General features: G+C 42.8%; 3 protein-coding genes across 3 annotated transcripts; 2 read left to right on the top strand and 1 right to left on the bottom strand.

Moving 5' to 3' along the window:
• Nucleotides 1-28,184: 28,184 nt before the first annotated feature.
• ttc36 (tetratricopeptide repeat domain 36) lies at nt 28,185-29,997 on the top strand. Its single transcript, XM_034548816.1, has 3 exons — nt 28,185-28,385; nt 28,641-28,829; nt 29,659-29,997. The coding sequence occupies exons 1-3, from the start codon at nt 28,211-28,213 to the stop codon at nt 29,925-29,927; spliced, it is 633 nt and encodes a 210-aa protein (XP_034404707.1). The 5' UTR covers nt 28,185-28,210; the 3' UTR covers nt 29,928-29,997.
• A 750-nt stretch (nt 29,998-30,747) lies between these two features.
• LOC117741797 (F-box only protein 40) lies at nt 30,748-35,429 on the bottom strand. Its single transcript, XM_034549021.1, has 2 exons — nt 33,537-35,429; nt 30,748-30,930 (listed from the first exon to the last, which is right to left on the bottom strand). Exons 1-2 carry the CDS (start codon nt 35,427-35,429, stop codon nt 30,748-30,750), a joined length of 2,076 nt encoding a protein of 691 aa, XP_034404912.1.
• A 2,350-nt stretch (nt 35,430-37,779) lies between these two features.
• lrfn4b (leucine rich repeat and fibronectin type III domain containing 4b) lies at nt 37,780-40,890 on the top strand. The gene has a single exon (XM_034549020.1). It carries the CDS (start codon nt 37,780-37,782, stop codon nt 40,888-40,890), a length of 3,111 nt encoding a protein of 1,036 aa, XP_034404911.1.
• The last annotated feature ends 31,199 nt before the right edge of the window (nt 40,891-72,089 follow it).

Raw genomic sequence — 72,089 nt, 5'->3', positions numbered from 1 at the left:
AGCAGCGTTGTTTCCAATTAACAAGGCTCTCCATAGGCAAGGCTTTCTCTTCACCGCTGCATTGTAACGATTATATAAACCTGAAAGGTGCATTCAATACATGGAGTTTAAAAGTTCTGCACTGCTGTGATTGAAATTGTTCCCGCTGGCAACATAATGGTAATTACCTGTAATTGTATAACTCTTTTCTAGTCTATCCACCACTTAAAGCACTTTAACACTACATGACATCATTCACCCATTCAAAGCCATTCATACACTGATGGGAGCAGCCTATGTTAGTTTGAACTAACATTCAAACGCCGTAGGCACAGCTACTGGAGCTGGGGTTAAGTGGCTGGCCCAAGAACATGGTTCTCATTGTCTCTATACTTCTGAAATGCTCCCGGGTCAACTGCTGCTCAGCAAAGTACTGAACATGATGGAGGATTTCAGCATGTTTCGAGCTCTAGAAGCTACAGAGAGTGTGAGCAGCTCCTCTCCACATCCTCCTGGAAGCGTAATCTACTTTCAAAATGCTGATGAGCAGCTCTTGCTTTCATGGGGCCTGATATTAAGATGAACACCTCCGTCCTGAAAATCTATTTGCTCTGTTACTATCTATTTACTGTACGCTGATGGGAAAGAATCCCAAAAGTGAAACAAATGCATTTCCCGTCTCTCATAATAGCAGAACAGTTTGCCCCTTTTAGGTTAAATTTTAGTAGAGTTTTAGTTTTTTATGAAACACCTCCAAGGTTGTTATGTAGAAGGCTCCTACTAATACTACTACAGAATGGAGTCACACACAGTTGGCTGGATATGAACCTCTACCTCAAGTGGAACGGGTATCGGTCAAATGACGCAGATCCACATCAAATACTTTTCTTCTCCGCTCTGTTTTTTTATAGAGTACTCACAGTACCTTTTATGAAACTAAACCTTTAGCGACTAAAGCTGAAATCAATGCTAAATCTGTGCTGTATCAGGGGAATGAAAAACTCAGATTGTTGCATCCTCATTAGTAAAGCACTTTTTGTCTGAGATGTGTTATCACACATTCCTGCCTTAACAGATTGCTCTTATTTACAATTATTTCCCCTTTACTACTCTGTCCGATAGTAAATAGACAGTAAGTGAACAGATTCACTCAAACTACCATGAGTGTTACACACATCGTGACCAAATCGCGAATGTCATTTCACCTAAAGATGTTCCTACAGCAACATGATGCATTAAGGAGACCAGGTTCTGGTGATCCTGCATGACATCAACCCCGACAGGAGCATAAAGAATAACTATGTAGAAATAAATTCTCGCTGATGGTCCGGGTATCTGGGACAGAAAATATCTGATCAAGAAGTTTGAGTTCGCGGAGCTGCGCCCTCTCTGAGGCTTTCCACTTGTCCTCCCTTGCAGAGCTTTGGCTCTCGGACAAAAGCCTCCAGGCTGCTGCTACGGTCCTTTTAATGGTCACTCCAAGCTCGAGTCCCTTTGAAAGACACGCTTGTTTCTCGTTTTCCTCTTTCTTCCCCTTTTGGTTTGCTGAGCGTGGGCAGCTCCACTCCAGTACTTCCCGTGAGCGTACGGTACTGCACATAGTTGCCTGACTGCTAACGGTAAACTGATTTATTGGAATATTGTTTACTGTTAGATCATGTACGGTATCTGCAGGTGCAATGTACCAAATTTGTATGACAGGATTTACATTAATCTAAATGTGCTTCAGGAATGTTGGATGACTGACAGATGTAATTATTTACAGCTTAATTTTCTTGCGATGATATCACAAATCCTTGATGTCTGATTTAAGGGCTCTATATTGAAAGTCCTATAGTCCTATACGAAGCCACTTATGTCTACTGACATTTTTTTAACTACAGGAATGGAATATTAAAGTTATTGTGAGGAATTTTTAACTTGTTATAACACAGTAGCAATTCAATACTCACGCCTCTAAATGAACTGCATACTTGACCATCAGCTAAAATATTTGCAATGTATACATAGTTATTCTTAATGCTTGTCAACAGTGTCACCAGGTCAGATTCCGGTGGAGCTTCCCCTCGCTCTGCCGTTCCCTAAAAGGTAAAGTTTGTTTCAATACATCGATCAAGCGACCGAGATGATGGATTTGCGCACAGCAGAATGTTCGGGAAATATTCTATCAGAGCTCTTATATGTGCTATTTTTTGAGAGGATTGACCCCCAAAGACTACACATAGTGTACAAACTACACGTAGTACAAAGAGGCAGCAGCGATGAGCTTCTGTGTCTTCTCTGTGTATGACCCACCGAGCTCAAGGCAATTTATTTTCTTCTTTTTACTTCTCTCAGGTGTAAATAGGTGTTTTATTGCCTCGCACTAATATTGCTCAAGGACAAAATAAAAAGTGCCAGATAAAAAAAAGAGCTCTTGTAGACACTTGGGAAACACTGAACTGTGACATGCTCATTGCCCTCTTCCTCCATTTGCTTGTGTCAAACATACACCAGATGATTTAAGACAAAACTGAGGAAAAAATACAAATAAAAAAACACTGAGGGGGAAGAGATTAAGTGAGACATGCACATTATTAGCAGAACACAGTGTAAATCTGTGGGAGAGGTCAAACACACAAAGAGGTCAGAACTTGAAGGATTCCTGTGGGAAAGGAGAGTGCTTTTTGCAATTGCTTTCTGGCCCCACGATCGTGAACGCTACATGAGTATTATCTTTGCCATTAAATATTGTTAAACTTTAACTCATTGAATCCTGAATTTCCTGCGGCCACGGGACCCGGAGCTTTGAACACGAATCTTACAAGACCAAGAGTGGCTTCCTGTTGATAAGCAATGCACAGTGGATGTAATGGAAGCTGTGCTTCACATGGGACTAAAGTTGAGACTGAAAAACCACGTCCAAACTTTTCGATCCAGCAGCGTTGTTTCCAATTAACAAGGCTCTCCATAGGCAAGGCTTTCTCTTGACCGCTGCATTGTAACGATTATATAAACCTGAAAGGTGCATTCAATACATGGAGTTTAAAAGTTCTGCACTGCTGTGATTGAAATTGTTCCCGCTGGCAACATAATGGTAAGTACCTGTAATTGTATAACTCTTTTCTAGTCTATCCACCACTTAAAGCACTTTAACACTAGATGACATCATTCACCCATTCAAAGCCATTCATACACTGATGGGAGCAGCCTATGTTAGTTTGAACTAACATTCAAACGCCGTAGGCACAGCTACTGGAGCTGGGGTTAAGTGGCTGGCCCAAGAACATGGTTCTCCTTGTCTCTACTTCTGAAATGCTCCCGGGTCAACTGCTGCTCAGCAAAGTACTGAACATGATGGAGGATTTCAGCATGTTTCGAGCTCTAGAAGCTACAGAGAGTGTGAGCAGCTCCTCTCCACATCCTCCTGGAAGCGTAATCCACTTTCAAAATGCTGATGAGCAGCTCTTGCTTTCATGGGGCCTGATATTAAGATGAACACCTCCGTCCTGAAAATCTATTTGCTCTGTTACTATCTATTTACTGTACGCTGATGGGAAAGAATCCCAAAAGTGAAATGAATGCATTTCCCGTCTCTCATAATAGCAGAACAGTTTGCCCCTTTTAGGTTAAATTTTAGTAGCGTTTTATTTTTTTATGAAACACCTCCAAGGTTGTTATGTAGAAGGCTCCTACTAATACTACTACAGAATGGAGTCACACACAGTTGGCTGGATATGAACCTCTACCTCAAGTGGAACGGGTATCGGTCAAATGACGCAGATCCACATCAAATACTTTTCTTCTCCGCTCTGTTTTTTTATACATCGGGCAGATAAAACGGCTCAAAAATAGAGTACTCACAGTACCTTTTATGAAACTAAACCTTTAGCGACTAAAGCTGAAATCAATGCTAAATCCATGCTGTATCAGGGGAACGAAAAACTCAGATTGTTGCATCCTCATTAGTAAAGCACTTTTTGTCTGAGATGTGTTATCACACATTCCTGCCTTAACAGATTGCTCTTATTTACAATTATTTCCCCTTTACTACTCTGTCCGATAGTAAATAGACAGTAAGTGAACAGATTCACTCAAACTACCATGAGTGTTACACACATCGTGACCAAATCGCGAATGTCATTTCACCTAAAGATGTTCCTACAGCAACATGATGCATTAAGGAGACCAGGTTCTGGTGATCCTGCATGACATCAACCCCGACAGGAGCATAAAGAATAACTATGTAGAAATAAATTCTCGCTGATGGTCCGGGTATCTGGGACAGAAAATATCTGATCAAGAAGTTTGAGTTCGCGGAGCTGCGCCCTCTCTGAGGCTTTCCACTTGTCCTCCCTTGCAGAGCTTTGGCTCTCGGACAAAAGCCTCCAGGCTGCTGCTACGGTCCTTTTAATGGTCACTCCAAGCTCGAGTCCCTTTGAAAGACACGCTTGTTTCTCGTTTTCCTCTTTCTTCCCCTTTTGGTTTGCTGAGCGTGGGCAGCTCCACTCCAGTACTTCCCGTGAGCGTACGGTACTGCACATAGTTGCCTGACTGCTAACGGTAAACTGATTTATTGGAATATTGTTTACTGTTAGATCATGTACGGTATCTGCAGGTGCAATGTACCAAATTTGTATGACAGGATTTACATTAATCTAAATGTGCTTCAGGAATGTTGGATGACTGACAGATGTAATTATTTACAGCTTAATTTTCTTGCGATGATATCACAAATCCTTGATGTCTGATTTAAGGGCTCTATATTGAAAGTCCTATAGTCCTATACGAAGCCACTTATGTCTACTGACATTTTTTTAACTACAGGAATGGAATATTAAAGTTATTGTGAGGAATTTTTAACTTGTTATAACACAGTAGCAATTCAATACTCACGCCTCTAAATGAACTGCATACTTGACCATCAGCTAAAATATTTGCAATGTATACATAGTTATTCTTAATGCTTGTCAACAGTGTCACCAGGTCAGATTCCGGTGGAGCTTCCCCTCGCTCTGCCGTTCCCTAAAAGGTAAAGTTTGATTCAATACATCGATCAAGCGACCGAGATGATGGATTTGCGCACAGCAGAATGTTCGGGAAATATTCTATCAGAGCTCTTATATGTGCTATTTTTTGAGAGGATTGACCCCCAAAGACTACACATAGTGTACAAACTACACGTAGTACAAAGAGGCAGCAGCGATGAGCTTCTGTGTCTTCTCTGTGTATGACCCACCGAGCTCAAGGCAATTTATTTTCTTCTTTTTACTTCTCTCAGGTGTAAATAGGTGTTTTATTGCCTCGCACTAATATTGCTCAAGGACAAAATAAAAAGTGCCAGATAAAAAAAAGAGCTCTTGTAGACACTTGGGAAACACTGAACTGTGACATGCTCATTGCCCTCTTCCTCCATTTGCTTGTGTCAAACATACACCAGATGATTTAAGACAAAACTGAGGAAAAAATACAAATAAAAAAACACTGAGGGGGAAGAGATTAAGTGAGACATGCACATTATTAGCAGAACACAGTGTAAATCTGTGGGAGAGGTCAAACACACAAAGAGGTCAGAACTTGAAGGATTCCTGTGGGAAAGGAGAGTGCTTTTTGCAATTGCTTTCTGGTGAAGCTTTCTAATCAGAGAAAGGGGAAGCAACGCTAGATTAGCAGCACTGAAAGCACCAGCCAGCGACACACCTGAAGCACCCCATTCTAAAACTCAATTAGCACAACACGCAAAGACATGCGATGTTACCGTTATTTAACTTTCACCGTATTTGGTCCTGACAATCAAATTTGCCTCACCGACACAATCCCAATAATGCGAGCCGATAGTGCTGAGAGTGAAATGGATGAAAATTAGCAAAACATCTAAGTGTGCACTTTCATCATGAAAACAGTGCTTTAATCTCGGCAAAAGAGGATGTTTATGCCCCATATGCCTCCAACCACTTTTCATCTCATTAGCTCAGATGGAATTTTTTGAAAGCGAGATCTGAAACCGAGGCTCTCGAGAAAAGAAAAAAAAAGAGGACAAAACGGCCGCACATCACAAGAAGGGGAACGACTTATTTGATGAATCACGCAGGTAACAGCGTGCAACTGCAGCGGATTCCTGTGAGAGGAAAATTGTTTGACTACAAAACGTACACACTTTCAGACAGGAGTCATAATTATTTGAAGAGTGCATTTTGTCTGTGCGCTGCAGTGACTCCAGCGCTGTCGATGGTAGTCGCCGTCTGTTCAAGGCGGATTCATCTTTGTGGCAGATGACAGCATTTTGTGGAAATGTTTTTTCTTTTTTTCTAAATGTTGTCATATTTTGATGAATTTCCACTATTGCATTTAAAATGAATTGGCTGGGGGGAGACATTTACGGCCGAAGTTCCAGGTGACAGTCTCTTGCGTCAGAGGAAAATGCGCAGCAAGGGCTAATGTTTTTGTGTTTATTTAATTTATGAAACATATCTAGATTCTTTTCATTTGTATTTGTCAGCCACTGTACCATCTTCCATGCCAGTAACTGTATCCCAGGACTTGATCTCTCCTCCACCATTTGTCATTATTTTTTAATAAGAATCCCACACACCCTGTTCGTTTGATGTGCAGGGCTCGCAGGATGTGAGGACCGAAAGGGAAAGTTAACATCCACAGATGAGGACACACTATTGTTCACATTTGCAAATTCATCACAAGATAAGCTTTCAAGGGAAGAACATTTTATATATATATATATATATATATATATATATATATATATATATATATATATATATATATATATATAATGGCTTCTTGGATTGGAAACTATAAAGAGGGGAATTTAAAATGCATTTCAAATAACCTTAATCTTTCACTGTCAAAATTGAGACGCAGTTAACCCTTTGAAGTATAACATTTCCCTCGGAGTGTAAACAACTCTCTCCCATCCATGATGTTTACCTCTCCGTTTTGTGCTCGCAATTTTCTACATGAATAAAGAAGCCCCTCCTTTCTCCCACTGGCCATACCCTGACTGAAGTGCAATCTGTTATAATATCAACTCAAGCCCCCGTTGGCAAGCATCATTAGCCTCCGCTCTTTCTTGCATATTTAGTGCCGGCCCCATCCATGTGGCAAGAGACGGCATTACAACCGATTCTGCACAGCGAGATGATTACTGTTCAGTGTGATACTGCTCTGATACTGATTTTCACTACTTATCTGACCACTGATAATTGTTTTTTTAACGTTCAGCAAAAGGATCTTCTCTACTTATTAATGTAGACTGAATCAAATCCCCAAATCTTAAACGCCTCCTCCTCTGCCGTCGGCTTCCACCCCGATGCCGCCGCTTGCTGGTGCACCTCACACTGCTCTATAGGTAGGGAGGCACGGCTTAAGATTTCACACACACCGCTGTCATTAAAGATTGAGCATGTGGGAGTCATTGAAATGTATTCATGCTCACAATGTTAGAGGGAGCACGGGGCCACAGTAATGGTTGTCAGGGGCTGGTACGCCTCAGTGAACTGAAGACGACATTTTCTGTCTCACTGGCTTCAGGGATGTTTGAGTTATATAACCCTGCAGAAGGCCACAGATGAGAATGCCACGTGTGAGTGGAAAAAAAGGCTGCAGTTAGAGTGTGTGTGCAATGAAGGGCATCTCACACAGTCCAAGTGTTTAAATGAAAGCTTAGTTTTGAAGTGTCCTCTTAAAGAATAAGATGGAACATGTTCCCTCCACGTACTTCAGCTCTTCTCTGTTTGTGAAACCAAATTGATACGATGCTTGCCCATGGACACAAATATATATATAAAAGATCTCGGAACGTTTAGAGAATAGACTGTATTATTGTAAATGTCGCTGAGAGCTGAGTGTAGTTTGACCTCAAGTAGTATATTCATCTTCTGCACCCATTCTACAATATCGCCGGGTGTCCTTTTTTAGAGATGCAAATGTTGTGAAAATGAGACAAATGCATTTCTGTGCACTCCAATTACATTAATGAGGTAGAAAAAGGCAAACAGTGTCAACAGCAAGTTTGTTGTGGAGGGCTAGATAAAAGAAAGCGGTCCGCCATCTCACTGAGTGAGAGACGGGCGATAGGAAAGGAATGCAAAAGTTCCTTTTTTTTTTTGCCCGTTTCTTTTTCCCCATGAGAATAATTACCATAATTGTGCAATGTGCAGGGCAAGAATTCAGTGTGTCTGGTATTTGATGAGACAATGCCCAGAGATACACTTGATCCATCTAACATTAGATTCAAGGATAGTTTGCTTTGCACAATATAAAGACAATTGTATCAACTTTAAATAATCATTTTGTGAATTGATTAGTTGACTGACTGATTCATTGACGTTTCATTCATTTTAATAGTTCTTCCAGACTTATCAACTAACAGATGGCCATTTCCCAATATCCTATAAACTGAACTATTAATACATCAAACCAAATATTTCGCAATTGCAAAATTACAATGAGCATAAGCAGCCCAGACAGATTTTGAATGCTGCATTCAAGCAAGAACAGGAACAGCTCAAGTTATTATGACAGTTCACACATTTTCCTGAGATGGTCTCCTCCACTGCTCGCCTCGTAGAGACACTTAAAGGACATTTAAATAGCTGAGCTCCTTTCAGTGTTGACAAGCCATATATGAGCAAACAAAGAGCAGCTCCTTTTAAATGTGCTGACTTGATAGTATTAGCAGGGTAATTGACATTTCTATTGTTTGTACATCACTGGTTTCCCGACAACCCCCCTCCGACTCGGAAGGCTCACATGAGCTTGGCTGCTTGTAATTATGGTTTGAACAGTACATCGCTAAGGTGGCACACGGCTTTGACTGTCACTCATAACAGCAGGTGCTTTAAGTTTGTGCTTGAAACGAGGAAAAAGACCTTTGTCCTGGCCTTAGAACTATATAGGCAGTGGTCGTTGGAGTTGTAACAAGGAGGCCAATGTCACTGAAAAGGACATGGAGAAGTACGATTATGGATAGCAGCATGTTCAGTGTAACAGTGACATGTTATAGTTATTATCCATCCATCCATCCATTTTCAATACCGCTTATCCTCATTAGGGTCGCGGGGGCGCTGGAGCCTATCCCAGCTGACATAGGGCGAAGGCAGTGGACACCCTGGACAGGCCGCCAGATTGTTTGGAGTGACTGCGAGAATACTGAGCATGGGTTTCGGGGAATAAGGGAATATTTATTTGAGACAATGAAACCCTGAAACTAGCCGTTTCGTATTAGATCCTGCAAAATCACAGCATACAACAAAGCACCCCAAACTCTATTATGAGATCATGGGCATAATGATAAGAACAAGAAAATAATGGTATAACACAATGTGAAGATAAACTATTTCTTTGCTCCCACAGTAAGAATAATTTACTCTCAAGTCTCAGAAAAAAACATTTGTATGCAAGATGTCAAGCATCAATGAATGAATCAACATTGATTAGCCGTGTATTTAGACTTGAAATCCACTTTTTCCCCCTATCTTTCCTATTTCCAGTTGTATTCAGGCATTGCAGGCGACAGTTTTCTTCTATGGGTGTTGAAGTACCATTTTTATTACAGCACTCTATGATGCACAGACCCAATATTGTAAGAGGCACAACTACACCATGATCCAAATCAATGCGATACCCGGCGCTGTTCAGATCGCACTGATCCCACTCACAGTCATTTTTCACAATGCAGCGCAGAGTACAAATAAAAAAGGCCAGTGTGCTCTAAAAGGGCAAACCGCTGAAGTGAGACCATTCCCAGTCAAGAGGGCCACAGTATGAAGTCCATTAGCTGTAGTACATGATGGACACATACTTGACATGAAAGTACCATGGAACAATATTCCGAAAAGCAGCATGGAGGACATTGTGGCTTGGCAAACTAAAGTCAAGGTTATACTTCCTGTGTCCTCGAGTAGGCACGGGCCCGTGTGATTTCAGCATTAGAGGGTTTACGCATCGGCCCACAATGTGTTGTGATCGGATGGGATTTACTTTGAAAGGAGCCACATTTTATGGCTCAGTCCTTTTTTTCGAAAGCCGTTCTTGATGCAACTTAGTCTTCCGCCTCCTTTCTGAACAAAAAAAAAGAATGGCTCTCAAGTACAATGCTAACTAGCAGTCGCCTCTCTGTGCTGTCTTGCACTCACTTATGCCCCGCCCATTGCTGAACGCAGCTCTTCACAGGGCGCTGATTGGTCCGTGCACTGGCACATTAGACACATTAGTCCAATAAAATGTTTTTTTCGGGTGATATGTAATCCTGTTGATTTACCTGAATGTGCATAATTACAGAGATGTTGTCATTGCAGCACATTCAAAGACGAGTCTGTACTGTGGATTTCTGTTCTCTTGAACAATCTTGTGTGCTAAACTTTCCAACGGATGACTCCACTAAAGTGTCTAAAGAGGAGAACTATTGATTTGTGTTCACCACCCGAACAGATTTAAATCTTTAATTGGCCCTGTGGCATGTCGCCAAATGTCAATTAGACATCTGACTTGTGATCGTGTCAGGATGTTGATAAAAAAGGTCCCAGCATTGGCTTCTGGCGGAAACAGCATTGTCTATGGTGAAAATAAACGTGATTACTGAAATTTAATTGAGGGTATAGTGTGTGTAAGAGAGAGAGAGAGAGAAAGCAAATTCATTGCTTTTCTTGATTGTATTTCTTTTGTTAATCTGAGACCCCGTTTACACGATGGGAAAACGCATGAAAATATTCAATATTTATATTTATATATATATATAAAGATTTGGCCTTTCATTTACACAAAAAACTGAGATTTTATCACGGAAAACGATCATTTCTAAAAACTCTGGCCAAAGATGGAGATTTCTGAAAACTGTTTTTGTGTTTGCGTGTGAACTAGGTCAAACAGAGTTTTAGGTTGTCAAACGTCACAGTATGCGACTAAAAATGCTTCACGTCATGTGAGCGTCCTATGTTTACAGTTAGTTTACTTAGGCTACTGATCATGGATGGTGTCAAGGTAGTGCTCATTTGTGCGTTAATGCAAACCCTTTTGGCGTGTTTGTATTTTTACAAACACAACTGATTTTTTACATCGAGGAGCAGAGGCGAAGAACTGCACGGAGGTCAGCAGTCCTTCTTCAGCTTTCTATACTCCCAAGACGTAGGTACATTGCCTGCCAACGAAAAGGAAGTTGATCGTGTTTTTCGTAGTTGTTGTTGGTTTTGAGAATTCTGATTGGTTTGCATGTCTTTATCCTTCTCGTTACACTGCCGACTACAGGTTTGGCATAGTTATGATGGCGCTCGGGGGCGTATTTATGCGGGTTCATATAAACAGAAACTTTTTTGAAAACGACCTTGTGTGTACAACGTTATTTTTTAAAACGGAGGGGCAGAAATATTCGTTTCTGTAAATACCCGGCTATGTGTAAATGTGGCCTTAAATGAAGTTGATCCAGTCTGAGGTTTTACATCATCTCAGCTAAACAATGCTTCCACCGTAACAACCCACTCACCTGTGACTGGCTCACTAATACATTACTTCTCACTGGCTGAGCTGATTAAGGCTGTTGACTTGCATATCCAAAATGCCGCCCATGTGGCAGGAACAATCCACAGTGCGATGGCTGCAACGACACAGAAGCAGTGACAAAGAATAGCTTCAGGCTACGACGTCGGAACAAACACCTCTCTTTGTAATCCAAAATGTGCCCAATGTGCAAGCAATTTATGTGTTTGCTAGTTCGCCATAATTAACTGAAACAATGTTTTAATGCCAAATGAACACACATTGAAAGGTGAAGAGTTCCCACATTGCCTTACACCTTGCGAGGAAACCCTGCCTGACAGATGCAACTGGCAAATTGCATGTTACCGTGACACGCAATTAAAGGCCTTTACCGAACTAGGCGCTGTTGTGACATGAAAACAAGCAGACGCAGTCATTCAGCTCATTTAATCAAACACCAAACCCTCAGAAGCCTAATCAATGTCCCTGCCAACTTTCATAAATGGGGGATCAATTCTAATTGATTTCAGTCTGATACATTTATTAAAGTGACATCCATTTATTCACGTCCTTACCTGTTACCACAGGCCAATACTCGATCAGAGAGTGAGCTCACGAGCTCAGACGTTATTCAAAGTAACACTTTGAGAGGTTTTGTTACATTGGAATAATTGCTACGCCGCCAAGGCGGACTCAATGAACAGAGCCACACATGTCTGCAACATGCTGGAGACGAGCTGGTATTTGTTTGTTTTCATAGTCCGAAATCATCATGTCCATTGCAACAGGTCAACAAATGTGACGGTATGTGCATTTATTGTACGTGCATGGTTTCAAACATACGTAGGGTCAAATCTGAATGAATGAATAACACTTCTTTTTTAATGTTTGTCTCTAGATGCTAACTCAGACCAAAATCAACTTGTGGGCATCAAGTTCCCAACTGGATAAAATGATATAAAGTTAAGCCCTGGTGACATATGTCCTAAGATAAATGGTGTCCTACAGTCCCCGGTCAAGCTACATGACAAACTGTACAGTAATATCACTGCTCAGCTGCCAGTCGGATAAAACTTGACATCAGATCATCAGTGGCATCGCTCAAGCTTTCTCTAAAACAGAAATGACTTCAGTGGACAATATAGGGAAATAATTTTCTGCTGCCATTCTGCGAGCCTGTAAGAGTGGAAGTGCTTCCGCAGGTGTGTGACTTTATGGGATTATTTATTTCTGCCCGACCACAATATAATTCCTGGTGGTTCGATTCAAACTCCTTTCCCCAACCAGAGAAAACTGTGAGAGTTGGACAATGAATTTTCAATGTTGGAAATTGAGTTTGGATCAGGTCTGTTGCACAAGCATTGACTTCTATTATAGATTAAAACCAAAATGACGGGAAGTTAATGAAGAAAAAGCATCAGCTTGAAATTACAAAATATCAAGCTTGTCCCATTGTATCCATGTAACATCATCACATTTTGCATTTGTCGCCACATTTATTTCTGAGACTCTTCAGCAGAAATAACCATCTGCTCCCACATTTTCTCACCTTTTGATATACCACATATGACTTGCTTGATTCATAAACAGTGTTTCCATAAAGAAAATTCAAATCAGCATCGACTATCCTCCTACAGATAAGCACCCACTGCCAAAGATGGAAAACTGGGTTTTCTCATTATCAGACAAGCTGATGCTTCACTGATTTTCAGCTCAGTTCTTATTTCTCCATCTCGTCAGTGGTCCTTTCTCTGCTCTGCACATGGCAAGTCTTTTTCTTTCTTTCTCCACATCCCCAAACAGAGTACACAAGACAACGGAAAAACAGATGGTTATTTCTCCCAGAGCACCTCTGACCTTTGAATAGTCGTCTTGTGACTGGGAAGGGCTACGGTTTGAACCAGAAGCAGATTGCCAAGTGAAATTGTCTATCTACCATTTCTCCATAAGTGCTGCCAATATGCTGAAGAGGAAGACAATGGGCCTCGAACTCCACCGGTGGAGCTGTTAGGGCTGTCGGATTCTCACTACTCGATTACCTTTGCCCAAAGAATTCCAGATAACAATATCGCAATATCTAACGGAAATTTGAAAAAAATTATAATGCTATCACTCAAATTCATCTTCATCTTTATTCATTTGTCTTTTAAGCAAATTAATTACACACAAAACATGTGTGTAAAACATGTGTGTAAAAGTGTAGGGAGGGGGAGAGAGAGTCTCTAACCATAATATGATTCAAGAGGTACTGGATTAATTACAAGATATTTATATTTACAATATTTTGAATCTTTTAAATATGACTGTTATCATCAATACCAGTACCAACCATGGCTTCAACTAACGATTATTTATTAATGATTTATCAGCCAATCATTACTCGTTTAAGCCTATTTGTATAGTCTGTAAAATAAAGGTCATTTTGAAAAGGCCTTGTTTTCGGACCATAGGTCAAAAACCACAACATATTACATTTACAATTAGATTAAATGAAGCATGAGATCTTTATTTAAGAGAGGAAGAGCAATACTTTTGGCATTTCTACTTAAAAAAAGATCAGATAATCAACTAATCATTGCAGCTCTATGTGCATCTAATTAGAACGGAGTCAAAACATCCATGATAATGAATGTGATTCAATAAAATAATGAACGCCTCACACCTGTTCCAAAATGACTCTGTTAAACAATGATCCCACAAATTATTGGGCGGATGTTGGGAGGAAGATTGTGGTCATGGCCCAAAAATTAAATACTTTTCTCAAGATTAGGGAAAGATTGCCATGGAGAAGAAACCACCACTGAGTGCTGGTAGTAGACAGGACACCCAACCGCTCAACGCAACAATATCTCTTCATGGCAAAGCACAACACCTGCATTTTGTTAGGGATTCTGCAGCATTTTATATTTCAATTATGTGTCTGTTTCTCCCAACAGATACGCTGTCACATACAAATATATCAATATACATCGTCTCTGAGAGAAGAGCGTGTCACACATCGAGGAATCGAAAAGGACACAGGGGGTCGTATGCTGCAGGAGTTGAAGTTGATTGAAGAGACGGACGCTCCAATAGCGCTGACATGGCAATGATGTGGGAACTTTGCCGTAAGAACGCCACTTTACTTCCTGCCTTGTTACTGAGCTGACTTTATGCTGGTTCAACATGCCTAACAAAAAAAAAAAGCTGTCCCCTCTAAGCCCAGAATCTCAAGATATTAAGTTAATAGCCATGATGAAGTGCCAAAGCAGGGAGTAGTGGGGCCTTAATGTTACAAAGCGGAAAGGAAGGGTGTATATGTGTAGCTTGTCTGACTTTCTGTCTGAGTCGAATTCAATTAGGCAACTGATTGTATTTTTTATGAAACACAATCTTTGCCTAACTTTAATCGTATCGGAGTGGCTACCACTATTGTAAAAAATAAAAATAAAATGTTGTAACTTTGTGTAAAGAAACCCTAAAAAACAGGTTATTACATAATCCAAAATTCAGGAGAATTGTCCAATATCAACGTTTTTTAAAGTTGTGTTTTATGATCAGACAACCACCAAAATGTGAAGATGAGCCGTTAATGCCAGCATTCTTCTGGTGAATATAGTTTCAAATTGAAGGAACATTACCATTTAGGGAGATCTTTTTTTCATGTAGATTCACTTGAAAATAAGAATCGCTGTGTTACCCTTAGAATGAGCCATTTATATCTAGAGAGCCGGTCGCCATGTTTCTACAGTAGCCCAGAACGGACAAACCAAACGCTGGCTCTAAATAAGGCCAAATGCGCTTTCGAGTTTTCTTGTCGGCCACCATGGTTCTCCTACAAGATTAAAGAAGTTTCCTTTGGTTGCAATTCTGAAACCTCAAAGCTAGATGCCACCGAATCATAAGTCAGCTGAATACGGACTGCAGTGCTGTCTCTGTGTGTTGACATTGGTTCTAACGTAACGTTAAACGGAAAACTCCAGCAGAGACCTGGCTCAGAATAATCATTGGTCTTCCTCTCGCGGGTCTGGCCTGTGCCGTTTATGAACCTCTCACTCGTGTAAGGTTAATGGTGTGGGACGCTGCACCGCTCTGTTGATTAATTAGAGCCGGACCGAGGTCAGTTAACCTGAAGCTGGAATTAAAGCTCATCACAAACAACTGTATTTACATGGACGCTGCGAGTGGGCGGACAGCTCCAGAAACCCCTGAGCCACATGAAAAACACTGCTGCCTCCAGATATAAATGTGATGAGTTTCCAAAGAAAGAGACTTGTGGATTTCTTTGTTTTTCATCGTTGTTTCTATTAATACCTCATTGACCTATATTAATGGAAACACCCTTGGAGCTCTCCAATTTCCACAAAACAATCTAACACCTGGCTCTAAGTGATATTTGCCCCTCGAAGATATTTGAATGCTAAAAGAAAACAAGATAACAATCAAAAGCATCTTCGGCCAGACAGCGGTGAAATTAAGTCTTGGTGTTGTTATAGTGCTAGAAGCATCATGTTTTTCTCAGTCTCCATGCAGTAACCTCACACATTGAATCCCTTGAAGTGACCAGCGGGCCTGGAAAACTCTGTCGTTGGGCACCATCCTTTGGTCAATAGGCATAACTGCAACAACAAATATGCTTGTTGGGGTCTGATATGTTATGGATCAGCCTGGGTGGTGGACAGCAGCATCATCTGTGTATTTGGTCTATTTCTTATAAGCTTTTCTTTTACATTTGCATGGATAAGATGGAGTGAACAATATATCTTAGTAATGAAGAGTTTGTTCAAAACAAATTTCAGACCCTCTTACAGTCCATCAGACAATCCAGCCTGACACATTAACAACCACTTTTTCACCCTGTAAAGTTTCCAACAAGAAGTAATCTACAAACCACACAATATTGCGGCTGATTAGATCTTGAGCATCACTCCGAGGGACTTTTCATTTTCCAAATGAGTTATCCCGCCTGCACAAATAATGTAGCCGCATGACATGTGATAAATAAGCTTTGGACCGAGGCTATCCTTTCTACTTTGTGGTCCCACTGTAATGTTTACTCCAGCATAAAAATCGTGTTTTCTATCCAATGCAGGTAAACGATTGCCAGGGATATTCATGTGCACATTTACCTTTCTAATAGAGAACTTTAAAGACATGCAGATGGCTTTCACAAAGACCAGATAGGCTGTTTCAAGTGCATCCTGGCATGAGAACAGTTGACTCTAAAAAATGCATGAGAAATGTGCCGGTAGGTGGATGCGAGCTTTCCAGGAAAAAAGAAAAAGGCAAGTGGGGTAAGCATTTTGTGTTTCTTCTCTTGTGCTGCCACTGCAGGAACAATGCAACACATTGTGGATAATAATTGGTGTTAAGTTGTTGGCGTTTGCATATTAATCTGATAATTGGATGCCGATCTGTCGTGCAAAATAGACACAATTGTGAGCACCTGCGCCGTTACTGAGTCCATGCAAAAGCCGGTGCATGCGTAGACTGACAGAATACTCAATATGGCTGTTTGTACTGACACTGTTTATTTCAGCGTGCCTCGAGCAAGTGTCCTGTACCAGCAAGTGTTACTCTTTCCACCAAAGAACCTCTGAATGTTATCCGGAACGTCAGCAATTCCTTGGAGCACAGTGGGAGGCTTTTCCTCATGTTTATAAACCCAGACAGAGCTGTCAAATGAGCAGAGGGATAGCATTGATTGAATGGCTGTGTGAGTGTGCACTGTCAATATGTTGGGAAAAGGATGACACTGGCATTATACAGGCATTCTTAAATTCAAAACCAAAATAAATAGGTGCTCGCGTTTTAACTCCAGTGCTCAAAAACCACACAAATAAAACACAACAGATAATCCAATGAGAATAGTACAACAGAAAAATAAAGATAAAGCATCCTTGTTGCCAAATTTAGAGACTGAAAGTGAATTATTTGTTCTGTATCTATCTTTTTTCCTGTTTGTTTGTGGACAAATTGTAATGAGATTCCTCCTGGAGAAACTGCCTCTAACTATGATATATAATGTACTGTGCAATCCCCTGCAAGTCCCACATCTGGGATCGATGTTAACAACTTATAGGGTGTAAAGTGCAACTACTGAGCCCAACACACTGCTTTGGGTTGCTCTGTCGTGCCTCAGCAGTGCAGTCCCTCTTCATGCAGCAGCAGCAGACTGGAATGCAAACTGGTGCATTCAAGCTATTCCTCTACTGTAGGATTGTTCACTAAAGTGTTGGCAGCCATTTCTCCTAAGAAACAGAAGGTTTATGATCTGTGCACACTGTGTTTTTCTCTCAACCTAATACACTTCAAATGAATTGGAGACTTACAGTCTGTGATAACGAGAGTGGACATTTTGGATGTGTACCAAGCTGCTGATGCTGTATCCTCCCAGTGCATGATGGGATGGGATGGGGAGGCTCTTTTACATTCAGATTAAAGATTGCACCTTGGTCTTGTAACTGCTGTGTTACAAGACCCCCCTCCCCTGCAGATATACAAACGCTCAATCGCAAACACACAATCCCTCTGAACCCACCACAATCAACATCTGCAAAACATTCCCAGCAGGCCCGAGGCATACATTAGCCGGGGGAAATCTATAGATTGGCACAGCTCACTAGTTTCAGTTTTGTTCTCAACTTGTTTTCCATCAGCAGGTGAGAGTTGGCACAAACACCTCTGAGAGCAGCCCACTTTACTGAAATCCTCCTGTTTCTACCCAAGTAAACCATAAATCACCCATGATTCGTTATGACAGTTCCGGCTACGCTCCAGCACATTACATTGGGAAAACATTAAAGTCCAGATATCAAAAATCTTAAAATTGCTATTGGTTTTGATTTGTTTCTCCTCTGTGCCTCAGTTACATTACAGATACATTCTTTTAATCATGGCTGGTTGGTTGGAAGAGCCAGTGAGTGACGGAGTGTGTATAAGTGTGCATGCTGAGGACAATTCCATTTCTGTTGGTCAAATTCAGGGGGCAGAGCGGCACTTCAGAGACAAATTACTAAGGTTTGATGGTAGTTGTATATCTTATTCGAGACATTGTCATAACGTCATTCCATTTCAGTGTGTAGAACAAATGCCATTTGTTTTAGGCAAACACTGAATTGGTCTTGATTGTGTAACATTCGCTGGTACTCGTCGACCAAAAAACATGACAATGAGACACTCTGAGTTGTAAGGACGGAACAAGGTCGAGCAAGGTCAGAACTAGAAGGTCAGTCGCTCAGTCCAATAAATCCCCTAAGATTGTCAGGAGACGTTACAAGGTCGACTGTGGGTCAGTGGTTAGCAGGTCCGTCTTTCAATCAGGGGGTTGGTGGTTCAATCCGCCCTAGTCGATGTGTCCTTGAGCAAGACACTTAACCCTGAATTGTTCCCTGTAGCTGTTCTACAGTGAATGAATGTAACATGATTGTAAGTCGCTTTGGATAAAATCGTCAGCTAAATGACATGTAATGTAATGTAGCAAGTTAAAGTGAACATATAATAAATAGAATAAACAATATAATAATACCGTACAAAACATATTATGCTCCACTTCAAGCCACCTGACCCGAGTCAGAAAAGAGTACATTTCCCTCACTGATCGTCGAAACATACCAACAAACAATCTCCACAGAAACAGTTATTAAGTTAAGTTATTCTCATCAAAAACTTGTCTTTCCATTGTTCCAACAAGGAACACATCTTGTTTGAGAGTTTGAAAGAGAATCTGAATAAGGTAACAGCTATAAAAGAAAAAAAGAAATAACCACAGTAATGTTTTCACTGTTTACTAACCCCGTTTTCCTGCATATTTGTGATGCTGAACTTGACACACCAGAAAAAGAAATAACAAAGGCATACTCGTCTCCTTGCAATGGGAAAAGGAGTCTAACGCCTACTTTTTGCAGGTTTTCCAGTGCTTTGAAAAACCTGGTGGGAAACGCGGATAGTAAACACACTGACTGCTTGGAAGGGATACACAAGACAATCTAGCAGGTACCAAGAGCAAGTGGACTGGTATAAACGTGAGGAGACGGGCAGGGGAGGACCAGGTGAGGGGAGTGGGTTGATTCCACGGCCTGAGAAAGAGGCAGAACCCGATCAAAATGAACACGGAGGAAGAATTTGAGGGGAGGTAGAATTTGTGAGAGATTGTTTAAAAGGGAGCGTGACCTACATAACAACTCTCAGGCTGAACCTCTGCTGTTAAACTAGAATCAAACGCGTTCCTTATATAAGAAACATGTGCCACATTTCATGCATTTCAGCTTGAGGAGGATTATATCACATATTGTAATATCATGTTGGCACACTTACCAATGCAGGTGTCAAGCGCTGGAATCGACATTGAAACCCACTATTCTGATTTTTTTTGGACCAATTTGCAGCAAACATCTAATTCAATTCAATTCAGTTTATTTTGTATAGCCCAATATCACAAATTACAAATTTGCCTCAGAGGGCTTTACAATCTGTACACATACGACATCCCTGACCTTTGACCTCACATCGGATCATGAAAAACTCCCCAAAAATAACCTTTGACAGGGAAAAAAGGGAAGAAACCTTCAGGAGAGCAACAGAGGAGGATCCCTCTCCCCGGATGGACAGATGAATAGATGTCATGTGTACAGAATGAACAGCATTACAGAGTTACATAAACACATTACATGAATATGACAATGTATGAATGGAACTCCAATCCATGAAACAGAAGGAGGTAGAGAGGAGGCGCATCAGCAGGGCCAAGGCAGGAGGCCGGCTCACCAGGCATCAGACACCTCCAGGTCCAATGGACCCTATGAGACGTGAAGTCACAAAGACTCCGGGGAGGAAGCAGAGTTAATAAGGTGCAATGGTGAGATGTAAATTCATCCATAAGGAGAGAGAGAAGATGAGATAGGTGCTCAGTGTATCCTAAAACATCCCCCAGCAGCCTATAAGCCTATAGCAGCATATCAAGGGGCTCGACCAGGGCAAACCTGACAAAACAGTGAGCCAATGAATATGACTCTAGTCTATTAAATATTATGAAAACAACTTTTGACCATTTTATCCATTATTCACAAAATCAAATCTATATTTGTGAAGTTACTCTAATCTCAGTGTCACGCTGACCATTAAGCTGACCATTAAGCCATCCACTAACCGCCATTTATTATCATTTAGTTGTAAATGACTTAAAATACCATTCCATTATGTAACTTCTGAATTAAAACGTCATTCCCATGCAGAGCCTGGACCCAACAACAACACAAACTAGTAGCAAACTGCACTTTCTGAGATGTATGATGCCTCATCCCACCACATTTCCACATTCTTTCACCGGGGGTGCCATAAAACTTGACAAAATTATATAAAATGCCTAATACACAGTATTGTAGCCGAGGTTTTGGGGCAAAAAATGGAGGAAGTGGCCTGTTACAGCACACAATGAACCATTTCCCCTGGATAGCCATTGCTTTCATATTGCTACTCAGTGTTTTGTAAAGTCTGAATAAAAATACTATGGCCAACCATTATAAGCCATACATAAAGCCATCAGGATGAACGGCTAACATTGCCCCCGCATATCTACGGCAACGAGAGACAGGAAGAAGTATGTAGCTATTGTACCACAGCACAGAGGGTGTTGCTCAAGATTTCCCCATAAAAAACGGAGCACATTGTCTATTTTCTTAACCTCTGTGGTCATTCCCTGTCCCTCCGCAGAGCGGATTATTTTGTTTTAATCCAGCTCAGAGTGCCCCCGCACAGCACGATAGTCCTCCGTCATCATAACAGGCCAGGTACTGACGCACGGGGGGGGGGCTGTTTACCTCAATAGGGCAGAGGGATTAGGAGCACACGCTTTGATGTCAGATTCACAGACACAAGTGGAGCAGAGCCAAAGCCTCCCTGGGTTATTATGATACCCACGTCCATTTCTTTACCATGCGCCATGAGGCGGAGGGAGAGCCAGGAAAGAGGAGAAGAAAAGGAAAATATGGAGCGGCAACTGCCTAAGACTTTCTTTTATCTCGTCATTTTATTTATTTAGAGGCTGTTGCTCCTTCGTACTGTGGGGATAAGACATTCTCTTAGGTGAGTTTCTAAAAGTCCATCAGGAGAATTTAGCCCCTAAAGAAATGCCCATTGCGTCTGCTAGGCAGCTGATGAGTAATAATGTTGTCTCATTCACCATTAGCCCTTCAGTAAGCGTTGTTCCACTATTTATACTCTGCCATTGCAGTCAGATTTAATCTATCTATTTCCTTTGTAATTGCTCGGAGGAAAAACAAAGGCTGTGTTCATTGCTATATGTCGGTATTAGGTTTTACAGCAGTGCTCCCACTGGAGGTCAGTGTTTTTTGATTATCTGTTAATTTCCCTCTCGGCCCCCGCGGCAAAAACAACTCCATTCTCCCAGCTCTTTGTTTTTCTCGGAGTCTGTATACACCTCCAATGTGCTTCCCCGTTGACATAATTGCGTTGAGGGGTGCTGATGCAGTGAAATGTGCAATAATGGGAGACAGATAATCCTCACACAATTGCTTCTCCACCTTTGCACTATGACCGAGGCCGTAGGGGGACGCACTGTGCTCCTGCAGAAAATCCGCTGCTTACGGAGTGACTGAACAAGATAGCCTCGCCCTCGCCCTCACTCTTTAACTCTTACTATCCTGTGGAAAATGGAAGTCCTGCAGGATCAAACTGTCTGTGCTGACTGGATGGGGAGCCGGAGACCCAGCAGAAACAAAATCAGCGAGAACCTCTCTCTCTTTCTCTGCCCGGCAACCGAGAAGCTCTTTTATAATCCTCTTAGATTTTTAGCATCCAGGCACATAACTATATCGTCTCAGGTTTTGAATTGGCTCTTTAAAACTTTGCGAGAATTTTCCTCTCACTGCTAAATGAAGTATTGGTATTGCTGCCGAATGTAGAATTGCAGGAGTAGAAGTTTAAATGAGATTCTTGAAACCAGCAGCATTAGTCAAGCAGGTGTCATTAAGGCTTATCATATTCTTGCCTCGATGAGTCTCCAAATTGTCAAATTCACATTCCCTGTTGGACACGTACTAGCCTGGTCAGTGGGCCTCGGTGTCTGAAGGAGACGTTGACTTATTTTAACTGAAGTTTGTTAGGTCATTTTCATACTGACAAGGTGCTTCTGACTGTATATGATAATATTTCTGCTCAGGTAGACAGGTCCACACGCACATATATATATATATATATATATATATAAATATATATATATATATATATATATATATACAGTATATATATACATATATATGTATATGTATATATATATATATATATATATACATATATACACACATATATATATATATATATATATATATATATATATATATATTTTAGGTAAATTACGTAGCCAACATAGGCTTACTTATTTTCTTTTGAAGAGACACAATGCATCTAACCCGAGGACACTGATCCGCTGTCCCTTCTACAACCTAATCTGACGCTATTAGGTTATTAATAATGAAAAAAAGATATTTCCACTTGTATATCTGGAGAATTTGCCTGATATTTACACTGAATGGTCATTTCCTTAGTATGCCATTATTTCGTCATTAGCTGTCACATTCCATGTGATGAAGGTGCTGGAGAGGCTGGTCTTGGCTCACCTTCGACCGCAGGTGAAATCCTCACTGGACCCTCTGCAATGTGCTTACCAGCCTCATGTGGGAGTGGATGAGGCCATCATCTACATGCTGCAGCGACCTCAGTCCACCTGGATGGAACCGGTGGCTCTGTGAGAATCACTTTCTTTGACTTCTCCATTCAACACCATCCACTGCTGCTGAGTGAGAAGCTGTGGGGGGTCAACGCGTCCACCGTCTCCTGGATCACTGACTACCTCACAGGCGTCAGACTGGGCCGTGTGCTGTCTGGGACAGTGGTCAGTGGTTTTGTTCCCACTGGGAACTGTTCTGTCTCCCTTCCTGTTCACCTTGTACACCACTGACTTCAATTCAATTCAGTTTATTTTGTATAGCCCAATATCACAAATTACAAATTTGCCTCAGAGGGCTTTACAATCTGTACACATACGACATCCCTGTCCCAGGACCTCACATCGGATCAGGAAAAACTCCCAAGAAATAGAAAAAAACCTTTCACAGAGAAAAAAGGGAAGACACCTTCAGGAGAGCAACAGAGGAGGATCCCTCTCCCCGGATGGACAGAAGCTCAGTGTATCCTAAAACATCCCCCAGCAGCCTATAAGCCTATAGCAGCATATCAAGGGGCTGGACCAGGGCAAACCTGCTATAAAAGAGGAGCTTGATAACTGAAGGCTCTTCCAGGACAACTCGGGGTCATGCCATCTGCAGAGGTTCTCTGATGACTCTGCAGTGGTCGGGTGTATTAAGGACGGACAGGAGGAGGAGTACAGGGCAGTAGTGGATGACTTTGTGGAGTGGGCCAGAAGAAATCACCTGCTTCTGAACGTGGCCAAGACCAGAGCAATGGTGGTCGACTTCAAGAGGAAGACGACAGCTCCACAACCACTGAGAGTTCTGGGAGAGGATGTGGACATGGTGGAGGAGGATGTGGACATGGTGGAGGAGGATGTGGACATGGTGGAGGAGTACAGCTTCCTGGGTGTCTCCATCGACAGCAGGCTGAACTGGAAGGCCAACATCAATAAACCTTGCACCACTTTCACTGTACATACCTTATATACATTGTATACATCTTACACTTTGCATTTTTTCATTTTCTTTATTATTTCATTTTCTTAAATTTATTTGATTGTATTGTGTATATATATGCACTATATATATATATATATATATATATATATATATATATAGTGCATTTTTTTCATACTTAATATTTTATGTTTACTCTGTAACCTTGTTTGCTGCTGCTACAACCAAATTTGATGAATAAACTATATATTTATGTGGATTCCTTCATCAATGTACTCTGTCTGATACTGAAGCTGTATAAGACAGCATATAGTTAGCTTAAGCTATAGCACATCTGCAAGAGAGTGGTTAATAATGTGTATATATTATGACAATATATTGTAATTTATGCAATGTTGATTTGATGCATTGTGACATTTCCAGTGTTTGACAGCTTTTGAGAAGGAAAGATCTGTTACATCAGACCGATTGCTGTATGCCTCGGCTATAATTATCAAGGATAAACATTGCACTCCACATCAAAGGCATTTCCCTTATATTCAAGCCTTTTTGTGAGTAAATACTATTCAACTAGTCAACATATGCCATCACATCTATTTATTACTCACTCCATCACTTGGTAACCTATGCGTCGGGCCGCATAGAAAAGAGTGAGATTACAGTCATTATACAAAAAACACACCGACCTACATCCATGAGTCAGACCCATCTCTACTGAGGGCATTGCAAAGAGTGCATATGTATATATGCTAAATGAATAAAGCATTTTACCTGTTACTACTAACCCATACAGTACACGCCAGCAACTTTAAAAAATGTGTTTTCTGGATTTCTGCAGTTTTCATTATGCATTGTTTTGCAAAAATACAAACAAAAGCCTTTTACAGAAGTGCAAACTACCCATTTTTGACAGCTGAGGACCGTTTGTAGAGAAACATTTATGTGCACCAGCCACACTTCAGCATCAGATCTGCCTCGTCCTTTTAAAGGTCCCAAAAGCCCGTACCTCCATGAGCTCTCTCTGGTTCTGGATCACTGCTGACGGTAATTGGAAACAAATGCGAAAGGCTTTGAGCCGGAACCATTTTCATCTCTGCGACTCACTTGCGTTTGCTGGAGATACTTGCGGTTACTTTCTAAGCCAATGAGAACGATGACAAGCCGCAGTGTTTCCGGGTTCAGCCGTGCCGTTTTAATCAATCTCACCTGTCGTCATTCCACTTCCTTTGGTTTTCCCACCTTTGGGTGCTGTTATCTGCCTTTGTTACATGCAACATGTAAATACATAAATAACATGTCTCTTTTAGAAACAATTATTTTCTGCCTCCACACCTGTGTCTGTTACTGTGGGGATCCCTAAAGAGCCGATGTGTTATCCGATAACAGTAGATAACAAAAATACGTACACGTGTGGCACAGAATCACATCCTGTTTCTTTGTGAGTCCAGACGTGATTACCTGATTTTGCAAACCATACAAAGCCATAGATTAAGTGTGTGTACTGTCAAAATAGTCCTGCTCACACCAGAGATGTTGCCGTACAGTACAGTCAAAATATTACGACATCAGTATATGACATCAGTAGCGCCCAGCTGTTTTGGCTCGTGACTTGTTCAAATGCCTATTTGAGATCCCTCGTCACAGTGTGAGATGGGAGCAGTTCTAACCAATGATGGATTATTCCTGCTGAGACTGTCTCATTTTCATATTTGTTTTAACTAGAAGAGATAGAGCTATCTAGTATTTTACAAGGAGAAGAAAGATCTGAGGAAATCATTTTACATATCGTTTTCCAACTATGTCCTCTTTGCCCTATTCAATACATGTGTCTGATTTATTTACTGTGTACCATAAAGAATGCAATAATCTATCCCGAAGATGCACTGTTTTTAGTCATAAAGTATCCTGATTTGCACAAGGCCTATATAACTGCCTCATTATGATGCCACTGTACAATCAGGCACCAACTAAAGGTCATGATATGGTATATCTACTAAATGCAAAATGGCTGCATTTGAACCTAAAGTGACAATCTTATCCTATTCAGAAGAAGATAAGCAGCCCACCACTGCTTCTATCATGGTGGTGCGGGGCTGGAGCCAAAAGCAAGGACACGGAGCAGGAGTAATAGACAATTATATTTATTTCAAGGCCAGAGATGGAAGAGGTGTGGAATCCGTGAAGGTGTCCTCTGCGGACTGGTGGCCGGTTGGGTGGCTAGGTAGTTCTCCAGGAGAGTTCCGGGGAAGCAGAGAGGCTGTGGCTGGGAAAGCACAAGTTTACAGACAAGAATATACAGAAAATCCAAGAGTCTCGAGTAGTCGTTCCGGGATGTGAACTGACGATCTGCTGAGGAGTTGAGGGAGAACTGAGGTGTATATGCTGTGAGGCTTGATGAGGGAACGGGTTTCATGTCTGTGGGTTGATTGGCAGCAGGAGGGTGAAAGGAAGGCCACGCCCAGGCAGACACCCACATGACAAACAGGGGAGCATGACAGCTTCAGTGTCTTGAAAACAAGAAAACCTCTAACATCCAATCATAAACGTGTATCACATTGCAGTTCATGTAGTATACGTCTTACCTTTAGGAGCTTCTTGTGTATCAAGTTATCAAAGTGCATGAACCTCCAGGTCAGCAGTGACAGCAGAAGGCAGGATTTGAGCTGTGATATATTTGGTCTGGATGTCTCCTGCAACAGAATCCAGTTATGAAATGTATATTCTGATGCCAGCAATGTTTCAAACCTGGCGGTGGTGAATACATGAGCTATTCTCTTGGTACAGTTTGATTGTTCTGCAGCAGCTCAGTAGTAGGACAGCATAGTTTTCCTCCAAGACCGCTGTCCCACATATCTGTCAGCCTTACCCTGTGAAGGGCTGCGATGAACAGCTGCTTCCTGGACTTGCTTGTTAATGGTCCCATATTGTTTGGGGTGTGAAACAATGTTGGAATCCGGCTGCTGATCGTCAGGCTGAAACTGATGAATTTCTCCCCCATAATTCACCGTAGATTCCCTCCACACTGTCTGCTGCTAACTGCTGCCGGCCCTGTTCCTGTTGGCTGCTTGTCCTGGCCTGAAGACCTTTCTCTCATTTGTATCTGTCTGACACAGTGTTGGAGGACGTATTTAGATCTTTTACTTTGGTAAAAAAACACACTGTATAACACCCCGTTACAAGTTAAAGTCCTGCATTGAAGATGCTACCTAAGTGTGATAGTGTATCAGCAACGTATCAAAAGAAAGTACACAATGCAGAATAATGTTCCCCTTGAGTGTTTTAGTATTATATTATAAAGTACAAATATAGTGATGCATCAGTTTGTATCACTGGAGCATTTTACTGTTATTGTCGGTCAACATGGAGCAAATTATGAGGGAGCGCTGACTTCTGGGGTTGACCTACAAAAATGCATCATCCATGCAGCACTCTATTACGTCATGCCACTATAGTGTGACTGGATGAGCTAAGTCAGAGTCAAAATGAATACAAAGTGCCGTTGGTACCGTACCGCTGAAGGTGATGTTACTACTAAGGTTACCATCTTGGCAGCTGATGACGATGACTGCACAGACACAAACAAATACCAAATATCAGGCACATTTTGAATGCCACCGTATATTAGCTTTGATGCAGGACCAACGTACTGCTGGTAGAGTTTTATAAATGGCTGGAAACCAGTGGCATTATAGTGCTAATGGGTTGTTTACTAAAAAACATCCTGGTAGTCTGTGCTGATACCACTTGATCCCTTCATCCACTCAGTTTACTTCTGTCAGTTTATCTGACAAACTGAAACCGGTGCTTTAGACTTTTCTGTACATTTGGGTGGACGGGTAAGTAAACAGTTAAGAAATATCCGGGCATCTCTCTTTTTACCAAAGTATTCGATAACTACAAATCCCATGGAGTTTGGACAGCATCGCTTTCCACCGGGCAGTTATCATCAAATAGAATATATCTGACAACATGTTGCCGTCCGAACAGCAGCTCTGCAGCATGCAGCCCCGGTCTGCATTTTTGACCTAACCAAGTACAGATGGCAAATCTCAAAGTCCACCTCTGCTTCCGCCCCCTTCTCCGATTGGCTGGTGAAAATTGCTGAAGTTTGGGGAGGAATGATTTTCCAACCAGCTGCAGTTTTGGTGTCACCATTTGCTTCTTTGCTCTCTTTAAACGACAGCGAGATGGCCTCTGCACACGACAGAGCTGTACTCCAGGCTATATTCAACCCCACCACCCCCTTTGGAAACATCCCTGGCCTGAACCAAGAGGAGGAATTAATTGATGACGGTGAGCGTGAGTCTCTGACTTGATGTGTCTCCGCATATCATGTCACAGCTTTTTTTACGTTTATCATTTCATAGCATATTGAATTCATTTGAACGCATTCCATTCCTGGACTGGGGAAAAAAAGGAAGAAAAAATATCACGACATTTTAATCCAAGTTGAGTTCTGGGTGACATTTCTATGTTTTTTCCTCGCCACGGTACCTGTCAATTGAGTTTGAGTGCTTTTTTTTCAACCTGTTTATCTCCCCCTGCCAGACAGTGGCTTTGACACAGAGTTGCTGAGGCAAGTGAAAGAGTTGGAGATGCGGGGTGTCTCGGCAGCCGAGGCTGGGGATTTGCAAGCCGCACTTCAACTGTTCAGCCAGGCAATCCAGATCCTGCCTCAGCGAGCCTCAGCCTATAACAACCGGGCACAGGCCCTGCGGCTGCAGGGGAACACAGCAGGTACAAGCCGCAGACCCAATAATAACCCTCTCCCGACATATCAGACTGCTGAGTCTGAGGCCAGCGTGACATCATATCAGAGAGCTTTGTCTATGTGATGCACTTTGTCAGCAGTGCTACTGCAGTGGCTCTGAGCCCGCCCCTTGTTACGCGCTGTCCGTCACAGGGGTTGTGTATACGCTGCATGCACAGAATTACAGGGTGTTTAGCTTTAGTCGTGTCTAAGTAAGAATTCCCAGTGTGCCTCAATGAAAAGGCTCCCCCTTATAGATTCACTTTATTATTACATACTGCATTGCCATTGCACAATTGACAAATGCTATGGGTTATAGCTGCTTATGTTATAACCCTTGTCATCTTTATTTCTTGAAATTATTAATCACCTCAGTTACACCATGCACTCAATATTGTAGCATATTTTAACACCTCCATTGTCTGTTAAAAGAATTAGAGTTTGTATCTGTAGCTGGTGCTTTTCTATTAGACTGTAACCTGGCGCCAAGTTGTTGCTATTCCCAACACAAAATAGACATATGTACTGTATGTATAGTGATATAGTGCTATATTCAACCAAAATGTTGATTGTTTATTAATACATGTTTTGAATGAGTTGGAGATGTATTTTTTTGAGTTAATGAAGAACATCAGATTGTAAGGTCAATATTGCATAATCTTAGAATTACTTTAAATAGTCTTGCAGTAATTCAAAGCAGATTCATCTATATCATTCTAGACTAACTTGTGAGCCCGGACTGAGTAGCCTACAGGACGTTAAGAAGAGAAAATCAATTAAGGACGCGTGCCTCACGGTGCTGTTGTCTCCCCTCAGGGGCCCTGGGGGACCTGGACCGAGCCGTCTCTCTGAGCACCGGCGCCGGACGAACTGCGTGCCAGGCGCTGGTGCAGAGGGGCCTTTTACGCAGACTGGCATGCCGGGGTGAGGAAGCCCGGGCAGATTTTGAGGAAGCGGCTGCACTCGGAAGTGAATTCGCTCGACAGCAGGCCGTGGCTCTTAATCCGTACGCGGCCCTGTGCAACAAAATGCTGTCGGAGGTCATCAACAAACTACGGAACCCGGAAGTGTCCGAGATGCTGTAGTCGACAGTTTGTTGCCGTTACACCTTTGATGCTTCGTCGGCTTGTTAATAAAAGAACAGTTGAAGCTTTTAATAATGACCTTTTTATTCTACTGACAATGCTGCTGTGAAATGGATGAAGCCAATTACAAGGCATATTTATTGTAAGGTGACAGTGACTGACATATATAATTTCTCTCATTCTCCTTTAAAATAGTCTAAACTGAAACAAAGTTGTCCGTGTCCTACTAGCCTACTGCTACTGTGCTTGATCACATATGAAACATAGGGCATGTCCTGTTCCTTTGTGATGCGTCTCCACTCCACAAAGATGAGGTACTTCAGCTTCTCTCCAGGAGATGGCAGTCTTGTCATGTTGAAAACCGACAACAACAGCAACATCTGCTTCCCTTGAGTCTTTGAAATGATGCAAATGATGCAGTTCAACACAAGAATGAAACAAGATGGAACAAAGAACTTGTCAGCTCAGTACGTCAAACAAAAGCCAATAATCTCACTTCACTGAATATGAGGATCCTCTCAAACGCCAGAGCATTTCATGCGTGAATGTAGTGTTCTCGGAGGGATTATCTAAGTTTCAATCAACTCTTAATAACGCCGCATTAATAGACCCGCCGTGAAGCATTTACCCTACTAACAGGCTAGATTGCGTGAGGAGCCATTGCAAGACAAATAAAGGTTAAATAAATCACATTAAAATCGATGTTCCGTTTGTATCTGCAGGGCTGCAGCTCTGTTTTAGCAGCTGTACACGCGGAGGATTCAGATCACGTCTGAGCGATTCCAAACGGTCCGCCCACTGATCTCTGGATCCTCGAGCCCTATCTTTTGCACTTTATTTCTCCACGTTTGTCTCCGACCACTCCCAGGCAGGCTAAAGCCACCGGCTCAGTGTGTTCCTCTCTCTGGTAGAAGGAGCAGCATTGCAGGTGATCAGACATGGAAGGAGTGTTGCTGAAGCTCCATTTGTCCACAGAGGAAAACAGAGAGCTGAACTCCCAAACCTGTAAAACACAGAAACAGAGCTGAAGTCGGTGTAGGAGGCTGCTCCGGGGGCATCCATCAACCGCACTGCAGCACGGATATACATTTATTTTCAATACCCATATAATCTAGATCATGGAGTATTTTCATCTCGGTTCAGGGCATGGTGTTATTTCTGTATCCATCCATTACAAATGTATTTAAATTATGCCCTTTATCGGAGAGCAAATACCCAGCTGTCGCCACTGCGGTCATGTGAGCCGGCATCCGCGGGTCTCGGTCAAGTGAGCCACGGCTTGAAATGTAATGCACCTCTATTCATGTTGTTACGGTACGGAGGCTTGTACGGCCCAAAAGCACGGAGATAGACCCTTATTTAAGCAATGATTTGTCTAATTTGATATAATAAGTCAAAAACAACATTCTTTTGGACATTATATGAAATAATATTATAATAATAGCATATGAAGTTACACTACTGTAATGTTTGTAATTGAAAGTCAGCTCAAATTCAATGATTCTATTCATAATTTCACAATATTATAAATGTTATTAAAGCAGATCCTTTAAAGGTTAAAGAAATTCAAATATTGGGGAATTATGAACATCATTATTTCTTGTTACCTAACTTTGTCTTTAGTTTTCTCAAAGACTACAGTAAAATCTCATGAAAATAGACATGCACATAGAGGTCCTCGTGAACAACAAACTAATGGAAATAGAATATAACATTTTTAAGATATCCTTTAATAACAGTTCAAATGTTGGGACATTAAGAATATCATCTTTTCATTTCAGCCAACTTTGTCTTTAATTTTCACAAAAACTGTACAGCAAAATCTAAAATAAATAGACATGAACATAGCAGGGGACCTCATGAACAACAATCCAGTGGACATAGAATATAACCATTATAATATTGTGAAAATTATGAATAGAATCATTGAATTTGAGCTGACATTATTGTTGAGAAATGGATCTATCTCTGTGCTTTGGGCCGTACAAGCTTCTGTACCGTAACACCATGAATAGAGGTGCATTACATTTCAAGTGGCGGCTCACATGACCACAGTCAACATCTTGTTTCCATGAATGATCACATCTGACTTGTTATGGTGACACTGTGTTTACTGGCAGCGAGGCCTCAAGCCATTCCACCTCTCTGATATCATCGCTACACTCTTTGTCCCATGATCACTGCGGCACAGAGAGTGGATGGAAAAATACACGTCATGCATTTTTACTCTATTTATCCTGCATTACCTACCTCCAGCAGAGAGGTGACCAAGGTGTGTTTGTTTGCTTGTCAGCAGGATATTGGGGGAAAAAACTATACTTTTTTTTTTAGTAGATTCTTAAAATAATAAGTCTCTCTTTTTTCTGCTGTATTGTTTTCCTAGGACTTCCTGGTTGGTTGACAAATTCGTTTAGATGTGACTTGTGTACAGCAACATGATGGATGGAGAGAGCCATAGCTCATTGGTCATGTGTCTGAATCTCTTAAATGTCCGTCCTTATACAGTACATAAAGCTTGTCATTCCAAACAGGATTTAGATAATCTCCAAAAGTCAAGGCAGCTGGAGGCATCCTCAAGGCCCAGGCCAAGGGGCCGCCAGGCGTCCCTGTGGACTAGCGACCTAAGCCAGAAGCAACTACGGTCTAGTTGAGCGGACTAATGTAAACACAGCATCCCTCCTCACTCTTATTTTTCCTTAATCTCTCCACTTTCAACTATCAAAAAAGGAAAGAATACATAATGAAAGCTACCATGCAGTTTGCATGGGTTTGTCTATAACTATTTGCATTTTATATTGACAGTATTTTCATTGTCATTATTTCTTAAATGAATTTGTAAAACAAAATCAGCATGTTGCTAAACCAAATGATAGTCGAGCCCAACTGACTAAACCATTGCATTGACACCAGAACAGAAAATAAAATGTCCTTTTCCCACACACTTCCTCGTGACGCCTGAACCCACATGCAGGTGTTTCATAATAAGGACTCTTTATATTCATTCTGGGATACGGACACAGAAAAAAAAAAAGAAGAAAAAAAAAGAACCCATTAACTGCCAACACGGCTATAATTCAGTTTGTAATATTGTTAGAGAGGACTATGGAGAGTCTGGAGAGTGTTTACAATGCAGCAGCTGTCAGGCTGCGTGAATAACGGAAACGGTTCAATGACAGAAAGCAGAATGATGCCAGATACTTAATGGGGATCGGATATAGAAGTGTGGCCTTGTGTTTTACTCTCCCTTAACTGTGCACAAGATCAAAATAATATCTGCGATGGAATCACAGCACTCGATCAGTTAAGTTAATACACATATGTAATCATCCACTCAGTCGGAAACCCCGGAAATGAGTCAGCATTTCTGCACTTCCTGTTCTTTTATACGTTTTTGTTTTGATGCCGTAAATAAGGTCTGTTGTTAGCACAAGGTTCAGAGATTATATTGTTTTCTTCTACAATATGAAATATGTCAGTAAATAAAAGTCCCATTGAGGGCACCAGTGCGATGCTAACTTAAGGGGTTGGCCCGCAGCAGTCATGCCTGAAGAACAATATAGTCCAAATCATTCTATGAAAGAAAAGAACTGAAATCTTAAGGATACTTGCTTTCTTTCGGCATTTCCAGGAGCTTCCCCCATGGGAATATGTCTTCTTCTTCCACTTGAGAGAGACCATCCCTCTCTCCTGCAACAATGTGGCACACACATCTCTCATCAGATGGGAGACTTGGGACAGCTGAGATAATGTGAAACTGTCAAGGTAAGCAGCGATGTGCTGAAGGATCTCCAGCGGCAATCCGCTCAGGGGATCCAGATTATGTGCGCCACTTCTCTGAGGGCTGACGGTTTCCCCACCTTCACAGGGGAATGAAGGGACTTCTGGATGAAGGACGAAGGCGTTGACATCTCGGCAGAATGTGACGGTGGCTGGATGACCTTTGGGGTGAAACCTCGTCTGGGTGAAAGCGCAGCCGAGGTACGCCAAGGGGCAGCGTTGTTGGAACCAGCCGCACAGAGAGGCCTGTATGTCACAGTGCACATTCCTGAAATGAGAGCGGTATTCGTCTCTCCGAAAAAAGTGGCCACACATATTGCTGAATGCTGAACTTGTTTTGTTGTGTCTTCTGGTGACAGACTCAGCTTCTACCCGCACGTGGAGACTGCGGGGTTTGTCGGCGATGACGTCAGCAAGCGTCGCTTCTGTTTGGAATGGCGCAGAGGTGAAGCTGTATGTTTGCGTTCCTATATCGACGTAAAAACCATCACTCCCCACGCTCTCTGATATTAAATGTCCTCTCAGTTCCTTTTCCAAGGAGTGGAGGAGCGTGGCGCTGACCTCGTCGTGCTTTGGGAGATCCTCGACTGAAACACCCAACTCTGCGGTGTCAACGCTGACATTGGCCATGGCCTTCTTATCCTTCAAGTAGTTGCGCTTCGCTCGATAGCTAGTCGGAGCAGTGAAAGAGCGGACGGTTTGAACCTCGATGGGCTCCAGATTCCCATAAACAAAATCCTTTTCTCTCGGGGTGCAAGCTGCAAGTTGGCCAAAGTCAATCAACATTGCCCCGTTGTGCGCCAGGTACATGTTGAACTCAGCAATGTTGACTTGCCGGCTCAACCTCTGAAGGACCCCGTCTTGCCAAGGGGCAAGGCCAGTTGTGCCATCCATTCTCAGAGCGCCAGCAGCGTTCTCTCGGCTCAGGTGGGAGTCTCTTGTCTCCCCCTGGTGGTTTAATGATTCTTTCTCTTCCTTTGCCTTTTCCTCCTTCTTGTTCAAGTTGTTCACGGTTTGCTCGCATCCCTCCATCTCCTCGTTTAATATTGTCTCCCAGGAGCTGCAGTTCTGAATAGCATCCACGTCTCGGCTCTTTGCCAAAGCATCCCTCTTCTCTTGGCTCAGTTCTTTTCCCTCTGCCCTCGTGCAGCCATTTTCTGTAAATTCACCATAATCTAAAGAACAGGTTGGTTCATCTGCAGCACTGTCGACTCCAGCAGAACCATTCTGAGGGGCAGACTTACCCACCATCAACTCGGGGAAGATGTTCTTCATTTTGATGGATTGAAACAGCAGCTCTTGGTCCCTCAGGGCCATGGCAACATCCAGGTTGGCCTCAGTTTGAGGGCTTTCCAAAACATTTTTGTAGAAGGCCAGATCCGTTTCTGAAACAGGCCAGCGGTTCCACTCCTGAGAGCAGCAGACCACGCAGGCAGGACATACCTCCAGGTGTCTGGCCAGCCTGTGGCGCAGCATGGTGAAAGGACAGCCGTAGTAGGCATTGAGGCACTGGACCGTCTCATTGGGACAGAGGAGCTGGTGCTCCTCTTGCTTGCACATGTGGAAGGTGGCGCCACAGTTGTGACGACACTTGACGACCAGGCATGAGACAGAGATCTGCACCGAGACTTGGCAGTGGACGTTGTAACACTTGTCGCAATGCTCATGATGGCCCACAGGCTTCTTTCTCCTCACCTTAAGAGAGAAATAACACCACATAGACATGTCCAGGTCGATACTGAGGCTAGTTAAAAGCATTTGAAATGAAGAAATCATTATTTTTTTTAGGATACATCTTGTAAATCCTATAAATGCTGATTACAAAATGAATGTACTTACCATTGTGGTTTATGAACACAAGGATTATCTGAGAAGAGTTCCAAGACTGAAACACAGTTAGAGAACTTGGTCAGATGATTCAAGTTTGCATTTATATACTGCACATAGAAGCTTCTTTTTTTCCAAGAAAGGTATTGCTGCTCTTAACAAGTCTGAATCATTTTGAATAGAAAAGCAGAGGACATGGCAAAGTGTATTCTGACACACAGACTTTAATTGGAAAATCAAAATGTTTTAATTAAATGTTTTAATATGCAGTACATTAAATAAACAACATGTTCAGCTCAACAAAAAAATTCTAAAACCAAATAACTCCAGTAAATAAAATGTGGACAACTGGAACAATAACAGTGAAATATCTCACCCCTCGCTGCTCTCCGCCTGTCACCTTTTGTTCACTGGCACCCCTGAATAACCTCCGCACTGTGTCTGGACATTATAAATAGACCCCACAGTGGGGCAGACAGGCCAGTGGGATGGGGCACCATTGTCCCACAGCCATTAAGAGGCCAGGTCAAGTTACAGCCTCCACCCCTGCTTCACTGTGAGCTGTGATAATAGCAGATAATCCACATTGGCAACACTTCAACACCCACATTGTAACAGTTCAGCTCCACACCTTCTTTCTGTTAATAGTTGTTTTCATTATATCTGTTTGTCTATTAACTCTCTTGTCATTTCAGACCCGGTCATTCACACCTGATCATCCTTCATTCCCTTCACCTGGTTCTCACGCCCATCTCACCTGCAACCCATTCCCTCGTTAGTCACTCACTACTTAGGTTCCCTCACTTGCACTTGTCCTCTGCCAGATTGTCTTGTGTTTTGAGACCAAGTTCTCTAGCGTTCCTTAGTCTGTGTCCCTGTTTCTGTCTGTTCTAGTCCTGCTGTTATTCCAGTAAAGGATTATTATTTGCCTACTCTGTTTTGTCCATTGTGCTTGGGTCCCTGGTCTTCGATCCGTGACATTACAATCTGGCCAGTCATGGACCCAGCACCCCCTTCTGCAGCAAGCCGGTTCGAGAGGATCGAGGATGCCCTCCAGCAGCACGAGGCGCAGATGGTCCGCTTCGCCGCGGAGACGCGGCAGTCCACAGCAGTCCAGGAGCGGGCTATGGAGGCGATGACCACCCAGATGCTTCAACTGACAACTGCTCTGACCCAGCTCGTAGCCTCTGCGCCGTCTCCTGCCTCTCCGCCTCCTGCTTCTCTGCCGCCTGCTCCAACACACGAGCCTCGTGTGGGAACCCCGGAGCGCTACGCGGGAGAACCCGAGGGCTGCAACCCATTCATTACGAACTGCTCCATTCTGTTCTCTCTGCAGTCCCACACCTTCGCCACAGAGGAGGCTAAGGTGGCCTTCACTGTCAACCACCTGACTGGCAGAGCGCGACTTTGGGGTACTGCTGAATGGGAGAGACGTACGCCAGCTTGTTCTTCTTTCCTGCTGTTTTCTGCGGAGCTTCGCAAGGTGTTCGGGGCGGTCTCCAAGGGTCCAGATCCAAGCGGGGGACTAGCGGAACTGCGCCAGGGGGACCGGACAGTTGTGGATTATGCCCTAGAGTTTCGCACAAGGGCACGCCTTAGCGACTGGAACGAGGCAGCCCAGTGTGAGGTGTTTTTGACGGGACTAGCGGATTATGTTAAGGATGAACTGATCTCTTTTGATTTGTCTGCCAACTTGGATGGCTTGGTAGAATTGACTTCCCGAGTGGACAGACGCATCCAGGCAAGGCGACAGGAGCGACGCAAGGGGGAGACAGATCGTCGTGTTTTCACCCAGCGTCGAACTTCTCCAGCAGCCACCAGCTTCACCTTGGGGTCCCAACCAGGGGAGGTTGAACCCATGAAAGTAGGGCGCACCAGTCTCACCCGGGAGGAGCGGGAGCGTCGTCGGCAGGGAGGTCTTTGCCTGTACTGCGGCCGGGCTGGCCACTTCATATCCCGGTGTCCAGTAAAAGGGCGTGGCTCACCCGTAGCAGGGGAGATACTGGTGAGCCGAACCACAAGACTCTCTCCCCACCAGAGACCCCTTTTCCACGCTCAGCTGCTGCTCGCGAATGGATCACAGACCCTCGCTACATTCATTGACTCTGGCGCTGACGACAACTTCATTGATGAGGACCTAGTCCGTCAGCTGGGTATCGAGCAGGTACAGCTGCCTTGTCCTGTTCCAGCCAACGCTCTGGACGGCCACCTCCTAGGGACAGTGACTCACCAGACCACACCAGTGCGCATGCTTCTGTCCGGTAACCACTATGAGACCATTAAGTTTCTTATCCTGCGGTCACCCCAGCATCCACTAATCCTGGGGCACCCCTGGCTCCGCCGCCATAACCCTCACATTGACTGGGCCACAGGGGCCATCCTGGGGTGGAGTGCATCCTGTCACCTGATCTGCCTGAAACGGGCTTCTGCACTTCAGCGGCCCGCTTGCCCCAGCTCTGCGTTGGACTTGTCAGGAGTGCCTACGGAATACCATGACTATCGGGAGGTGTTCAGTAAGGTCAGGGCCTCATCTCTGCCTCCACATCGGTCCTACGACTGTGCCATTAACCTGCAACCAGGCACTACCCCACCCAGGGGCCGCCTGTATTCCTTATCTGCACCTGAGAGAGAGGCCATGGAGACGTACATCGGTTCCTCTCTAGCTGCTGGGATCATCCGTCCCTCTTCTTCACCTGCCGGTGCGGGGTTCTTCTTTGTTGGGAAGAAGGACAAGTCACTTAGGCCTTGCATTGACTACAGGGGCCTCAATGACATCACGATCAAGAACCGCTACCCACTCCCACTCATCTCTTCTGCCTTTGAGTTGCTCCGGGGGGCAACCATCTTCACAAAGCTAGACCTGCGTAACGCCTACCACTTGGTCCGTATCCGAGAGGGGGATGAGTGGAAGACAGCTTTTAACACCCCCACTGGGCATTATGAATACCTTGTCATGCCCTTCGGTCTGACCAATGCCCCAGCCGTCTTCCAGGCCCTGGTGAATGATGTGCTGAGAGACATGTTAAACAAGCAGGTGTTCGTCTACCTAGACGACATTCTTATTTTCTCGAGGTCCCGAGAGGAGCATATTCACCATGTCCAGGCCGTCCTTCAACGTCTCCTGAGGAATTCTCTGTTCGTTAAGGCCGAGAAGTGTGAATTCCACGCCTCTTCGGTCCCCTTCCTGGGTTACATCGTTGGACAGGGGATCATGCAGATGGATCCTGCCAAGGTGTCAGCGGTGACGTCCTGGCCCATTCCAGACTCACGTAAGCAGCTACAACGATTCCTGGGGTTCGCCAATTTCTATCGGAGATTTATCCGTGGCTACAGCACCGTGGCTGCCCCACTCACAGCCCTCACCTCATCCAAGGTGCAGTTCCAGTGGTCACCCTCGGCTGAGGAGGCCTTCCGGACCCTTAAAGCCCGGTTTACCTCTGCCCCTATCCTTCAGGTCCCCGACCCAGAGAGACAGTTTGTTGTTGAGGTGGACGCCTCCGAGGTAGGGGTGGGGGCCATCCTTTCTCAGCGGGCTGCCAGTGACCAAAAGCTCCACCCATGTGCCTTCTTTTCTAGGTGGCTCTCACCTGCTGAGAGGAACTACGATGTTGGTAACCGAGAGCTGCTTGCCGTTAAGCTGGCCCTTGAGGAGTGGCGCCACTGGCTGGAGGGGACCTGTCTGCCATTTTTGTGTTGGACTGATCACAAGAACCTTGAATATATGCAGTCCGCCAAGAGACTGAACTCTCGGCAAGCCAGATGGTCTCTGTTTTTTACCCGGTTTAACTTTTCCCTCTGTTACAGGCCCGGTACTCATAACGTCAAGCCAGACGCCCTGTCCCGCCAGTTTGTGGACAAGGGGGATTCCACCCCTTGCAATGATAATATCCTTCCTGCCCCCGTCTTGGTTGCTGCTATCACCTGGGAGATAGAGGAAAGAGTCAAGGCTGCCCTGGAGTCCCAGCCCAGCCCGAGTTCCTGTCCCCCTGACCGCCTGTTCGTTCCCCAGACCCTGAGGTCCGAGGTCCTCCAGTGGGCCCATAGCTCCAGACTCACTTGTCATCCTGGGAGCCAGCGTACTAGGGATGCTTTGCAGCAGAGGTTCTGGTGGGCGACTCTGGAGAAGGACACCCGGGAATTCGTCAACGCCTGTCCTGTCTGCAACCGGCACAAACCATCCCATCAGGCTCCCGCTGGGTTCCTGCAACCACTGTCGGTGCCCCATAGGCCCTGGTCACACATCTCCCTGGACTTTGTTACCGGCCTCCCACTGTCCAACAAGCACACCACCATCCTAACAGTGGTCGATCGGTTCAGCAAGATGGCACACTTTGTGCCCTTGCCCAAGCTCCCCTCGGCCAAGGAGACTGCAGAGTTGGTTCTGCTTCATGTCTTCCGGCTTCACGGCCTACCCACGGACATAGTCTCTGACCGGGGTCCTCAGTTCACGTCTGTATTCTGGAGGGAGTTCTGTACAATAATCGGGGCCACAGCCAGCCTGTCATCTGGATTCCACCCCCAGTCTAACGGCCAGACTGAGCGCAAGAACCAGGAGATGGAGACCGCTCTACGGTGTTTGGTCTCCGAGACTCCAGCATCCTGGTCCCAGCAGCTCCTGTGGGTGGAGTATGCCCACAACACCCTGACCAGCTCTGCCACTGGAATGTCCCCGTTTCAGTGTGCCTACGGGTTTCAACCCCCATTGTTTTCTGCCCTGGAGAAGGAGGTTTCCTGCCCCTCGGTCCAGGCCTTCGTCCGCCGCTGCCACCGTACCTGGGCCAAGGCCAGGGTTGCACTCCTCAGCTCGGCCAACCGTTACTCCGCAGCAGCCAACCGGCGCCGCTCCAAAGCCCCCATCTACCAGGTTGGCCAGAAGGTGTGGCTATCGACCAGGGACCTACCCTTGCGAGTGGAGGCGAAGAAGTTGGCACCCAGGTTCATTGGACCATTCGAGATCCTGAAGGTCATCAATCCGGCAGTGGTGAGGCTCAAACTGCCCCGGACCATGCGGGTCCATCCCTCGTTCCATGTCTCCAGAATAAAGCCAGTTCGGGAGAGTCCACTGGTCCCTGCTGTACAGCCGCCACCGCGGTTCATCGAGGGAGGTCTTACCTACACGGTGCACCGCCTGCTTCGCTCCCGCCGTCGTGGAAGAGGGTTACAATACCTGGTTGACTGGGAGGGCTACGGTCCAGAGGAGAGATGCTGGGTCCCGGCCCGACACATCCTGGATGCCCCTCTCATAAGAGCGTTTCACCGCAGCCACCCTGATCAGCCCGCTAAGGGCTCTGGGCCCAAGGGGGCTACCGAGCCAGACGCTGTTTCCTCTCTCCCAATAGCAGCAGCAGACATCGCATGAGGAGCCATCTTCTGATCTGGAGAACTCACCCGCCGATGAGGAGAGGGCGGAGATGTCTGAGGAGTATTAGTCCTCCCCAGATCCCCTCTGCCCACCCGGTGTGGCAATTGTTTTGGGACGTCGGGAGCCGTCCCTTAGAGGGGGGATTCTGTAACAGTTCAGCTCCACACCTTCTTTCTGTTAATAGTTGTTTTCATTATATCTGTTTGTCTATTAACTCTCTTGTCATTTCAGACCCGGTCATTCACACCTGATCATCCTTCATTCCCTTCACCTGGTTCTCACGCCCATCTCACCTGCAACCCATTCCCTCGTTAGTCACTCACTACTTAGGTTCCCTCACTTGCACTTGTCCTCTGCCAGATTGTCTTGTGTTTTGAGACCAAGTTCTCTAGCGTTCCTTAGTCTGTGTCCCTGTTTGTCTGTTCTGTTCCTGCTGTTACTCCAGTAAAGGATTATTATTTGCCTACTCTGTTTTGTCCATTGTGCTTGGGTCCCTGGTCTTCGATCCGTGACACACATGTTCAAAAGCATCAACATCTTTTCCTGTGCAGGGCATCACCCACACCTTTTTATTGCATTTCAGATTAGTAATCATGGATTGACGTTTCCTTCCAAAATTCTAGAAACATTTATGAAATGATGGGTTTCAACAAAATCAAAGCACTTTTATTTTTTTAAACAGTTTTACAGCTGAGTTTTTCTGTTTACCATGTTCATTTCTAGAGGTATGACATACAGTAACTCCACTTTAACAAATATATACATCATTTATATACAGCATAGCCATATTTATTCTGATCCACGTCCTCCACTAGATGTCAGTCACACACTTTCAAAAACTCAAGCACCATTTCTCGGACAGCTGTTTCTGCTGTCAGATCAAATTAATTAATGTATCAGTGAAATAATTTAGGATTACCATACCAGATCAAAAAGGTTTTTTTAATGTCATGAAAGTGTTGTTTTTTATACAGGCCCCTTTCGATTCATCTCAAGCCTGTGCAGTGGATCGTGCCTCAGTTTGAACTGACAATTGAGGCAGTTTAAAGGACCCTTGTGTGCTTTTTTTTAAGAAAGAAATGTATTGTCATAAAGTGATGTTTTGGTTAAACGTAGAACTTGATGCTTTCTTAACACCTTGAAACATTTATAGAATAGGCCAAAAAGGCTTCCTCTTCAATCACCATTCAGTGGGTCTTAATACAAACCTGTGCTGCTCAACGCCAGTGAGCAGTAAGTAGCTCATTATTTCTACAATTCAAACAAAAAATGTGTGCACCTGTCATTCTGCGCTGCTTGTCATTCTCTTTCATCTGCTGGCAGAATCACTGTGCCGCGCAACATGATGGGCGTCAATCCAGTCTAACACCCTTAAACTAATTACACTCATTTACATTAAGGCTGGCTAAACTGTCTCGCCGTTCACTCCCCCACATCACCCTGCAAACACCTACTGACACCCATGCTGGATCCACAATCTACATCTGGAAGTCTTTATGCAACTTTTTTTGGTTGTATTATTTTATTTTTTTATTTGTCACCTGGCACGGATTACAATGAATATCTTATCAGTGGCAGCTGCTTCGCTCTCTAGGCTCAGCAATCAGCCTGCATTTCATCAACGGGGAGAGAGAGACTTCGGTGTGCTATTTCAGTGCCTTGTTGCTACACAACAGCAGCACAGCTGACACTGGAGAGGTCTATTGTTGAGGTTACATCGGCTAAATAAAGTTGAAGAAGGGCTTCACAGCAGGTGTAGGAATAATTGATTAGTTCCTGCTAAATGTATTCATACCATTCACAATAAACTCTGTCAATTATTGCAAAAGTACAATACAACAATTTTACAAAACAGTGCAATCCTAAAATGTGCTGGTAGGTTCCCTTTGTTAACTGATCCTAAACGTTAGTCCTCTTCCTTTTTCACAACAGATTGCAACATAATAAAGAAGTCTTATTCAATAAAAATTCATCTGATGACTTGAGCTATTACGCAACCTGGCAGCTCAAAAGGGGTTTCAATACAGCTTGCCCATTTTCTGTTTAGCGTGGATTTGCTCAATTCTGAGTCTGGAGGTTAATGATTCATGCAAGCTCCATGTCATTTAACTCTAATTTAATGTTCTGAGATGTGACTGGACAGCTTTAGATGGCAGATGGAAAAAGTTAAAAGTCAAACTTGATTAATGTTCAAGGCATTCAAAAGCAGTCAGCACACAGCAGGACTAATAACAGCATCACTGGTTTCAAGTTTTGCATTGGAGTTGGAGCCTGCTCTTACCAACACACCAAGCCCCGAGCACAGCTTCCTATAAATCTCACCTAATTCTCTAGGCTTTTTTTCCTCTCATTGCCATTCCTCTTAAAGATTGCCCCCATTTTGGGATTTCGATCTAGTTTATTATACCTGGCAAAACATATTAATAAGGCCAAACCACTGGGATGACATAGAGAAATATGTGCTCCTGCTGAATTTACAAAGACCCAGGAAACTGTGCTGGTACTGTGTTTATTACAGATAGCTCGGCCCAGCAGAGGCCTATAAATAAGCTGCAGATTGCTATGGAAATGCATAATGAAAATGAAAATGTATCAACTCAAAGCCGTGCTCAAATACTGTATACGGTTGAACTTTAAGGCTGAGAAACCAAAGACTGTATTCTTAGAAGTGATTGCATTTTTTTTTGGCTCATATGAATTCAATTTAAACAGAGGATAATAAGCTTTAAAAGATAAGTCTTGAAAATCACTTGAGGATAATTTCAAGACAGGTTGTAAACTATGAATGTGTATATCATTCCACATATTAGAGCTGCAGACGAGAAGATGATTAATGTGTATCAACAATTTGCTGAAAATCTAAAGAATTTATCATTTTGAGAAGAAAATCTAAAGAATTTATCATTTTGAGAAGAAAATCTAAAGAATTTATCATTTTGAGAAGTTTTGGGGGAAAAAAGGTCAAACTTTGTCGTCTCAATGGAGGGAAATTTGCTGCTTGTATCTATTTTGTATCTGTGTTTTGGCCTGTAAGTCGGACATAAGCCATTTAAAGATCAGATGATTCCTTAAGAAATCAATGAATTAATCAATAGTAAAAATAAAATGTGTATGTATGTATGCATACTGTATGCACTTTAAATATTCATGTGTACAGGATATGCGTGTGCTTCTTAGTGCTATATAATTAACATGTGTATGAAGGTAGATTTGGGTTTTAAAAAGTGTTGTGTGTGTTGGGTTACTAGCCTTTGGTCAAAAAAAGCATTTGCACTCATATCATGTGAACTTATCAGATTTCAAGTGTTTATTATATGAATATTATATTATTATCTCCACCAGGATAACCATGAGATCGCTCACATTTAAGCTTGTGTTTGAATGAAGTGTGTTTTACAACGCTTTATAGCCTATTACGAGGGGGGGGTTGTGTTTAATCAATCAACACAATACAGCAGTGGTCGCTACGGACACACCTTGTGGAGTTCTGCGTTCTACTTGTTCTAGTTACATGTGTTAATGCTTTAAAAAAGGTATATTCAACTTATTAAACCTATAAATCACCGAAGGTACTGAAGTCACTTTGACACTGCCAATTACCTCACAGCTGTGAATAGCATATGCCTTTGGGTGAGTATTATCCTTTGAGCCCCTTCTGCATGACATATTACAGCATATGGTCAGCTAAAAATAGGAGAGGAAATGTAGATACCCAACTTTACACTTAGCTTTTTCTTTCCCATTATCTAGCTCCCCTCCGTCCTTCCATTTAATTAGGCAGATGTCATACAAATGTTCCTTTAAATCCCTCTGCGGTTCAAGTGTCAGCCTCTTGTCAGACCTGACTGAGTGAACACGAGACAGTTTGCTAACCCTGACCAGCGGACATGCAAATGTTTGTGGGCATATCAATTTTGCTACCAGCCTTTCCGCACCCAATATTCAGCTTTTAATTACAAAGGCTAATTTAAAGTACCTTGTAATGAAGTCTGTGTAGGTTCCCCCCCAGGGCGGCGTACTTTGTGTCATTTTGCATCATTAATGGGGGATACGCTGAAGAATGAGATTTCATTCCACTTGTTTTCATAATGCTAATAAGTGCTAAGAGAAGGGGGACACGGTGTGGGGGAGGTTTTCAGCACCAAGTAGTGTCATGCCCAATAAACAGCCATCATGAATGAGGGATCATATACAATTCCTGAAAGTTGTAAAGACAAAGACTTGTAGACGTAGAAGTTAAACAATAAAGTGTTCCAAGGCCATTCATTAGCTCTGTCTTGTCTTGTTTCCTATGTGTAATGTGAACATGCAAAGTCTCATTCTACATAGAAGTAAGAAAACTGGTGAAAAATTACAAATGTAACCACATTTCTGTCAAATCTTCACCTGCATCCTCCTTTTGTTGACTGAGTGATGTCCAGTTTGTGTTATTGTGTGAGTGTGTGTGTGTGTGTGTGTGTGTGTGTGTGTGTGTGTGTGTGTGTGTGTGTGTGTGTGTGTGTGTGTGTGTGTGTGTGCGTGTGTGTGTGTGTGTGTGTGTTACATTTGTTATCTGTAAGCTGGCATCTGTCTGGGTTTGACAGTTTTCTGCCATGCAAATGTCAGGAGAGCATAAAGCTGTGCTGGCACTCAGACACACACACACACACACACACACACACACACACACATACACTTTGTTGTAAACAAGTACTATATGTCCTATACCTCAGTGTTATGCAGCATTGGAACATGCTTGTTGTGTGAAAGAGGCGGGTGCCAAAGATAGCTATCTACCACTAATGCCAATAACCTGCAGCAGATCATTATTTTGAAGGCCAATACATGCTGAAATTCTTTGGGTTATATAGAACAGATACAATAGGTCACAGTTACAATATTCAAACTGACAAAAGCACATATGTGACATTTCCATATAACGTGGTTATGGATACTATGTGGTCTTTGTGGTCCTGTTATTGTCACTCAAACTTGTGTTTCTTGCCTTCATTTTGATCTGAACTATAAACCTGTAAAGTTTCGTATTTGCATACGTTACAGTTGTGACAAAATCTGTCCAGACATAAATATAAGCACCTGGCAAAGTAGTTAAAACTATCTCTGTGGTAATTCCCGCTACAGGTGAAAAAAGGTTTGGTAAGATGACTGCTGTAGGAATAGCCAACTGAGAAAATGGCAGGGCAGAAAGCTTTTACTCTTTCAGATTTATAAAAATGTGCGTTGGGTTGTCCCGTTATGACCACAGGGGCGTCATTACTGAGTGAAAAATTGACAGCACAAAAGAAATGTCTGAATACTGTATGTAACAGCCAGACAAAGAGCGAGATACAAGAATACAATCTGCGCGATGACGTCATACTTTGTGTCAAAGTATTTATATGCAAATCATGTATCGCTCTCACAGTTTCCACAGGATGTTACTGCCATCGCTAACCTTGTACCTTTACTCCAAGTTTAGTAACGCAGCTTAGAGGTGTCTGTGTGTGTGTGTGTGTGTGTCTGTGTGTGTCCACATACATTTTCCAATGTTATCAAACTGGAAGCACAAAATCACAGGTATGATATGTAGCGTTCCTGCGTTCCTGGACTCATGCATATGGGTTATAGTGCATGTTTCTTTTTGTCACGTCGTCTCCAACCCCCAACTCCACGGCATTAACACATAATAGATGATAACGACACAGACTATGCCTTGGAAACTACATCTCTGTGAGAGAGCCTCATCAGCAACAACAACAAGAAAACAATGAGCTTCACAAAGATAGCATTCAGGGGTTTCCTCCTGGAATTATATATATATAGTCTAGTTCTTATGAGTTGATATGATCTCACTTTTACACAGCTACCTGTGCTGCCTTTGCATCCCAAACACAGTTTGGGATGCAAACTGCAGAGCAGATGGATGGATTGAAGAGGACTTCCTTAAACTCCTGTAATGGATGACTAATGATATTGATTGGATCTAATTACAAACTCAGGACTAACTGCTCCACTGAAGCACTGAAGAAAAAAAAGTGTTATACAGGAACAGCTTGGTGTTGAAGCTCTTCATCTGCGCCTCTGCATCAGCATCTCCATCCAAGGGAATTCTTCCGAGGCGTGAGCTTTGTGCTCTTTCAATCAATGAAATCTTGACCTATAAAATGAATGCTCGCTATGTATCAAGGGGAGCTCAGCACATTCTGCACGGGAACTGGGAAAGACCTTTGGAATACAGACAATCAGTCCTTCACAACCCCCCCCAAAAAAGTCCACAGTCAGGATATTCTGCACTGATCCACACGGATCAGAAAAGTATGAAATTCCCTGCTGTGTTGTTCTCCAATTACTGCCGCTGCTGTTTACCCCTGAGTTGGCCCAGACTTCACAGCGTGGCCCCTTGGTCTCGGTCTCACACTGCTGCCGCCTGCAGCTCCTCTCCAAACTGGGGGCGTGACTCAGCCACACAACTCCGGGGGAACTGGCACTCTCATGCTCCATTAGCCCCCGCGTCCCCAGTGGATGAAGAAAAATGCATTCACTTCTGGTGATGCTGCTACCACTGACATCTAAATAGCAGCCACGCGGGTTTTTTTGGTTCTGTTTTTTACCTTGCAATTGGCCTGAAAGATGCAGCGTGGGGTTATGGTTAACAACAAAGCGGGGCGCCGACTTTCGGACAAAGTTTCCGAGGGTTTACCGCAGGAGGCGGGATAATGGCGTTGGGTTTCAGTGACTATGCAGATGTAGAAGTGGTCACGTAAAGCGGGTGGATTTGCCATGGCTAACTCTAAGGGGAAATCATGGAGTAGTCTCTTTCAGACAGCCAACTCTGTTGCTATGAATGGGATGGATTACAGAGAAAACGCTCAGGTCACTCCTGCAGTATTGATTACCAATGGAAGATGTCTGATTCTCTTTCTCAAGTCTCACTCCCTCGCCCCTCATGCGGGAGCTGTAATGTGCGTCCGGTCGACAGCTGCGTGGGCTACTGTACATGGCGATGACTTTCAAAGCACATTTCCATCTTATAATGGAAGGGCTTCGCATTGGCCGTCTGTCTGACATACAGCATCATTCATTGGGCGGACGTTAAATCGGAAAGCTCGGTGGGGTGTTTATTGAAGTCCTGACCCCGTCCTCCACTCATTAAATTGATTCATGGATTCAATAAGTGGGGCACAGGCGGCAGGTGTGCACGTCAGTGTGCACACGAGGCTCACGGGCATCCATCACGTTGATCAGGCTGCTTCAGCTGCTTCTCCATGCAGCACTTTCACAAGACCCCTGTAGATTATTACAGCCATACTGACCCAAGGCAAGGCTGTATGCATGCACACACACACACACACACACACACACACAGACACACAGACACACACAGACACACACACACACAGACACACACACGTTTAAAGAGGCTTGCAGATATACACAAATATGCAAAATCTCACACATACACACGCACACATGGGCATCCTCACAGAGCCCAAAGCTTCCATTAATGTTATTCAGGCCGAATGCCAAATGAGGTTAAACTGTCTTCTGGAGAGACATCGTTCATGTTCCAGTGGACAATAAGAGCCGGATCCGAAGCCTCGCAACTAAAAATAGAGACTGCGATTGAAAACATTCTCGTGCTTGGGTTTTCTCTGATGCCAGTGAGTTTTTTGATCGGTGAATCTATGAAAGGTTAGCTCACCTCTCGTACGCCTGAACAGCAAAGGACCCGAGGTTAATAAAGGCCAGCTGATGTAATCGCAACATCCGCAACCAGTTTGCCCTGGATTTGTCAAATAAATGAAACATTTTCATCTACATGTGAAGTTGAGACCTTTCGTTATGATTTGTATGTTACTACAAAATGATAATATCATTTAATATCAGGATGTTCAAAGTGAAAATGAATCTATAATGATGTGGATGTAATCTTAAATATCTTTATATTACACACACTGCTTGGTCCAGTCTGGATTTCACTCTGCAAACGTTCAGCGATGAGGCGTTTAAGACCTCAACAGACTGATTACTGAAAACATTCTCTGAAAGCTCGCTTGTTTTTGGCTCATTAGCTTTTCATACTTTAATTTTTTTTTGCTCCTGTTTTCCCTGAATCGTTGGGAAGAAAATCAATCAAATCCCAAAGATGATGCTTGGTTCATGTTATGCAACTGTAACATTAGTGCTGGTAAACAAGACAAGCCTTATTCAACACCAGTTGTTCTCCCCTGCAGAAAAGTATCTTTTCAAAAAATCCTTAGAATAGATACTAAGATACTTTTGTGTCCATGAGACATTTTAATGTCAAAACCAAGTCATTAACATCTCACTTAGCACCATCTTTTCATTCAGTCAGACGGAGGGAGAATGTGTCTCTAATAAATGCAGATTGAACGAAAAGGTGAACTTAGATATTAGATGCGTCAATTATTGTTATTAATGTTTCTCAACCGTTTAGTTAGTTATTTTAAAATAAAAAGCTTTAATTAAGCCAGATAGACAAATACTGTTGAATTGTTTTAAGTAATCTACCTTCTCATCATTTATCTTAAAAACTATTTAAAAAATAGAGGATGCCAGAAGCCACTAATCAAGATTGCAGCTATTTATTACCAAATAGCTTATTAATTTGACTGCTGCAGATCTCCCTGATGGCTGCAGATTATCTTCGGTCTCGCTGTGTTTGCCTTATTCTTATTCCACATGCTAGCTAGATAGTCAGCACGCTTTGCTTGTGGTGTTTACAGTTCAGCTTGCTGGATTGTCCCAAGAACAGATATTGTGTCAAACATAAGGAATACAATTCTGTCTGCTGTCCCGAGCACAAAGACAGACTCGGAGTCAGTTCAAGACCTCAGAAGTAAAGTTTATTTAAAGCAGCGGCAGGAACGATAGCAGCAAAAGAGAAAAGGGGACATGGGAGGCACAATCTCTCTCCTTAACCTCTGAAGGGTGGTGAAAGCCCAGGAGTGCGAGTCTCATCTGCTGCATGCTGGACCACTGCTGTCACTGCAGGTCACAGGCAGCTCTCCTCACGTGGCTCAGGAAGAGCTGCAGACAGGAAAGCCCCACCGGTGTCCTTATCAGAGCCCCAAACACCTCCGGAGAACCCAAGCTTTAGGCATGAAGCCACAATTAAAGGTAAGTGCCCTTTTCTCCAGTGTCCTCTGAGCATTACCTCTCTCTCTCTCTCTCTCTTTTTGATATTCTGCAGTAAGCACTGACCAACTGTGAATACAAATATGTTGTTATTATTATTATTACTATTATTATTATTATTTTTCCTGCAGTGATGTAGTTGGATTGCATTGAAATTGTCAGTTGGAAATGGGTGACTACAACATGTTGTAAGATCAGGACAGAGAACTCAATGACGTGCAAATAATGACAATTATTTAAAAGGCATTACACATTTCATTTTAAAGGAATACTAAATGTGTGTATCTGTTACTCACCCCATGTTACCTCGAATCACACGTTGAAAGAAGAATTAAAGAACAGAGGAAAGGCTTGATGAGTGGAAGTAAATGGGGGCTGTGTTTCACAACAGAAAAACAGATCATCTCATAACTCGAGCAGCATAATCCAAGTCTCTTTCATCCAGTCGTTTGCTCACTACTCTCCAAACACATGCATCTTTGCTAAAACTTTAAAAACTCATCCGTGCGAGTACGTGGACCCCTCGCTGAGAACATTCTCCAATATTTAGATTTTTCATTCAAGTGGAGGCATGCGAAAAAGTCTTTTCTTTACTAATTTAAGGAATTACAAGATGAGTGATGATTGATATACATACAGTATATAATGTTGGTTTTGGGGGTGAAGCATGCCTCTCAGCAGATTACTCAAATTTATAGAACTTGTTTTAATTTCCATAATGTAAGGGCTACTGTATGTTTTATATTGAGAGTGTTTGTATATTGAGATTATTTGTGCATTCATCTTGGAAATATGTAAAAATGCCAAAATGTATTTCTTGAAAAGCACATTTGTCTCGCAAAGGAAACAGAAACGGAGAACTCTATTCTCTGAGGAAAAGTCAAAATATCTGACGGTAGAACAACGGCTCAGAGAACGGAAAATAAACTAATAATTCCCTGGAAATCCAGTTGTTGTTTCTTCACTTTGTGAGACATCTTCTTATTGAAACTTGGAGACAGGGCTTTGAACTCCTGATTTGCATCACACACAAGACAATTAGAACACGCCATTTATGGGTGCAAACTGGATTGGAAAGTCTTTGAGTCACTGATGCCCGAGACAGGCAGACAGACAGGCCTGTAGCTAACAGGAACTCCCATCTGCTCACCGCGCCACAAAGAAGTGACGGTATTACTCCACTGACACGCATCTGCTGTCTGACTGACAACCACAGTATGTGGGCTGCATCACTCCCGGCGGTCACCAACGGAAAGGTGCAAGAGAAATGCGCCCAACATGCGTTTACAGCGTCCGTACAGCCAGCCGTCAGGCCCTGGGGGGTGAAATCTGACATTTCAAATGGATTGATTTCCATCAGTTCAACACGTGCTGCTGGTTTCAGAAGAAGAAGAAGTATCTTGTTGCTGTATTTCGGTGGAGCAGTTGCTCTGAATTCCGCTCATCTAATCAGAGACGGGCAAATGTTAAAGAGAACCGACCTGGTGACCTGGTGTGCGGCCCCTAACCCTAACACCTGCTGCCGAAAGCCGAACCTTTGTTCACACTCACAGTACCTTATTTGGAATTGTGCAAAAATAAATTTCAAAAGCAAGACTTATGTAAGATCTTTTTGAGGGGAGAAACACATGGAAACTATAAAAAAAAGAAGTGTATTTGACAGAATGTCAGCAGGTTTTATATATAATAATAAATTGAAGAGAAACAGCACCTATATTTTCAGCTGAAGCTTTTCTTCTGTTGTCTACATTTTAATTAATACTTAGCACGTATTATCTTTATGCCACAAAGATGTTTGACGAACTGAAAATAGTTTTCACTTCTGAGTGAAGAGTTTAACTATTTAGGTTAGTTGAATATTGATAATTAGGTGGCTGTCATGGTAAGACCTCCTAGATCAAGGTCAGAGCACTATAAATAAAATACTTTTAATAATTTTTATTTAACAACAAAGAAAAGTGCAGTTTGATTGCAGAATGCTCAAACAGCTAACACATGTTAACACTGATGAATCTGCCAAAACCAAAGCAGACAGTTTCATGTTAAATGAACTCGCAGTTTGCGATTAAGAAACCTTTTTCATCCATACATCAAATGTTTATAAGCATAGAGAGCCAGGAGACTAATCCATGAAAATGTACATTTTGGAATCTGCAGTTCATCTATATCCATGCACTGCTGCATACCCTGTTATTCACATTAATTATCTCACTAGCAGAATGAAGATACATGCATCTTTGATGGAAGACCTTTACATTGGCTCAGTAAAACTATTAACTAATAGTGACACAAATAATTGGGCAACAAATTAGATACAAACTAATTTTAAAAAATGGGCATATGAATATGGAATCTATGACAAGTTGCTTCAGAATATTATTAGAATAAAAATTAGAATTGGAATGAAAATGTTAAAGTGAAGCTGTAGATTCATAGAATTCAAGTATTTATTAATATTTCTGTGTCTTTCAAAAGTGAAACTGATCAACTTCATGTACATAAATATATGATCAAAGATGGTCGATGAAGAAATTGAAGACGGCTTTCTACATCTAGTCAATCCCAGATGTCTTAGTGTGAAAATTCAGAATTGCATTATTAAAAAAAATTATCATTTCATTTTCTTTACTAAAGAATGACTGAAATCTTTCCAATGCGGGTAGTTTTTAGCTGCGTAGCCTTGAGTCAGAACGTTTGTGCTAACTACGCTACATGTCAGCCTGTGAGGAATATAATTTATAGATTAAATTAAATTTCTCGCAAAATGACTGTTATTTGCAGAAGACCATCACTGTTATTTTAGGCCATCGTTTGGCCTTCGATAACAAAGTCACAGGACCTTTTGAAGATCAGTGGGCACAAAGGTTGCCCTCTCACTTGATCGCCTCATTCCTCATCCCATAACTGTAACACAAATGTCTGAGTGACCATTATGGTTATTGATGGCTTTGATCGGGCCCATTATACACGCTGTGGGCAACATATGCTCTTCCAGTGCTCTTGAGAGTCCTGCAGGGTTTTAAAAAAGACGTGCGTCTAGACCTCACTCTTTATACACTAAACTAATTACGTGTCACTACTTCCACAGCAATCACAAGCATGCTCGGTCACATGTGTATTTAAAGTCATTACATCTAAATGGTGCTTTGCTCATTATGATGGTGTGAAATGTGCTCAACTGAACTGTGCACAACGAGGCTAAATTCCCAAACTAACTACCATGATTACGTGACGTGAAAATGATTAAAAACTATGTGCATCATAGACAGTATGCAAAAATGAAACTATTATACACTGATTGCAGAGAAATTATGTTAGTTCTTTAAACTGCTGTGAAAACATGTGTCTGTGTTTCATGCATTGATGTGATATCACGGCTTCACTGTTACATCGCTCAGAGCAAACATCGCACTGTTTTTAATGAGGTAGCGCAGTGGTGGAAGAAGAAGTCAGATCTCAACATTTTCTCATCATAACTCGCCACGTGTTGATGCACCGGGTGGCCCAGCGCACAGTCGCATGAACGCTATTATGGTAGGCCTTAAGACAACTATGTAAGCTAAGCAAGACATGAACAACAAGATAAGGTACAGGGAACACGTGGGTTGAACATCCTGTATTTCTTTGAGTCTAGTAATGCCACGGATGAGTTGGGCTTTGGACTAACTACAATGTGAACGTGCGTCTCATACATAGACAAAAAGGTCCATTGTGTGTCGGAGTCAGACAAAGTGTTGGTATTTGTCTCCATGGGAACGAGGATGGGCCGCAGATCCTTTTGGAAAAGTAGCAATATCACAGTGTAGGAATGCTTCATTAAAAAAAGAACATAAACATAAAGCACATAAATACTAGCATCAAAAGGTTCTCAGGCTACAATCTTTTTATTCGGCTATTGACATTCTTTTTTTTTTGGCCAATATCTGATTCAAGTGTGAACTGCGGATATGAACTGAACCACATACGCAAAAGAACAATAACAAAGACGTCACATGCAGCACGCTATCGTATGGGAGTAAACATGGAGGCGACTAAAGTAAGCGGTTTCATCTTTAAGTTAATGCGCAGTAAAAGAGTCAGCAAATGTGTGTGCAGATTATAATCATAACTAATGGATTTTTAGTAGAGCTATGCTACTTATGTGTGTGGATGCAGAGAAAGGACCAGGATTGGAAGATGATTTATTGGAATTGGGATTGGAAAAATATTTCCTCCAAAATGTCTGGATGTTTGGGGGTACTTTTACTCTACCTACATCGGTCAGCGCTTCTCCACAAGATTCAAATGTCGATCTAGAGTGACATAAAAAAAGACCTGTATCTGAGGATAATGCGTGAAAGTGGCCATATCAGAATTGAAAAGATCAGTCTTCATGTGATTTGAAAAAAGCCCAGATCTGAGTCACATAGGTGGGGGGAAAAAAATCATATTTGGCCACTTTAGTCTACTGTCTGAACATAAAGTCTTTTTATCAGTGGCGGGCCGTGCATTTCGGACCCAGGCCTTCTGTGCCGTCTTGACTAGAGCTGAACACCCTAATCACCTCATTATGACGCCACAGCTACAGGTTATTTGTTTTGTGTAAAGACCTCATATTTGACAAGTGAAATAAAATGTTACATGAAGCGCAACACCTACAAATACACTAACTGCAGAGTGCAGACCAATAAATACGCGCATGACAGGCTGCTGCGTCATTAACGGACAATGCATAGTCACATCCACGTAATTAACACAAGGAAAAGAACAAATTCTTTAAAGAACCAGTCGCATTTATTTATAACAAAACATGATGAAAAAATCAACAACACGGGGGGACTAAAACACACCAAAAAAAAGCCCTTTTTACTCACTTTTCTGTAACATAAATGCAATAATATGCCATGAATGCTGTCAGTCATTAATGGGTAATAATATGTCTGTGTCTACTTTCACGGTTGCTGATTTCCAAACACTTCAAAAAATACATTGCAATTTCAAGCTACATTTCTCACCAACGACTTCAAAAAAAAGCTGTGATGTTGTTATGAGTGATTTCTGTTTAAACAGGGATTTGCTTCTGTTCCGAGTAATATCTCCACTTCTGATTGAGATGTCAGAGGTAAGCAATCCACTGCAGACTAATGGATAGAGCCGGAGTTTGGAGGGGTATTTCAATCTGAAGTCCAATTGGGAAAAGGAAAAAGGTAAGTGTGGTCCAAAAGTTTTTTGGGGTAATGTGCTTCCCCATTAGAGTGCAAGCCACATGCGGTTGTGTTAGTATACATTTATTCATAGGCCACCTCACAGAAACATAGGCGTTGGGAAACAAACATTGGGGGGAGTGGGGGGGCGTGATTCACTTTTTCCTTCAACCTTCGAGCAGCAACTTGACTTCCTTTGTTTTTCTTTCAATTTAAATTGTCAGAATACAAAATGGAAAAATTATTTTTTTTATTTTTAATTCACGAAAATTCATGTGCAAGGACTAGTCTTGAGGAGACTGACTACACATGATTCAAGGCCACCAGAAATTGGGTTGAATGTTTTGCATTTTAAGTTATTAATTTCCGCACGGTTGCAGCTTTAGCATCTATAAGACATTCACAATTAAGGTTCATTTATTTATCCATCAACTCGTGTAAATTACAGCGCTCACATCCCTACTACTAACACATAAAAGATAAACAATTGTTTAAATACAACACAAAAAAAGCCAAACAAAAAAGTAATGCCAGCTCAACATAGTCCTCATTATGCAGAAAGAGAGAAAACGTAGACAATAATACTCACCCCCACATAGAGCCAAAGAGCTTAGACAGCTGATCGCAGTCAAGCATAGTCGGGCATTCAATGCAGAATAATTCAGCATCGCAGATGAGTGATATTAACCAGCTGTTTCTCTGACAGGGGTTCCATATGCGGTCCTTTGAAGGTCAACATGTATTTTAACCACCCGGACAATTACTCTTTGCTGTGAATTAGCTGGTATCATCAGCAAACTCGAGCACTTTGACAATCTACAATCATTAGTATCCAGTAAATGGAAATTAGAAAATTAAATCCATGCGGTCCAACACATCCAGCAGTAGATTAATGGCTAAGTGTCAGTCAGTGATCCATTGAAGGTACCGTGTGGACTGACCAATAGCATCGCTTTGGAACAATGCTATTTATTATTTTATTTTTTTACAAGGATGCTTGAGCATGCACAACAGCATGAAAGAAAGAAAACACACAGTCCTGCCAATGTTTTCATACTATTCCACTTATCTACAGGTGGCAGTAATGCTCCAAGAAATTCAGCAATGCATCAGCATCGGTGGGGGAGAAGGCTGCTAGCCAGTAAACATGGACGATGTTTAACTTTTTCTTTTCTCTTTTACGGAGAAGGAAATGCGGCATCGTTCTGGTCTCTGGTGAGGAGTGGGAGGCACCATACGGACTAAAATGGGTAACTTTAAGCATGAAAGGACTTTTGCAGGACTGCATGCATTATGGCACTGCACTCGTATGTCGGGAGAGACTCCACCAGGCCCTGAGGCTTTCCTCACATGTGATGCCAGAAAAGTCTACATACATTCTCATCTTCAAGGAATGTAGGCCTCCTCTCCAATCCAAGAAAAGACAGTGTATTAATAAGTGTCAAAACTAACAACCACCTTTTCCACCTCAGATGGTGATGTGGAAAGGTGTTTGAGCCTGAAGGTTAGTTTGTATGAACTATTGCAACATCTCCATGGTGCACTGCATGCTTTTTAATGGTAGAACACAAGGGGTTTATCATATAGAGTTCATGTAGGGTACACTAAAGTATCAATGATTATGTACATAATGCATGTTTAACACATTGTAGATATCTGCCTTCATAGATTATAATGTTTTTTAATAATATAAATCCTACACGCTGTATATATAGTAGTCACCTAGCTGTTATTTATATTTCTGTGTAAGTATATTGAGAGAGATGCCAAACTAAATTAAGTCAAATTCCTTGTTAGAGCATGCATGCATGCTTTCCCAATTAAGGTGATTCTGATTCAGATACCTGCTTAGCTTCAGCATATTAGCATTGTCAATTTGAGTATATTGGCATCAGTGGTGGCTGGTGGAACATTCTTTTGGGTAGGTCCATCTAATCAATTTCAGCAAACATCCCAGTTTGATTCAATGCGAAAAAAGGTATCAAACTCATTAGCAGTTAAATATTTAACATGTATTTAAGGACTTTGACATAATAAGGACATCTTATTCATACAATTCAGGATATTAATATATATATATATATATATTATATATATATATATATATATATATATATATATATATATATATATATATATATCATTTAATAATATGTTTTCATGAAGAGTTATCCATGTGTGTGCTGGTGTTCTCATGTTTTCTTCATGTCCCTGACTCCCGTAACTGTCCATGCTGGCTCTGTCCCCGTTGATTTATAAAGCACAATACGACATTAGCACGACAGCATCCAGCTAACCAAACCTTCCGGGTGTCCCGGTCTCTACAGAAGCTTCCTGTGCTGCTTCCCTTTCAGCCAGTCTGTTGTCTTCTTGTGAGGTTCATCTGGGCCCAGTTGTTTTACCTGTAGTTTCTCCCCCAAAGTTCTTCTCTCAATGGGTCTTGGAGGACAGGTTTTAGCGGGTCGGGTCTTCTTGGAAGAGAAGCGCTTGACGTTGTCATGTCGTTAAAAAAGAGCCTGACGAGAAGGCGCAACTTTTGGGCCAGACGACTTTGGCCCAAAGCTGAATCTATTTTAGGACGCTGATCGGCTACATTGTGTATCACTCATTTATATATTTGATCAGTAATTGGCTAAACTGCTTCTTAGACCCACCTCACAGCTGAGAAGGACAGGAAAAGCATATATTTTACGCAGATATCCTATTTTACAACTATTATTGGGTATATTCCATATTTCAAAAACACAAATATTGACCTTTTTTTTTGTGTGGCTCAAGGTGGAGCCAGGCTTCATGGTCCTCTACTGGCCACCCATCAACGATTGGCATGCTGACTTGTTCGCATTTAGCTCATAACACAGCTGTATCCGAGTACAGCCAACAGGAAGGTTAGAATGGAAATGCTTGACATTGGAAAGGCTATAGAATAAAAGTTGTGTAGTTGGAGACACAACAAATATTTTTGTAAATACTTTTTCTTTTTCTACTTATTTTCTTTGACACAACACCATCACTTCCAGCGCAGTTGAAAGGTCACATGAACTTTAGATGTGTGCCTTTCTCAGAGGACATTTAGACCTGCCAGACACAGTTGCATCTAATATTGTTAACGGCTATATTTCATTTTTGTTGTGGCAGTGTCAGAACCCTGCTATCCTGCTATTACTTGGCTTACTGGGACCTCTAAATGGAAGAGAGCCGAGTTAGACCTGTGCTTTTACTGCTATGACAAGTGATAATGTCTGCCGAGGTTGTATAAATGGGTGTTTATCCTTTTAACACTTGGTTTTCTATTTAAATCTCTCCATATAAATGATTTCAAATGTTAAAAGAGCGGATACACTGTTTTGTAATTCAATTTATTTTAACTTGAATTCAAGTTGATGTCAATTTCTTCCACCAACAAATGTAAGATGGGAGGTGCAGTTGGTAACTCCTAATCTAACTATTGTCAGTTTAAAAACAAATCTAAAAGAAAGCAGCATAAGTACCAAGACGTGATGGATGCTACATCTTGTGTTATTGAATTTTATGCTGTTTGTGTTGGCCATTATTGGTTTATACACATGCATTTGTTTCCTTAATTGCAATATTGAGATGGTGTGAGCCCAGTGACTAATTGTTTTCTAAAAAAGGAACAGCAAAACCCGGGAGTCTGCATAGTTTATATGCACTTTGAAACAGAGAGACACTTTGATACAGCACCATTAAACATGAGCAACATATTAATAAATATTAGCAATTATAGCAACAGTTTGCATCATTTCACAGCACATCAGTGAATTCTAAATAAGTGGAATACATTTTTTTAAATTTCCGAACACTTAATCAGCTTTGACCCAACAACACTGCAATGCAACGACTTCCAATTACTGAATTGCTCAAGTGGAAGAGTTTTTGTTTTTATTATTTTTACAAAAGCATTACTCATCCATATTTTCATTGGCACCCTTCTCTGTTTTCCAGATCTGTCACACTGCGTTAAAGTTCATGCAAAGCAATTATTCTGACATGAAATATATCTTCAGAAATCACAATATCTAACTTTAAGTTTTTGGTAAGAACAATGAAAAGTTACAGGCCTGTTAGATCCAAAGGTGTGGTGCTACCAGGCGGCAACCTCCGCTTCTGGAAAGGGAAGCCAATGAATGAAGAAAGCCCTTAAACTTGCATTCTTTCTCAGGAATGAAGTCTGATCAATAAGTCTTCTTCAATACAACATGCTGTGCGCTTTGTAAATTATGGTTGCATTAAGCAGGCTATTCTTTAAGACGTGGCCAGCTTGTCATTGACAGGACGTACCGCAGCGTTGTCCGGTCTGGGAGTTGTTGTGTGAGTCATCGTGGCAAACTAGGGTCTTGGAGAACAGTAACAGGAGAACAAAGGGTGCATTTGCTTTCAGGGTATTCTGCAACAAATGGTTTATTTTCACCCAAATAGGATATTTTCCTTAACCTAATGTCACGGGTAGCCACAGGACCCAAACGCCAACAACGTCGAAAAAAGCGACTATTCCTCACTCAATGAATTATTCAAGCTGAAGAATCACAAAAGACAGGACTTAGACACGTGATCATAACAGGATGAACCAACAAAGGGGAATGAGAAACAGGGTTTAAATTCACAGGGCTGGTGCAGGTGATTCGACACAGGCGGAAACAATCAGGGACATGGCAGACAATCACCGGGACAGGAAGTGCAGGGAAACAGAGGACACGAGAGACGGGGACTTCAAAATAAAACAGGAAACAAGACACAACTCCAGATCCTGACACCTAACTAAGAGAGTGTGTTGCCTTTACCTAAGGAGATGTGTGGCAAGCTTTTTCCATGTAGCAGGAACTATGATGGAGAGTTTTGATGTGACATGACATTTGGATTGCGGTGCCAGAAGTAGAAGAATAGGAATTAGGGAAGGGACCACGAACTCTAGTTTGACTTTATGTCATGACCGAACAAAGACTAAAACCCATACGCAGGACTCAAGGCAAAGTAACAACAAATAATGTAATTAATTAACTGGAACAAACAAACAGAAAATCTACATGAACAAAGTAACAAAATATCATAACCTGGTGACTGGTGAATTTCATGGAAATGGCTGGTTCTCTGGCACAAAAGACAAGGTGAACTGGCACAGGACAAAGGGAGACGCAGACAATATATACACAGAGTGAGGGCACAGGTGGAAACAATCAGGAGCGAGGCAGACAATCAGACCAGAGGAGAAACACACAGGGGAAGGAACAAGTTGCCTGAAACAAAAGGAGAGTTGACTTTCACAATAAAACAGGAAATCACGAGACAACATGGACACAAGACACGAAACTGATTAATTTAACATCAGTTTCCGGGACATGACAGAACCACCTTCTCAAGGGACGGATTCTAGACGTCCCATCATGACTGTCCCCTAGGGTCGGTGGAAGGAAGCCGGAGACGGGACCTAGGGCATGGCAGAAGCAGTCCGGGGGGCGGGCCGGAGGACGGCCACCAGGCGGACTGACTTGCTCCGGAGGACGGGCAGGAGGACGACCACCAGGCGGACGGGGCTCCGGTTAACCGGGCTCAGAAGAGCGGGTTTCTGGAGCAGCAGGTGGCACCAAAGGGACCCCGGGGTCTGAAGACGGAAGCGGCCGGGGTGGCGACGGAACACGGGGAGCAGGAGTCGGCCGGGGCGGCGACGGGACATGGGAAGCTGGCGACGGAACACGGGGAGCCGGAGTCGGAACACGGGGAGTCGGGACACGGGGAGCACGGGGAGCTTGAGTCGAGACACGTGGAGCACGGGGAGCTTGAGTCGGGACACGGGAAGCATGGGGAGCTTGAGTCTGGGAGCTTGAGTCGGGACACGGGGAGCACGAGTCAGGACACGGGGAGCACGAGTCAAGACAAGGAGCTTGAGTCGGGACACGGGGAGCACGAGGAGCTTGAGTCGAGACAAGGGGAGCACGAGGAGCTTGAGTCGAGACAAGGGGAGCTTGAGTCGGGACACGGGGAGCTTGAGTCGGGACACGGAGAGCACGAGGAGCTTGAGTCGAGACAAGGGGAGCTTGAGTCGGGACACGGGGAGCACGAGGAGCTTGAGACAAGACGAGGAGCTTGAGTCGGGACACGGGGAGCACGAGGAGCTTGAGTCGGGACACGGGGAGCACGAGGAGCTTGAGTCAAGACAAGGGGAGCTTGAGTCGGGACACGGGGAGCACGAGGAGCTTGAGTCGAAACAAGGGGAGCTTGAGTCGGGACACGGGGAGCACGAGGAGCTTGAGTCAAGACAAGGGGAGCTTGAGTTGGGACACGTGGAGCACGGGGAGCTTGAGTCGGGACACGGGAAGCACGGGGAGCTTGAGTTAGGGAGCTTGAGTCGGGACACAGGGAGCACGAGGAGCTTGAGTCGAGACAAGGGGAGCTTGAGTCGGGACACGGGGAGCACGGGGAGCTGGGATCGGCCGGAGCGCCGACAGGACCCGGAAAGCTGGGATCGGCCGGAGCGCCGACTAGACCCGGGGAGCTGGGATCGGTCGGGGCGCCGATGGGACACGGGGAGCTGGGATCGGTCAGAGCGCCGACGGGACACGGGGAGCTGGGATCGGTCGGGGCGCCGACGGGACACGGGGAGCTGGGATCGGTCGGGGCGCCGACGGGACACAGGTAATCAGAACTGGCATGGACCGCGGCACGGAGGCAGCAGCGGGATCTGGCATGGACTGCGGCACGGAGGCGGCAGTGGGAACAGGCATGGACTGCGGCACAGAGGCGATAGCAGGAACAGGCATGGACTGCAGTGCGGAAACCGCAGCGGGAACTGTACGCCGCCGCGGCCCAGAAGCAGCAGCCCGACGCAGACGCGGTGCGGAGGTCTGGGCCTCCAAGTCTGGGGCTGGGAAGGCCTTGCCCCTGAGGCTACGAGGCCCCCCATAAGCCCGGCGGCTCTCCACGAATTACTCGTGTGCCCAGGTCTCATGGGGATCATAGTACCCCTTCTGGAGGCTCCGGGGAACCCCGAGCCAAGCGGCTCCCCACGAATGACTCGTGTGCCCAGGGCCCATGGGGATCCTTCTGGGTCCCCTCAAAGGGGCTAGGAGCTGGGTCCACCTTGTCCACCTGAACACAGGAGGAACAAATAGTCCATGATGGTTATCGTCAAAGGGTTTGAGTCGGCTGGGTTCTTACTGGCCAGTTCGTTCTGTCATGACCGAACAAAGACTAGAACCCATACGCACGACTCAAGGCAAAGTAACAACAACATTTTTTATTAATTAACTGGAACAAACAAACAGAAAATCTACATGAACAAAGCAACAAAATATCATAACCTGGTGACTGGTGAATTTCATGGAAATGGCTGGTTCTCTGGCACAAAAGACAAGGTGAACTGGCACAGGACAAAGGGAGACGCAGACAATATATACACAGGGTAAGGGCACAGGTGGAAACAATCAGGAGCGAGGCAGACAATCAGACCAGAGGAGAAACACACAGGGGAAGGAACAAGTTGCCTGAAACAAGAGGAGAGTTGACTTTCACAATAAAACAGGAAATCACGAGACAAGGACACAAGACACGAAACTGATTCATTTAACATCACAGTTTCCTGGACATGACACTTTATTCATCGGTGTGATTAAGTCACACATTTTGATTCTCCCAAATACACATTCTTCATCTCTGTGATTGTGTAGGGACCTGATATATTTTCCACATATCACATCTTTTCTGCTCTTCATTCAGTTCTCTTCCCCATTTGGCCGTAACATACAAAGTTGAATCCCATTCCATCAAACAAAAGTACAGGATTTGACAACAACAAGCAAATTCATGCTGGGATGTATTTTCTCCTCGACTAATTTTTCTTTATCGTCTTAGTCCTCTCATCTCACCCTTTTGAGTGACAGTGCATACGACTGTTGTTCCCAGTCCCACCCACTGTTTAAATCTAAAGCCATTGTAACAGCTCATGCTCCTTTCCCAATTCTCGTTGTGTAACAATGGAATACAGTGTCTCTAGTGATTGTATATATTGTAATTGGTTCTATGTTAACTTAGTTTTCTTGTTGCTTTCTTGATTTTATTTGCATTTGTCGTTAGTAAAATGCCATTTCTTTTCCTTTTTGCATTGTACATGAAGAGAGTCGGTCCAAGGAGTCACGGACTGTTTTAATATAACTTTGAGTTGAGGCAGATGATTGAGTGTAGAGCTCTTTGTAGTAGCCTCCAAAAATATTTTCAATTTATTTTGTTTCATGTTTAAGTTTATTAGTTTTTGGGTCATGCACTTTATGGACCATAAGTCCTGCCTGTTGTTTCTGCAATGTTTCGGCAATAGCTTGGCAGCTTTGGGGCCTAATTCCTGCTGATTCTGTCTTAAATGTCTTGCTTTTGTCTTTGCTTCAGGCAATATTGCATTTTCTTTCTCATCTCTTTCATCTGTTGTTGTTTATTTTGCTCAGCTTTTCCTTTATGTTTTCATTCCTATTGGCGCAGATCGGTTAAAAGTATATTATATTGTGGTATTCTTTCTTTATTAAGGTTTTTTTTTTGTATAACCACTTTTAATGCATCCCTTTAGTCTGTCTCATGTAAGAGCTCAGAGAATCTCAAGCTACCTGGTGCTTGGAAGAAGAAGCTCTGAAGCCAGAGATATATAATAATCATTATTTAATCATAACAAACAAGAGTCATCTGTATACATACATGGTCCAGGCCCGGACGCGCTCACCTGGCTTCGCTTCCACAGTCTCCTGACTTAGCCAACAGTTTCTGTCTGGCGTCACCACGTAAGAGACCAAATTCACGTCTTACAATTAGTTTTATTCGCAGTCCATTCGCTGAGCTAAACTCCCATTGGTTAGTGGAGATATTCATGCAAATACCTTTCAGAGACACAGCATGCTGCTGACCAGCGAATAAGACATGAGGTTCACACCTGAGGGTTAGTTCCATTGGCCACTTCAAAGAATGCCTCCAATCAATAAACTAGCGGGGTCAAAGCTCACACTTCCGGTCAAGGACAGGAAGTTCCCCTTCAGAATAAAACCCTATTATCCTGCCTTCATTCATTCCCATGCATCATACAATTAATCATTACATTTGTCATTAACAAACAGAATAATAAAACAGTGATCCTCTCTTATGCTTCATAATACATTCCTCATAATATCCCAAATTAATTATCATATCTTTCTTTATGTATTAATTTAAAACATAACCTCTCTTATCTACATGTGCAAGTGTATATAAAATCCACTACAACTCAACAGTCCCTCCTTTTATACTATTCCATAGTATAAACAACTTGTATTGGATTTTATTTCACCGCACTGTAAACATCACTGTAATACAATCTCTATCATCAATACCTGTGGAAGAAAAAACAATATCACTCCCTCCTTTTGACCCTGCTCTGCAAAGTAACTAACGTCTAGGAGTATTGTGATCAGATCTATGTGTCTATCTGTGCATATGTCTATGTGCATCTTCTTTCTCTGCACTCTCATCTCCTTGATGGTCTCTTTTCTCTGCATTCCTCCAATCCTCGATTTCCTCGGGTAAAAGGAAAAACAGCAAGTTCAAAAACTATATTTATTTTATTATCATCATACTTCTGTGTTTTGTTATAATTTGAATCAATGTGTTAAAGATGCACGATACTCCTCTGTGGGCAGCTCATCTGTTGGTGAGGTCCATCACACTCACCATTGTTCATTTCTTCCAGATAATTCTGTTTTGATTTGCTCAACAGATTCAATAATATTATTTCCACTTTAAATCTCCATTCTGTAACTTTCTTTCTTCAACTTAAATAAACCTTGAGGTAAATGGAGGTATGATCGGACATGTGTCCGGTCAGACGCTTCAATTTGACATCCTTGTATTCAATCCCTCTCTCTGCATGAAGGAATGATCAATTACAGAGAAAACAGAGTGATAGAGTGTGTTGTTGAATAACAACTCAAGAGGATGAAGGACCCTCCACACATCATTTCCTCCGATAAAATTGTCACCTCCTTTTGTGGTTTCTTATTTCTCTTAAAACCAGCTGTGTCCAGGTCGACAACCCTCGCAATATGAGGAAAAACAGTTGCTTATTGTATCCCAGTTGTTTTCTCAGGCAACACAGCCACCGACAAAGCATCTTTGATAAGATAAACAAGAACAATTCCTGAATGTTTTTAAAGTAAGGGACAAACTGTAGTTGAAGGTAAAGAAAGCCCCCCCAGCTCGTAATTAGAGGAGTTAACCGACCTCCCCTTTCAAGCCAACAAGTTCATTATCTGTAACGCTCTAAAGCAGAGGTCCAATACCCCTAGGGGGTCCGTGGAGGTACTGCAGGGAGTTGTGAAATCTTTGGCTGATTAGACCATTTTTCATATTTTGTTTATATATTTTTTTACACAATTTAAAATGTCGTTAATTACACTTTAATTACACTTTAACAAGCGACACACAGTTCTCTCAAGCTGAGCACCAGTTCAGCGAGACTAGCCTGGACTTTTCCCAAAGTATGTTTATACATGGCACTCGGTCCAGTTCAAAAATAAAAAACAATTTTATACAATTTATATAGTCGGGGGTCCCTGCTCCTGCTGTCAGTTTGGGGGTCCTTGGCCTGAAAAACGTTGAAGACCCCTGCTCTAAGGGAAAGCCTCGCAGCCAGCAAATTGGAGCGTATTCATCCTTTCTCTGTTTAGAGATGGTTTTGGGGCTTGAATTTTTGTACTAATGCCATCCAAACTAGTTTAGAATGAAGCTCTGGTAGGACCAGCTTCAGATGTTAGCATGTCTCATTAACCAAATGTTTTTTTTTCTTTACCTGGTCCATTCATTGACTAAAGACAAAGAAAACAAGATGAAGGTCTTCTCAAGAGGAGGTTCATCATAACATAACATATGTAAAGTGATATTCCAGTTTATTCAGGCGGCAACAGTTAATAATTTGGCTGGTAATATTTACGGTGTCCCATTTTATGTAATCTATTGTCAGTCTTGACCAAATCCCGGGAAGCCTTTTATTGTCGGTGCACAAATATCCAGCCTCTGTGAAGATGACAACAAAACAGTTTATTTTTTGATTGGGGAACATTTTTTTACATGCACAAAGTTTGCAAAACCACTTATGCTGAATTCAGGAACAACTCTCTTTTAATGGCTTTGTTCTTTTATGTAAAGGCACTGCTCGCTCTCCTTCTTATTTTTATTTAATGTTTGAAAGCTCGCAGTCTTAAAACATCTTCCTATTTGATTGGCTTTCTGCCCCATCAGATATTGTTTTAATTTTATTATAAGATAAATGATTACTTTTGGCTGGTGTGGAGTTTTATAAGTTGCTGACCTCCTGTTTGAGCCATCCTTTATTGAGGTTGTAACATATGCCATAGAGCCTACATGCTTTGCACATACTCAAAGTATCATTCTTGTTTTGACAACTCTTTTCTGGCAATTGGTCCACAGACTGCAACATAAGCAAAATCGAACTGTGTGTGTCCATGAACATAAGGTGGATATTGTGACAGTTGTTCTTCCAGCCCACAGCTCTTTCAAAGTAGGTCTTAATCATGAAATGCTCTTTTGAAATGCACAAATGTGGTAACATTTGCAGTCCAATAGAGGTGTGACGATACCAAGGAGTGGCAGATTTATCTTCCCCTGCCAACATTACTGAGGCCCTATTTTCTTGTTCAGTGAAGTGGAAAGTGGTGGTTTCAGCACGTTTTGCCAATGTCATACCAAACAGATCTTATACAAACGCAATTAGAGACGTATTTGCTTCTGTTGTGCATAAAACTGATTGACGATGGAAAAAGAAGCGTTTGTTCGCTGCACCGTGTAATCCTCTGAGCTATTGCTCTCTTTGGAGGAGAAAGGAGAGGTATGCCTACTGCGAAGGTGAGGATGTATCCGCAGAGGTTATTATGCTGAAAACTATCTGCAAGACCCCAAAGGGCTTTAGATTTACGGAGCCAGCTGGACCGACCCAAATGCCCAACTCCCACTGAATCATCTCACACAATGTGCAAAATAAGTACATTCTAGAAGGGTTCAGGACCCCATTATTGACCCTCGAGATCACGTAAAAGACTCAAAAGAAAAGATTTTGGAGGTTTTTCAAAAAAAAAATTGTCACTAAATATTACTTAAATTGCAAAAAACGCACTCACAAATATGAATACAGAAAAATTATTATGGTGTTTCCTCTTATATTACCATTGAATACCAGGTTGTCTATAACATTTTTGATCTGCTTTGACACTGTTGTTGTGTGTGGTTGGTTGTGCGAGTAGTCGCTTTGTTAACGATCAGCCCCGGTGATGTGTGTGTTGCCTTGTCCATGAAATTAATGGAGGCCATATTGCGTATTGAGTCTGTCTGAGACTTGAGCATAACACTGGGCACTAACTGAGAATGTGTATTTCACACACTGATCTCACCACAAACAGACAAGGAAAGAAAGGGATAATATTAGAATGCGGTTACTTCTTGTAGTCACATGTGCAATGTAGCGAAAAATATCCGAATTCCTAGAGGCACACAATAACCACGCATGCATCTCCACTTCATTCCCAGCACTCTCCACTGCACAATTTGCATTGCGTGAGGCTAGAAGCCCCCTGCAGGACGTCTTTGATGTCAGTCAGCAGCTGGAAGTAGCCCACTGATACGTATATCGATTGCTGTGAACCAGTAGACGGCCTGCTGTTCTGTGTTTCTGCTCCTTTCTTTCTTGCCTGAACCTAATCTCGATATTGATATATCAGATAAAAACAAATTGTAAAGACGTGCTTTTAGCAGCTGAAAGAAAAGCCATTTCTGCTTGTGATGTTTTTGTTTTCTTGAGGGCTTTGTTCCCCAAATACAAAAGTGTGGTTCTAATTGGCACGGGCTTGATGATTTTAGGGCCCTGTTTATTCCACCGAAGAGGGCTTTTTTTATAAAGTTTTGAAGTTGAAGTTATATGTCAGATTCATATTAACAAGTTATTAAGCCTTGTCAGAGCTTAAACTTCTCTTCCCCGATCAACCTTGGGCTTCATTAACATTTTGAACCTCGGGTATGTTTGCTTCTCGCTTCATTGACTCCCTCCTTCAGTGCCGGCTCAATTCTTTTAATTTGTCCCTTTTGAGCGTCAGCGAGAAGACGATCCGCTGAGAGTCGGACGGAGGTTTGCTGTTTTCCCCCAACAGGTCCAGCAAAGACAGTTCTGCTCCGGTGGTTCTTATTGCGGCGTAAGAACCTTCGCTGCGAGAATAAAACCAGAACCTGTTGGATTTTATTGACACATCAGTTACACAGCCTGCACATGGTACGAATAACACCGTGAGAGAGGATTCACATGCTGACTCGGCGGTGTTGATCATTTTGAAATGAAAAACTGAATCAATCAACCGACTACATTACTATTTCATTCCTGAAACCCCTGCCCAATGTCCAACAATGATTTTCATAGGAGAGTCCACAAACGGAAGACTAATCAGTTTCAGCATACGGCCTGTGATGCTCGGATGTCTCAGCTCAATTTCAGCCCCCAGATGAAGATGGCGGCCGTGTCATTTCCTCAGACAAGTTTAGATCTCCCGGTAATGTGAAACTTATCTCGCCTCAAATATTTGCCCTTAGATGCTGTCAAGGAGAGTAAAGAGATGGGAATGATGAGAGACAGCTCTCTGCAGGCCCCTGTGTTTGCTCGATACTCTTGGGAAGTCCTGGTACACACAAGTCAATAATGGAGGAAGCACCGGAGCAGATGTCAGCTCCGTGGACGAGGCTTGTCTGGCCAGATGTCTTTTGAGAGGCAGTGTTTTAAGATATTTTTTGACAAGTTTTAAAGCGCTGTGTCACCTAAATTAAGTTATATATATGTATATTTCCTAGTGTGGTTGTCTGGCTGTATCAGAGATTTCAGCTTCCACTATTGTGTAAACGGATGATTTCGAGGATGAGCATTAACGCTGTGGGTGTACGAGAGTGTCATGCACAATCGGCACATGAAGGGGATCATTTGAAACGGTTTGAATGGTTCCGTGTGACGGTGGTGGTGGTGGTGGTTTCAATATTAACTGGTTTTCTATCACCAAGGAAGCTCTTTGTGCTGCTGCTGGGGGTCGTAAAAGCAAAAGAAAAAAAGGGGGGTGCTGCACACTGGAGTGTCGCTTCCTTTTATGACCTGTCAATCAATCAGGCTCACATTCCGGCTGCGCATGCAGGTTAACCCTTTCCGTGCCACTCTTCACAACAGCCAGATATTTTGTTGTGGAGGTGAATAGAGTTTATGGTATTTACTGCATTAGGAACCTTTAGATGCATTGTTAGTTTGTGGCCAGTAGGAACAGGATAAATGGTACAAGGGGAAACCTATTTCAATGTGCATATGGTTTTAAGACAGACTAGAAAATGCGTGAACCTCTCCTTTAAGTTTTGGTATCAGTCATTTTCCAAGTGTGTCAAAAGAAAGACCTGTCTGCATTTCAATTCATAATGATCAGTTATTTTTACTGTGCACTATATTTGCAACACAACTTACTTTTTACAATTTCACATTTGATAAATTAGTGATATATATTTTACCTCAGAAAAAATAACATATCACTTACTTCTCTGCACATTCATACCACACATTCAGCTCACCAGCGAATATTACTATAGATGTGAATTAACTGTTGCCATAGCTACGTACACTCAGAGAGAGGTCACTTTAGGCAAACATTATCACAAACCTTCAATCATTCTATGATTTTTAAAAAAATGTATTTATTTGTATGGATTATAATATATATCATTTTCTATGTGAGGCAAAAATGCAACACAGTGTCCATCTCATAGATTTTTCGGTCTGTGTAGGATTTATTTATTTATAAGTATGTTTTTTATTAACACATTTCGCAGAGGTGCCATAAAATACCTCAAAACCTAGTGGCACATACAAAGATGCTCATTTTCATTCTGGACTTGTCCCTCCAATTGAATATGTATATAGGGTTGTATGAATAATGGCAGACGGTGTATTTATTTAGCAATATTCTGCTGTAAAGAGAAACGCTTATGGGGACGGGATTAATGTTTGCAGAGCTTGGCTCAGGATGCACAACAGCTATAATATGAGCTACAAACCATTTGATAAATCATTCATGGAGTCAGAGACGGCATGCATTTAGTGGTAGAGCACTCCATCCTGTAAGACCCCCCTGAGGGGGACTTCATTTGTTTACTTTGCTTTTGCTGAAAATCGATCCTATTGTACAGGAAGAGCTATTTAGCTATAGCGGAATGGCTAACAGCTGCCCAGAGGTTAGGTTCGCGGGCTGCATCTTCAAAATAAGACAGGGACAAAATGACGTGTATGGGAGTATCCACCGAAAAGAGAGGAGGGAAGTGGAGATATTGATTTATGGCCTCCTGCAGATTTCCTCCCTCATTCATCATGTCTGTCCCTGCCCGCGAAGCCTTCACTCCCCCGCAGGGAGCTCCTCTTCCTCTCCTGGAACAGCCGGCCACGTCATCCACATGTCTGGGTAACAAGCTGTGTGCTCAGACCCCAGACCTCCCAACTCCCCCCCCCCCCCCCCCCCCCCCCCCCCCCCTCAAAAGCCCCTATACCCCACTTTACTGTCACACTCCTACACCCGGAGACGCACCGTGACAGGATTACCCACAACACACTAGGCTCCGAAATATGGCAGAGTCAGATATGTGCAGACGAATACCTCCTGTCACGGACCATCACATATCTTTTTTAATTTCCAATTCATTAACAGCTCAGTTGTTGTTTTACTCGATGCTTGTCTTCATAAGCACAATTAAATGATTGCTTCTTTTTCTTCTTCTTTTGTATGGTCCAAAAAAAAAGATTACACAAACACACAAACACACACACACGGTTGACATTTGCAAATTTTTTAGCAAGCAGGTCTGACTTTCCTGTACAGATCTCAGGTACAAGAAGGAACAAGCCCTTGAAACAAATGTCAGCTCCTTCATTATTCACCAACACAAAGTGACAATTGCACCTGTGTGATACGGGTTCATCTCATCATGCTGAAGTAGTTTGATGCTAATTAGCATAATTTCTCGCTGCGGGAGGGCTAAATAATTTAATTGCTCAACTCCGTAGCTAGATTCAATGAGCGATTCCTCCAAAGGGATCCATTACTACCTCAAATTTGAATGACCTCCTTCAGAAAGTCGTGCACTTTTATTGCGTTTTAACTGCTGCATTCATTAAAAAAAAAGAAACACAGGGGTCTACAAAACACTGTTCATGAATATTCATATCAGGCTTTGCCCTTTTTAAGCAAAAAAAAGATGGCACAGCCTTAACTGTCAAGAAAAAAAAGAAAGAAAAGAAAAGAAGGACATTTCTCAAGGAATATTCTAACACTGGGCTACATTCTCTTTTCTTCACTTATTTTCATTTTCAAGCCTCTGTTGTGCACCTAGAAAGCACAACATGATGACACAAAGCAAGGTCCCTCAAACTTTGTTTTTCTTCTGCTTTTCTTTGTCCTCCCGGGTCACCGATGAGAATGTTTCAACTCAGCTTGACGCTGCCGTTCGAATAAGATCTTTCTCCTCCGCGCCGACGATGCCAGCAGCCCGGGGTCAGCCGCCCTTCACCCCCTTACAAAGGTTTCATGAAGCTTCGCTGCCTCCCTCACCGAACATTACCATCGCTTCTCATCTGCCATTAATATCATCCTGCAGCATAGCAACGGCATATTCTCTTTCCATTCCCTTTCATTTCCTTCAAGGCCCTCACAAAGTCAACCCCAATTTATTCGCCGCGGATGGACTCATCATCGCTCCGGCGCTGCCTCTCTCTCTCTCTCTCTCTCTCTGGCTCTGCATGCACAGGGATAACAGGGCCCTGCTGCTCACGCACAT

Source organism: Cyclopterus lumpus, chromosome 13 (genome assembly GCF_009769545.1).
Source record: "Cyclopterus lumpus isolate fCycLum1 chromosome 13, fCycLum1.pri, whole genome shotgun sequence".
NCBI lineage: Eukaryota > Metazoa > Chordata > Actinopteri > Perciformes > Cyclopteridae > Cyclopterus > Cyclopterus lumpus.
Note: the sequence above shows the minus strand (reverse complement) of the source record. Positions and strands in the feature narration are given on the sequence as shown.

Excerpts from the sequence above, each read along its gene's own strand:
- ttc36 (XM_034548816.1), top strand. The coding sequence starts at position 28,211 with ATGATTTTCCAACCAGCTGCAGTTTTGGTGTCACCATTTGCTTCTTTG. Across the intron at positions 28,386-28,640 it reads GGAGGAATTAATTGATGACG|ACAGTGGCTTTGACACAGAG; the intron begins GTGAGCGTGAGT and ends TCCCCCTGCCAG. Across the intron at positions 28,830-29,658 it reads GCTGCAGGGGAACACAGCAG|GGGCCCTGGGGGACCTGGAC; the intron begins GTACAAGCCGCA and ends GTCTCCCCTCAG.
- LOC117741797 (XM_034549021.1), bottom strand. The coding sequence starts at position 35,429 with ATGTCTATGTGGTGTTATTTCTCTCTTAAGGTGAGGAGAAAGAAGCCT. Across the intron at positions 30,931-33,536 it reads CCTGGAAATGCCGAAAGAAA|GTTTGGGAGTTCAGCTCTCT; the intron begins GCAAGTATCCTT and ends TGTGTTTTACAG.
- lrfn4b (XM_034549020.1), top strand. The coding sequence starts at position 37,780 with ATGCTTCTGTCCGGTAACCACTATGAGACCATTAAGTTTCTTATCCTG.